Source organism: Primulina eburnea, chromosome 15 (genome assembly GCF_022965805.1).
Source record: "Primulina eburnea isolate SZY01 chromosome 15, ASM2296580v1, whole genome shotgun sequence".
Lineage (NCBI taxonomy): Eukaryota > Viridiplantae > Streptophyta > Magnoliopsida > Lamiales > Gesneriaceae > Primulina > Primulina eburnea.
The window spans coordinates 27795096-27867184 of NC_133115.1; the positions used below are offsets into that span (position 1 = coordinate 27795096).

The 72089-nt window shown below is 34.9% G+C and overlaps 3 protein-coding genes and 1 pseudogene across 5 annotated transcripts; 3 read left to right on the forward strand and 1 right to left on the reverse strand.

The window, feature by feature from the left end:
* Positions 1–22869: 22869 nt before the first annotated feature.
* LOC140814912 (dirigent protein 5-like) lies at positions 22870–23415 on the forward strand. The gene has a single exon (XM_073174006.1). It carries the CDS (start codon positions 22870–22872, stop codon positions 23413–23415), a length of 546 nt encoding a protein of 181 aa, XP_073030107.1.
* Positions 23416–37370: 13955 nt separating this feature from the next.
* On the forward strand, positions 37371–37929 carry LOC140815602 (dirigent protein 5-like; annotated as a pseudogene).
* Positions 37930–40150: 2221 nt separating this feature from the next.
* On the forward strand, positions 40151–40816 carry LOC140814381 (dirigent protein-like). The gene has a single exon (XM_073173336.1). It carries the CDS (start codon positions 40166–40168, stop codon positions 40727–40729), a length of 564 nt encoding a protein of 187 aa, XP_073029437.1. The 5' UTR covers positions 40151–40165; the 3' UTR covers positions 40730–40816.
* A 1096-nt stretch (positions 40817–41912) lies between these two features.
* LOC140813971 (cation/H(+) antiporter 18-like) lies at positions 41913–46763 on the reverse strand. Of its 3 annotated transcripts, none has more exons than XM_073172807.1 (4): positions 46576–46763; positions 45083–45321; positions 43603–44604; positions 41913–43506 (listed from the first exon to the last, which is right to left on the reverse strand). In XM_073172807.1, the coding sequence occupies exons 2-4, from the start codon at positions 45275–45277 to the stop codon at positions 42298–42300; spliced, it is 2406 nt and encodes an 801-aa protein (XP_073028908.1). In that variant the 5' UTR covers positions 45278–45321; positions 46576–46763; the 3' UTR covers positions 41913–42297. The 3 variants fall into 3 exon arrangements, with proteins under 3 accessions (XP_073028908.1, XP_073028909.1, XP_073028911.1); XM_073172808.1 differs by having other exon boundaries at positions 45083–45326; XM_073172810.1 differs by lacking the exon at positions 46576–46763 and adding an exon at positions 45733–46554.
* Between the last annotated feature and the right edge of the window lie 25326 nt (positions 46764–72089).

Sequence of the window (72089 nt, forward strand, 5' to 3'; positions counted from 1 at the left end):
ATCAAATAACTAATCTCGATGATTCTCATGTTTCTAACAAGATTTGCTAATTTATTAACACACACTCAAGCTATATTAAATTATTCAATTCAACGAAATAATTATATGATAGAGTTAATTTAATTGTGGTGTTGATAGTCAAAATCAGTAGATCTCCTTAGTAAAACCAGAAGATAGTATAAAAACAGAAGTTCTTGTATCGCCTTAACTAAGCAGTACTCTTCGAGTACTTATCAGTTTAGAAAAAAAGAAGCAGAACTTGACTCTTTGCTATCAGAACCTATCGTTGATATATTAAATGTTATCGTTACTTTAACAAGTAAGAGTATTTAATGCATCATTAAATACTGAACAAGTCATTTAATACGTTTTTCCAAATGTAGTATGAAACAAGACTGATTGTTTTGAAGCTTTTTGCAGGAACCTTTTTAAGTAATAAAGCTGATACTATCAGAAGTCAAAGAAGCCGTTTTGTTTATAGACGTTGGATTCAAGACTTCTATATATACACAAGATCAACGACGTTTAAAAGTTACCGAAAACTACAAGCTTATTCTCTAACATATGAACGTTGATTTGAGCACTCAGAACTTCTCATCATCCTAAAGCTCAATATACAGAAAAACAACACACGCTTCACGATAGTTATCTGATCGTTTGAGATCATATTGTGCTGACTGTTTCTCACTCTCTCTACCATCATTATCTCGTTATTACTTATTTGATAAGAGTTTGTAAACTGGAAAAGAGTCTTTTCCAGGAAAAGAGTTTTTTCCAGAACCTTGTTGTATTGTTTTTATTGTGTTGAGAAGCTAAGAGTTTCAGTATGCAAAGGATAAGTCCTACTGAAGTGGGTGTGTACAAGTGTTATACTGTAAAAACCAAAGTCTTTTAGTGATACCTTATGGAAATAGAAGAATTGGAGACGTAGAAGATTTCATCTTTGAACTTCCGTAAACAACCATTGTCTACTGCTTACTGTTTTATCATTATACACCCTTAAACCATCATATCGTTTCTGCACTACATTGTGATCTGCTGTTATATACTCGAACAAGATTTGTTATAATCTGTAACAGGATTCTAGCACCCCTTTGCAAAAACGACCGTCAAAGGAAAGAGTTTATTCACCCCCTCCCCTCTAAACTCCATATCGATCCCCAACATTATACTCCTTTAATTATTTATCAAAGATGATTTCATGCACAAGTTATGAAATCCATTGGCATATAATTTATTGGACTATTACTATCAACATGTATTCAATTTCATATGTCCATGCAAAATGTAAATCCATGGATTATATTACTTATTATTATTGTAAACTATTCTTTCAAACTCACTCATAATACAAAATATCATAAAAGTTAGCTACGATTTAATGATGTAAATAAAAACAGTAATATAATCAAACATGAAGCAAAATTTGATAATAAAATTAAATAAAAAAACTTCTCGAGATAAAATCCTCTTAAATCCCACAAATATAAAAACTGCTAAATGTCATTGTAAAATTATCAAAACAATATTTTTAAAATAGAAATACTAAAAGAAATGAAGAAGTAACGCTGCTTGAAAATCCTGATTCTTCGCTTGTCTCCTTGACTTCTGTCTTTTCTCCGTGCAGCGGCTCTTCCTTTTCTCCAATACTTCTGCAAAAAAGTTCGATTCAATCCGTCAAAAACCATGTATTAGGCTTTTCATGTAGGTGAGTGTAAGGCCCGAGATTATATCGCTTTAATCCGAGATTATTTAAATTACGAATTTTGGAATGATGAATTAAATTATACGATGTTTGTAATTAATTAGGATTGAAACAGAATTAAAAAGAGTTTTGAGGACCAAATTGCAAATAGTGAAAAGTTTAGGGACTAAAGTGCAATTATTGGGTTTGAGGACACTTGTCTTGCCCTTGGACATGCATGTGATATATATAACCTTGTAAATTGCAATTCACGAAGAGCAACAACCGAGATTCCAGAGAAGATTTCCTCAAATTCTTGTGATCTTAGATTTGTGATTTTGTTACAACCGTATATCAGAAATTAAATCCGGACACGGTACCGTACTCCTCTTGACACGAGCTACAACTGGACGTAAATTTTACTACGTTTTGGCATGCTTTGAAATTATGATATTGTCAGAATTGAATGGAACTCATATATGATGTTCTTGACATATTAGACATCGTAGAATCGAAGTCAGATTGAGAAACGGACTGTTATAGAATTGTTATGAATTTTTAGGGTATATTGATTTATACCAGACAGATTTGAATTGTGATTGGATTACGGATTGTATTGGATATGGGTTATGGATTGTAACTGTGATATGAGGATATTGTATTGACGGGGATACTGAAATTGTACCGTTATGCCGTTGATTTTGAATTAAATCCAGATTGATCAGATTGTTATTGATTTGAAAGGTATATTGACATGAGATTATTAATATTGTCATTGCCAGACAGACTGTGAATTCAGGACTTCGACTGAGCCAGAAACCGACGAAAGAAAGGTATAAGTCAATGTGTATTGGGAGATCGACTTGAGTCGGTTTAGACTTGAGTTTCCCTAAATCACATACTTACTTTATTGCATTGATACTGCATTGATTTGATTGAGGTACTTTTTCTCTTGATTTATAGATAGCAGGTATTAGAAGAGTAATCTTATGACAGAAGTGCCTGTTAGTGGTGGGATCGCCACGGGCACATTGTACGATGTCATGAGATAGTGTATTGGCGATAGTGCCATAGTCTGTCACCGGATAATTGGCTATCGATGTGGATAGAATTATAGCTCCTTCTATTACTGGTGATCGGGTATGTATCGATGTGGATAGAATTATAACTTCTTCTATTACTGATGATCGATGTCATATCGATGTGGATAAAATCGGAGTTTTCTTCTATTACTGGTGATCGATACTATACCGATAAGGATAGAATCAGAGCTTCTTCTATTACTGGTGATCGATGATATATCGACGTGGATAGAACTGAAGTCTTTTCTATTACTGTTGGTTGATATGGAATGCCAATGTCTGGAAACCGGGATCCCTAGGCTAGGATTGAGTCTAGTCTAAATCGTGGAGTCACGAACATTGTCGACAGTTTGATATTGATTATGTCTCAGATGTTGATACATATATCTCTTACCTAATTACATGCTTTATATTTGTTTATATGATTGCATGTTTCGTTGATTTATACTGGGATTATATTCTCACCGGAATTATCCGGCTGTTGTCTTGTCTGTATGTGTACATGACAACAGGTGGGACAGGTTCAGGGTTGAGGAGATGAAGAAAGATCGTGATTAGAGTGGAGATTCCGTACTTTGATTATGATGTATAATAGGGTTTGAACACTTGACATTAGTTGTTAAACCTTAGTTTAGTTTAATGCATGCAGTACAGGACTTGTATTGTAATTAATATACTGAGTTGTATATTAGTTGATTTCACTACGTTCCGCATTTAAAAAAAAAATTTTAGACCCTGTTTTTAATTGATTAATTAGTTCCAATTATGATTAAGAACTTGATTAGTGTCCGGGTCCCCACAACAGGTGGTATCAGAGCGATAGATCCTTGAAATTGAGATAGGAGCTAGTGAGCGGGGTAGAATTTTTTTTTTCCCTGTTTTGATTGCTAGCATGATTTACTGCTTTATAGTACATGTTTATCTGTTTATTTGACTTGACTTGAAAACATGTATTATTGAGAATCAGAGCCGATTCTTGATCAACAGTAAGATGATCGGAGGAGGACTGAAATAGAATTTTGGGTTGGGGTTGCTAATCCTTTTGATTTCAGATATGCCTCCGAGAAGGATACCAGAACAGGAGAGTACATCGAATCCTCCTATGGATGTGACTCCTACACCGATGGAGAAACTGTTGAAAAGATTTCAATCTTTCCGCCCACCGACTTTGAAAGGTACGGAGAATTCCGTGGAATGTGAAAGTTGGTTGGACGATATTGAAGCGATGTTTGAATCATTGGAATATACTGAGGAAAAGAGGGTGAAACTGATCGGACACCAGTTGCACGATGTTGCTAACCACTGGTGGATTACGACTAGACGGGTATTGGAACAACGAGGTACGGCCATTACCTGGAATGTGTTTAAGTCTGAATTTAATCTAAGGTTCTTTCCAGTATCTTATAGGAAGGACAAGGGAGCCGAGTTCGCAAATTTGAGACAAGGCCAGTTAAACATTGAGGACTATGTGGCTAAGTTCTCTACACTGCTTCGATTTGCTCCCCATGTAGCTGAACATGATGAGGCCGTTGCGGATCAGTTCATAAATGGCCTAAATCCTGACATCTTTACCTTGGTGAATACCGGGAGACCCAACAATTTCACCGATGCCTTAAACAGAGCCAAGGGAGCCGAAGCAGGTCTGATGAGACAGAGAGAGGCTTCGTTTGTGCTTCCAGTACCGGGACAACAACAACCACCGCCTCGATTTGAAGGTGGCAGCAGCAGTAGCAGGAAGAAGGATTTCTTGAGGGCTAGAGGGAAGCAATTCAAGAAATCAGGAACTAGCTCGTCCACTTCGAATGGCTCTAGACAGACCGGTCAGGGCCAGAGCTATACAGGACCGTACTGTGGTACTTGTGGAGAGAGGCATTCCACATATCAGTGCCGAGGAGTGGTTGGCAGCTGTCGTATTTGTGGACAGCAAGGACATTTTGCTCGAGTGTGTCCCCAGAGGAGTGCCCAGGGATCACAGGCAGCTGAGTCATCGAGATCAGTGGCTCAGGCAGGTCGACGACCATCTGCCGTGCATACTTTTCAGCCAGCACCGCCTACTCAGTCACAGCAGAGGCCAGGAGGGGGCCAGACAGTGAGCCAGCCTCCGAGACAGCAGGCCAGAGTTTTTGCTTTGACCGAGGAGCAGGCACAGGATGCACCTGATGATGTTGTGGCAGGTAACTGTTTTATTTCTGGTTATCCTGCATATGTATTGATTGATACTGGTGCATCTCATACCTTTATATCTGAGCGATTTGCGTTGATGCACTCTTTGCCTATTGAGTCATTGTCTGCAGTAGTGTCTGTCACGTCTCCGTTAGGAACAGGTTTGATATCGGTAAAATCTGTTAGATCGTGTATACTGCAGTACGATGGGCATACGATTGAGTTAGACTGTATTGTGCTTGGTTTATCTGATTTTGATTGTATTATCAGTATCGATATGTTGACAAAGTACCGAGCTACAGTCGATTGTTTCCACAAGATTGTTCGATTCAGACCTGAAATGGCTGAGGAGTGGAAATTTTATGGTAAGGGTTCTCGTGCCAGAATTCCTTTGATATCTGCAATGAATATGACACGATTATTGCAGAAAGAAGCGGATGGATTCCTGGTATATTCAGTTGACTTACTGAAATCGAGCCCATCATTGGCGGATTTGCCAGTGGTGTGTGAGTTTGCTGATGTGTTTCCGGATGAGATTCCTGGATTGCCTCCGATTCGAGAGATAGACTTCAGCATTGAGTTAATGCCAGGAACAGTTCCGATTTCTAGGGCTCCATACAGGATGACACCGATCGAATTGAAAGAACTGAAAGAACAGTTGGAGGATTTACTGGCCAAGGGGTACATTAGACCGAGTGTGTCTCCTTGGGGTGCTCCAGTACTGTTCGTGAGGAAGAAAGACGGGTCGATGAGACTTTGTATTGACTACAGGCAACTGAACAAGGCAACGGTAAAGAATAAATATCCATTGCCTCGTATTGATGATCTGTTTGATCAGTTGCAGGGTTCATCTGTATATTCCAAGATCGATCTGAGATCTGGATACCATCAACTGAGAGTCAGGGACTCTGATATCTCTAAGACAGCATTTAGAACCAGGTATGGACACTATGAATTTATTGTCATGCCATTTGGTTTGACGAATGCACCGGCGGTATTTATGGGATTGATGAACCGCGTCTTTCAGAAATACTTGGATGATTTTGTTATCATATTCATTGATGATATATTGATTTATTCAAAAAATATGATTGAGCATGCTAATCATCTGAGGACTATGTTGAAAATTTTGAGGACGGAGAAACTGTATGCTAAATTGTCGAAATGCGAGTTTTGGCTGAAACATGTTGTGTTTTTGGGTCACATTATATCGGGAGACGGTATATCAGTGGATCCCAGTAAGGTTGAAGCCGTGATTTCTTGGCCGAGACCTACATCTGTGCTGGAAATTCGCAGTTTTATGGGTTTAGCAGGATATTATCGCCGATTCATTAAAGATTTTTCGAGTATTGCCAAACCAATTACGCAGTTAACTCAGAAGAATGCTCCGTTTGTTTGGTCAGAAGACTGTGAATCCAGTTTTCTGGAATTGAAAAAGAGATTGACTAGTGCACCTGTATTGACAATTCCTTCAGGCACTGGTGGATTTGTTGTTTATTGTGATGCATCTCACCGAGGATTGGGTTGTGTTTTGATGCAGCGGGGGCATGTGATTGCTTATGCCTCGAGACAGCTGAAACCCCATGAATCTCGATATCCAATTCATGATCTTGAATTGGCAGCCATAGTCTTTGCTTTGAAGATATGGCGACATTACCTCTACGGTGAGAAATTCGAAATATATTCTGATCACAAGAGCTTGAAATATCTGTTTTCGCAATCAGAGCTGAATATGAGACAGCGGAGATGGCTGGATTTACTAAAAGACTTTGATTGTGAAATCAAATACTATCCAGGGAAATCCAACGCAGCAGCAGATGCGCTGAGTCGAAAGGTATGTGCACTATCCTTATCGACGATAGGTGTTTCGAATTTGATAGAAGACTGCTGTTTGTCTGGATTAGCTTTTGAAACAGATCGTCAGCCTCTGAGATTATGTGCGATTCGAGCTGAACCGACATTGATATTGAAAATCAAAGAGGCACAGAAAAGTGATCAGAACGTACAGAATTCGATTGCTATGGTTAGAGCTGGACATCGATCGGAATATCAGGTTCAGAATGGTATTTTGTATGTGAATAATCGTATTGTTGTGCCCAATGTGGTAGATTTGAGACAGCGAATACTGTCAGAAGCGCACAACAGCCGATTTAGCATTCATCCTGGTGGCAGGAAAATGTATAATGATTTGAAGACACAATACTGGTGGAAACAAATGAAAACGGACATTGCTACATTTGTATCAAAGTGTCTGAATTGCCAACAGGTGAAGGCTGAAAGAAAAAAACCTGGAGGATTATTGCAGAGTTTGTCCATTCCTGAATGGAAATGGGATCACATTTCCATGGATTTTGTGACGCAGTTAACGAGATCCTCCAGAGGTTGTGATGCGATTTGGGTCGTGATTGACAGATTGACCAAATCCGCATGTTTTATTCCATACAAAATGACCTACCGATATGATCAGATGGCCGATATTTATGTTCGAGAAGTGGTTAGATTGCACGGAGTGCCGAGGTCGATTGTTTCAGACCGTTATCCTCGGTTCACTTCGCACTTCTGGCAGAGTTTGCAGCAAGCTCTTGGTACGAAATTACATTTGAGTACCGCATATCATCCACAGACTGACGGACAGTCAGAGCAGACGATTCAGACGTTGGAAGATATGCTGAGAGCTGTAGTGCTTGATTTTAGCACTAACTGGCAAGATGCATTGCCACTTTGCGAGTTTTCGTACAACAATAGCTATCAAACAAGTATTGAGATGGCTACATTCGAAGCGTTGTACGGAAAGACTGCAGATCCCCTCTTTACTGGGATGATATCTCTGAAGTTCCTGAAACTGGACCTGATATGATCAGAGATATGACTGAAAAAGTGAAATTGATTCAAAAGAAAATGAAGGCAGCTCAAGACCGACAAGCCAAATATGCCAACCTCAGACGACGACCGTTGGTATTTGAGGTAGGAGACCGAGTATTCCTGAAGATTTCTCCTTTCAGAGGTGTTGTCAGATTTGGCACGAAAGGAAAATTGGCTCCGAGATATGTTGGTCCTTATGAGATTCTTGAAAAGATAGGAGATCGTGCCTATCGACTCGCCTTGCCGCCTTCATTATCTGGAATACATTATGTCTTTTATGTATCGATGCTACGGAAGTATCTCCCTGATGATTCACATGTTATTCAACCAGACGAGGCCGAACTAGATGAATCTCTGAGTTATGTTGAAAAGCCGATCCGGATTATCGATCGTAAGGAAAAACAACTCAGAACGAAAATGATTCTGTTGGTGAAAGTGCAATGGACTCGTCATGGTGTTGAAGAAGCCAGTTGGGAGACTGAATCGGATATGAGACAGGAATCCCCATACTTATTTCTCTTATGTGAGTATTTATTTCAGCTTCTGTTATTTCTGATTTGATTGCCTGGGATATGATTGCTTGAGATTTCGAGGACGAAATCATGTCTTAGAGAGGGAGAATTGTAAGGCCCGAGATTATATCGCTTTAATCCGAGATTATTTAAATTACGAATTTTGGAATGATGAATTAAATTACACGATGTTTGTAATTAATTAGGATTGAAACAGAATTAAAAAGAGTTTTGAGGACCAAATTGCAAATAGTGAAAAGTTGAGGGACTAAAGTGCAATTATTGGGTTTGAGGGCACTTGTCTTGCCCTTGGACATGCATGTGATATATATAACCTTGTAAATTGCAATTCACGAAGAGCAACAACCGAGATTCCAGAGAAGATTTCCTCAAATTCTTGTGATCTTAGATTTGTGATTTTGTTACAACCGTATATAAGAAATTAAATCCGGACACGTACCGTACTCCTCTTGACACGAGCTACAACTGGACGTAAGTTTTACTACGTTTTGGCATGCTTTGAAATTATGATATTGTCAGAATTGAATGGAATTCATATATGATGTTCTTGACATATTAGACATCGTAGAATCGAAGTCAGATTGAGAAACGGACTGTTATAGAATTGTTATGAATTTTTAGGGTATATTGATTTATACCAGACAGATTTGAATTGTGATTGGATTACAGATTGTATTGGATATGGGTTATGGATTGTAACTGTGATATGAGGATATTGTATTGACGGGGATACTGAAATTGTACCGTTATGCCGTTGATTTTGAATTAAATCCAGATTGATCAGATTGTTATTTATTTGAAAGGTATATTGACATGAGATTATTGATATTGTCATTGCCAGACAGACTGTGAATTCAGGACTTCGACCGAGCCAGAAACCGACGAAAGAAAGGTATAAGTCAATGTGTATTGGGAGATCGACTTGAGTCGGTTTAGACTTGAGTTTCCCTAAATCACATACTTTACTTTATTGCATTGATACTGCATTGATTTGATTGAGGTACTTGTTCTCTTGATTTATAGATAGCAGGTATTAGAAGAGTAATCTTATGACAGAAGTGCCTGTTAGTGGTGGGATCGCCACGGGCACATTGCACGATGTCATGAGATAGTGTATTGGCGATAGTGCCATAGTCTGTCACCGGATAATTGGCTATCGATGTGGATAGAATTATAGCTCTTTCTATTACTGGTGATCGGGTATGTATCGATGTGGATAGAATTATAACTTCTTCTATTACTGATGATCGATGTCATATCGATGTGGATAGAATCGGAGTTTTTTTCTATTACTGGTGATCGATACTATACCGATGTGGATAGAATCAGAGCTTCTTCTATTACTGGTGATCGATGATATATCGACGTGGATAGAACTGAAGTCTTTTCTATTACTGTTGGTTGATATGGAATGCCAATGTCTGGAAACCGGGATCCCTAGGCTAGGATTGAGTCTAATCTAAATCGTGGAGTCACGAACATTGTCGACAGTTTGATATTGATTATGTCTCAGATGTTGATACATATATCTCTTACCTGATTACATGCTTTATATTTGTTTATATGATTGCATGTTTCGTTGATTTATACTGGGATTATATTCTCACCGGAATTATCCGGCTGTTGTCTTGTCTGTATGTGTACATGACAACAGGTGGGACAGGTTCAGGGTTGAGGAGATGAAGAAAGATCGTGATTAGAGTGGAGATTCCGGACTTTGATTATGATGTATAATAGGGTTTGAACACTTGACATTAGTCGTTAAACCTTAGTTTAGTTTAATGCATGCAGTACAGGACTTGTATTGTAATTAATATACTGAGTTGTATATTAGTTGATTTAAAAAAAAAAATTTAGACCCTTTTTTTAATTGATTAATTAGTTCCAATTATGATTAAGAACTTGATTAGCGTCCGGGTCCCCACAGTGAGGATTCAGAAAAGTTGAAACAAATCGAAATCATATTTTTTCTAACATATCGCGCTACGGCGGACAAAATCACCCATCTTACCATGATCAATGTCCAATTCATCTTTTTTCTTTTACTCAAGAGCGCTATGGCGGACAAATTCATCTGTCCCATCGCGCTCAATTTGAGAAAATTATTCAGAAAAACCTTTTGAATCAAATCTCAAACGTTTTTTTTTTTTATGTTTATTCATGACCTTATCATTTTCTTAGCCTTCCATTATTTTTCGAAAAATGGCTTCCTACGCCCCTCGTAACCGCACTCAATTGAATATCAACCTTCTACGAGATTGTTTTTCTAGATTTAAGTTTGTTTGATAGTATTGGGTCGTAGTTTGACTTTTAAAAATTTTATATTAGTGCAGGTGCTTGAAAACAAAAAAAAATACCAATGATGATGATTTTCAACTAATTTTTACACCACATAGTCGGAAAATATTTTAAGATATGATTTTTGAGATTTATGAAATCGATTTTGAGATTAGTATTTATATTAAATTGTTAGTGTAAAATTTGAGGTTTTTTTTTTTTATTTAAGTTAGACTGATTTTGGGACTAGTGTCTATTTTAAATTATCGATAGAAAGTTTTAAGTCCTGAATTTTTTGAGTTTAATTTAGATTGACATTTAAATGAGAATGTGATAACCATGACTAAATTTTCAATAGAATTAACAAATTATATTTATGATTTTAAGAAAATATATATATACATATACATATATGTTCTTGATTTGAAACATCATTCCCGATTCTATTTTTAATATCAAATAATAAATTTTCATTTGTTTAAACATGGTCTTAAACTATCATTAATTTTTTTTAATAAAACTAATAGAAATCAAATCATTTAACATAAATATTAATGTACAAATGCAATTGATCGAACCATTTAATCTCCGTGCCTTCAGTCTCCAATTTAATTTGTTGCCGAATTTTTCACACAATCTTATGTATATAAATTCTTCTTGAATAAAGAAACAATTCACATATCATTTTTTTCTGTCTTCATTTCAAAGATTCATGATATGAATTTGGCCGGACATGACGTGTGAAATCTTAGGAGGAGATCCAGACAAATGTGTTGTAAAGATCGTACAAGAAAAATTCTAAGCTTCAAAGAATTCGACATGCATAGCAATAAAGTTGGAAGATATTTTAATATTATTCAAGTGCTAAATTATGAAGAGATTGCCAAATCAAGACCCCGGACCAGAGAGCCCCGCGCTAGGAAGGTAAAATATTACCGCCCCAGCGCCATAGGCACTGTGCAGATGGCGAAATCAAGAACACTCGGCACTAGGGCAGTCGGGTTCTACCGCCGCAGCGCACCGCTTGCGTGAAGAAATATTATTTCCTAGTTTAGAGTCGGTAACTAGATTTTTGATATATTTTGTATTTGTAAATATTATATACACGAAATTTGATCATTGTAAAAAAATTTTGAATGAACATTGAGTTTTAATATATTGATTGAGTGTTTCTCTTAATTTCAAAGATTGACTTTGTATACACCTTTGTGTGTTTATCAAATCAAACTTATCAAAGAGTAATACTTTGAAGCTTTTGTTGATTGTTCTTCGCTCGGATTGTCAAATACAGGTTCTGTGAGGCCCGGAGTCGAAGAGGGCGGGGGGTGATCGCCGGTGCCATCAGTTGCACGGACAATGAGCGGCTCCTGGCAGGCTTCTAGGTAGAGGGAACATGAATGAACCGACCCACACGGGAATGAGAGGGATTCCGAGACTGTTCAATGTAATGGACTGTACAGTTGAAGAGGGCTTAAAAGATTTGATTGGTACAACTCATATGACGAAGGTGCATCTTCTTTTCGGTAGCTCATCACATAAGAACTCTAAAGTTAAGCGTGCTTGACTTGGGACAATTTTGGGATGGGTGAACTCCTGGGAAGTTTCCTTGGGTGCGTAAAAGTGAGGACATAAGCACGCTGGAAAGACTCGTCTTGATACAGTGAGGACAGTCGTCGAATCTGAGGCGTTACAGTTGGTATCAGAGCCGACCTCTCTTAGTACGGTGTGGTTCTGGGACGAACCAAGCGGAAGCTGGTGGGCATGTGAGGCCCGGGGCCGAAGAGGGCGAGGGGTGATCGCCGGTGCCATCAGTTGCACGGACAATGAGCGGCTCCTGGCAGGATTCTAGGTGAAGGGAACATGAATGAACCAACCCACACGGGAATGAGAGGGATTCCGAGACTGTTCAATGTAATGGACTGTACAGTTTAAGAGGGCTTAAAAGATTTGATTGGTAATACTCATATCACGAAGGTGCATCTTCTTTTCAGTAGCTCATCACATAAGAACTCTAAATTTAAGCGTGCTTGACTTGGGGCAATTTTGGGATGGGTGACCTCCTGGGAGGTTTTCTAGGGTGCGTGTGAGTGAGGACATAAGCACGCTGGAAAGACTCGTCTTGGTACAGTGAGGACAGTCGTCGAATATGGGACGTTACAAGTTCTTTGAAGGTTTTCTTGAGATCTATTGTTATCCTCGTGAATATTTGTTGTTAGGCTTTTTATAGCTTAGAGGTGAATATCACAACAACTACTTGTTTCAAAAATATTGGGACAACACAACCTTTTTTTTTGTTTTGTTGAATCGAGGGCGTGATTCCATTTTCGAGCACGTTTGCTTTTCGTGATTAAAGAATCTCATCATGCCAATTATGTATAGGAACTAAATATATAATACATTTTTTGTGGATTATATATCGTGTCTCTTCTCTTTAATTGTAAAGATTAATCTAATTGTTCATTTACAATCATATCGGCGTTATATGTTGGAACTTTTCAAGTTCGCAATCTTGATTTTGATGATAACAAAACTTGTTAATTTGTGTTACTAATAATCTACCTTAGTGTGCAGAAGCTAGGATCACTCACGAGCTGTTTACATCGCAAGCTAAAGACCTAACTGATCGCACAAACTGAATCAGTCTAACTGTTATGTCAATTGAGCAGTCTAGCTGATTGTCCAGTTGATAGGTGGTTCAGCAGGAGAACCTTAGAAGCCTGGCCAGCCGAAAGAGTGTTCAACTGATGAAGAAACCAAGCTGATCAGTTCAACTGAACGAGAGTGAAATCAGATCAATTGACGAGTCAACTGATTTCACCGGCCAAATCGTGACCGAGGTGCTGCCCAAGTTCACTTGAAGTGCTGCCCGTGTTCGAACCCATGTTTTTCCCAAGTATCAGTTAAGTTTGAATCGTACATTTGAATCAAGTGTAAGTGGGCTTATGCTATATATAATTTTTCGTAAGTGGGATTTTGTATATATAAAGTTTGACACATTTGTTCTTTGAAAGTGTGCTTATATATATGTATATTCAATAAAGTTTGGCCACCTATTTTTCTCGATAAGTGAGCTCTATGTTTTAAAAAATATATATGTTTTAAAGCGATCGAATTTGTTATACTTCGTTTGATATTCAATCATTCTCACATCATGATTCGTTTGTTATTCGATCATGCTATGCCATGTTGTTATGAAATCATTTCATTCCTCCTGTCTCATTAAGTTATGTTCAGAGTTTTTTTATCCATTTCGTTTCATATTGCTTCGTTAAGTTCTGATCAAATATCCAAATTCTGAAACACTGTTGTGATTTGATTTTAAAGTGGAAAGAAAACATGATAAGATATGACCATTGCGGTGGGTATAAAACCATACCCATGGCCCCCTTCGGTGGATATAAAACCAATTCAACGGCCTCGCCCCTTAGATAAATAACATATAGGAGACAAATACTTATGGCCCCGTTCGATGGGTATAAAACCATACTTATGGCCCCCTTCCGTGGGTATAAACTGATTCAATGGCCTCGTCCCTTAGAGATGTAACATATAGGGGATAGACTCATGAATTATGAAATGAAATTTTTCTGCTATATATGTTCTCACATTTTGTTTATGACATGTTTTAATGTTTTGTTTCGAATTCTGACCATGTCATGTATTGACTCATGTCGCATGTCACTTCAAGAATTATGTTTATATGTATATTATCTTTCATAAGACCTCAGTTTATATGTATATATTTATTGTTGTGTTCAATCGACCCTCAATTGTTGAGTGTTTCCCCAAACATTCACCCATTACTCTACCCTCTCTAGATAAGAACGAAGATCAAGTAGACGAGGATGAATAAGACATGTTTTTGGGTTGGTGATGAGTTTCGAGACATGAAGATTACTCGCTTATGTTCTTCCTAAGTTTTGATTCAAGCTGTACAATGCTTCCACACATTTTATTTCGTTTATCGCTGTAATGCAAGATTATTTTGAGTGAATTATGAAATAGACTGGCTTTGGTTTATAATAAAATACAAGGTTTGTTATTTAGCGATAATGTAATTGTTGAACAACGTCGGTGTCGACTAACCCCGCTCCTAGGGCATGACATATTCTTCTTTTTTTTCTTTGTAGGACAGATATAGATCTTCGTCTTGACCTCGTAATTCTTCCAATTGGTCCAGTTACAACAATCGCTCTTCATATGTAGAATCAAATCAAAGTTTAATTCCTTGGTTGCCCAGTATCCTCTATGCTCTCAAACTGATTTGGTAGATGACACATATTTCCAAAAATTAACTTACAAGAGGTAGTTCCTATAGGTGTTTTAAAGTAGTCTGATATGCCTATAAAGCATCATCTAATCTCAACGACCGATCTTTCCTATTTACCCTCACTGTTTTTTCTATGATTCTATTGATTTCCCAATTCGGCACTTCAACTTGACAACTCATTGGGGGATGGTATGAAGTTGAGACCTTGTGAGTGATACCATATTTGCTCAATAATTTTTTGAAACTTTTATTGTAAAAATGGGTGTCAGCGTCACTGATGATTGCTCGTAGTATGCCAAATTGATTAAAAATACTTTTCTTCAAAAAATGTAAAACCACATGAGCATCGTTACACACAAGTCTCTGCCTTTGTCTCTATGCATTTAGACACGTAATCAACTGCAACCAAAATGTATTTTTTAAAAAAGAAACAGGGAACAGTCCCATGAAATCTATTCCTCAAACATCGAAAATTTGCATTCAACGATAATATTCAAAGGTAGTTCATGGTGGTTATAAATGTTACATGTGCGCTGACATCTATCATATGCAAGAACATATGAACAAGCATCTTGAAAATATTATGTCAAGTACATTTGATCATGTTCTCATTGGTCCCAAATGACATATCTCTGTATCATGTAATCTGCACAGATTTTAATGGTTTCTTTCAAAAATAATATTTTACGTCAGAAAAAAGTTTCTTTCTTTGGTGAAACGATAAGTTTTGTGTAGATATGTCTGTGACATGAAAATTAACATAATTTTCATACCAGGGGCAACTCTGTAGCACAAATAGTTGTTCATAAAGGAACCAATCATCAATATAACTATCTAAACAATCATTGTTAATGTGTTTAAGTCTAGACAAGTGATCAACCACTATGTTATCTACATATTTTTTATCTCCGATCTCAAGATAAAATTCTTATAACAGTAAAATCCATCTAATCAGTCTAGGCTTCGCTTTTTCTTAGCAAGCAATTATTTCAGTGTAGAGTGATGAGTGTAAACAACTTTGGACAAAACAATTTATGAATGAAACTTGTCAAATGAAAACACTATAGCGAGAAATTCCTTTTCCCAAGAACGATACCCATAGTTGTGTCAATAACATCACACATTACCTCAAATGGCATATCTCAGTCAGGCACAGCTAACACATGTGCAATCAGTAACCACTCCTTCAAGATCTCAAATGGTTGTACACAGTCAAAATTGAAATCAAACTCGTAATCTTTCATCAATAAAGAATATAGAGTCTTAGCAGTTTTTAAAAAACTTTGATAATGCACCGGTAAAACTCGGTGCGGCTTAAGAAACTTCTGACTCCCTTCATTGATGTTGGTGGTGGTAAGTTTGATAAATTTCACCTTTGCCCTATCAACCTCAATCTCTTGCTATAAAATCTTATGTTCCAGTATGATCCTTTCTTGTATCATGAAATGACACTTCTCCCAATTCAGCACTAAATTTGTTTCCTTGCATCTCACCAAAACCATGTTCAAATTCTACAAGAAATCATCAAACGAGGATCCAAATGTCTAGAAATCATCCATAATACTTCTAAAAAAATGTTCGATCATGTGATGAAAAATAGCAATCATATATCTTTTAAAGTATTAGGGGTATTTCATAAACCAAATGACATATGCCTAAATGCAAAAATGTCATAGGGACAAGTCAAAGTGATTTTCTCTTGGTCCTCTAGTGCGATAGTGATCTAATTATAGCCCGAGTACCCATCTAAGAAACAGTAAATTCGTAACATGCTAATGTCTCAAGCATTTGAACAATGTAATGGAGAGGAAAATGATCTTTACAAGTTGCGTCATTCAACTTTCTATTATCTATACATACTAGCCAATTCATAACTCTCCTAGTGGAAATCAATTCATTTTAGTTACAGTTATCCCACCATTCTTGGGCACACACTGAACATGACTTACTCATGTGTTGATAGAGATACGATAGATACTACATGTATCAATCAGTTTTATGGTCTCAGCTTTACTTCCTCTTGTATATTTGGGTTATGTATCTTCTGATGTTGCACCAAAGGTGAGTATTTATCTTCCATCAAGATTTGTAATTGCATATCGATGAATTTATTCTCTTGATGTCCACTAATTTTCAAATGAATGCTCTCTTATACTCATTCAACACTTCATCAATTTCACCAAAATCATATCTGTCAGAGAAGAAGAAATAATGACCGATAAATTATTATTTTCACCTAGGTATACATACTTCAGATGTGGAGGTCGAGGCTTGAGCTCTGGATTTTGTGTTAGTCTATGCTTGAATTTTGAGGAGTTAAGTCTCTCTTATCTTCATCTTCCAATCTAGGCTTGACTTCCATGGTGGATTGCATTGAAGTATGCCACAATTTTAGTTTGTGCCTCGTATAAGTCCTCTTAGTGCAACTCAATCGTGAGTGTGGCTTCCATTGGGTTTTCAAAACATCCTGTAAAAAAAAATTTGAAAACAAACGAATTTAAAACATCAATTCTGAAACAGTCTTGGTTGTATAGTATGTGCTTAAGAGAATTAAAAATATCAAATTTAATTTCTTCATACCACACTCTCAATCTCAACTATGCTTTTTGGACATCGATTGTAGCATTTCCAATAGCAAAAGAGGGTCGATCCAAGATTAATGGCATTTCCAAGTAATTCTGCATATCAAGGACCACAAAATTCACTGGAAAAATGAATTTTCTACTTCAAACAGTACAACCTCGATAACACCTCGTGTGTACTTTTTCGACCTATTTGCCAATTGCAATGACGTCCTAGTGGGTTTTTAATTTTCCATCCAAGCTTCTTGAGCACGGAAAAATGCATCAAATTAATGTTTTCACCTAGATTACATAACGCTCTATGAAAAGTAATATCACTAATCATGCAAGTAATTGAAAAAATCCCTGAATCTTTTAGCTTTGGTAGAATTTTGTTTTGTAGCAAACGCGGAATAGATTTTTGTCATATTCACAGTCATGTGATTCTCCTAAATTTCTTTTGCATTCAAGCACTAGCAAAGAGAATATTGATATGTAATTTCTTAAAAAATAATGAAATTTACCAAATTGTGCATTCATCTTTGCTTTCTTAAGTGTTTTAGGAAAAAGTGGTGGTATAAAAATATTAGACTGTGTAATGGGTGCTTGTGTAGAGTAATATGACTTACTTTTCATGCCTCTGCTTGTTCGTCCTTGTCCTTACTTTCTTCCTTACCTGCCTTGGACTCTAGTAATTTTCGCTCCTCAACTCAATGGCCTTCACTTGCTCTTTTGGATTTGTTTCAGTGTCACTTGACAAGGTTTCAGACTCCCTATTAGTAGCCATCATCTTGGCCAACTGTTCTATTGATTTTCCAAGCCCTTAACTGATGCATCTTGATTTTTTAACCTAGTTTCAATAAAAGAAATAAACTTTGATATCATTTGCTCCAAACTAGACTTTTCTTCTTTAGGCTCGGGCTTGTATATAGTCTGCTTCCCATATTATTGACCATGTTGATCATGATTATGATTGTTTTGTCCTTTCTATGAAAAATTTATATGTTGTCTCCATCCATGCAGGATTATATGTATTAGAGTACGGGTTGTTCCTTGTTCAATTTTGGCTATCCACATGATTTACTGCTGCCCCATAAGGAACATAAAATTGATTTTCATCTTGAGAATCCTTAGTGAAGTGTTCACCCCCAAAAGTATCACAGAAAGTATGAAAAAATATCTCTTGAATGCACATCAGTGCCACCCATACTCAAATCATTTATCTTTTTGTTCAGAGCTTTAAGTTGTGGATACATAGCAGTAAAAAAAATTACTTGGTGAATCACAAAATTTTTCCTTTGATTGTTTCTCTCAAATTGAGGGTGATAATTGCTAGCAGTCATCTTCTTCAACAACTCATATAATTCTTCTGTCGCCTTTTTCAAGAGAGTTCCACGTGCAGCTGAATCTATCATAATATGATTAGAAGTAATTTAAACATGGTAAAGGTTTTTACCACAAGTCCACGAGGCAGTTTGTAAAGGTTTTTACCACAAGTCCACGAGGCAGTTTGTAATGTGGGCTTCTCCAGAATAGATCCTTGTAGCGGTCTCATGCCTTGTACAACTATTCCTGCTCATATTGGGCAAATGTCGTGATGTCAGCTCACAACTTCATTTTCCTTTATGGAGGAAAGCACTTATTAAGAAACTCCTTGTCCATATCCTCCCAAGTTGCAATAAAACCTACAGGCAAACAATTTTACCCAAGCTTTAGCTCTATATCTTAAGAAAAAGGAAATAAACGTAAACAAATAGCATCATCATAAACTCCATTGTATTTAAAAGTGTCGCAAATCTCAAGGAAGTTTGTATTACGAATGTTGGGATTATCAAGTATGGTTCTCCCAAACATTACGGTGTTCTAAATCATTTGAATTTTTGTTGTCTTGATTTCAAATTTATTTACATTACCAGCCGGTTGCACTATGATCGAATGTGTCCCATCAAGATAGGGTTGAGCTTATTCTAGCATGGGTATGCATCGTGGCACATTGTGATGTCGCTATTCATCTTGTATAGGTCCTTCCATACTGTCCTTATTTCTTTGTTGTTTTCTTTGTCTACAAAAGGTTCTCTCGATCTCAAGATCAAACTGCCAAGTTCAAATTTAATTGACCATGGCATGCACTAGGAGAAGTATCTTAAATAAAAGAGAGGGTAACAAGGAAAATAACTGAAAATAAAATTGTGAATTAACAGTCATCGACAATGAAGCCAAAAACTTGATCGAACTTTTCTGGTACTGAAAAAATCCTCAAAATAAATTTTGAACTTTGTTGAACGAAATAATTGCAAGTGCACGAGTCAAATTATAGAATAGTGCATTGAGTATAAAAATCGTTCCCAAAGAGACTGTGATCACGATTATTATTTTCATAAATTTATTCTTGGTTGAATATAAACGAATATTTTATATGAATTTATATACTGAAAAATTAAAGATGATTACAATTCATTAAAACAATAAAATAAAATCAATAAAAATATTAAAATCAAAGAAGAATGAATTTGTTAAGAATTTCAGTTCACCTACCCCTCGTTTATCTCATATAACTTATCTCAACGATTAGTCATGCTTCTGACAAAATTCTCTAATTTATTAACACACTCTCTTAAGCTATGTTAAACTAATTGAACACAATGAAATAATTTAAATTCTTTAATTATTTATCAAATGTGATTGCATGCATGATTTATGGAATCCCTTAGCTTTCAACCTATTGGACTATCACTATCAACATGTATTAAACTTCATATGTTTATGTAAATTGTAAATCCACGGATGTTGGAACATTTCATGTTCGCAATCTTGATTTTAATGATAACAAAACTTGTTATTTTGTTTCTAATGATTTACCTAAGTGCGCGGGAAGCTGGAACTGATCAGGCTTTGAACTGATCAGTTAAACAAGCCAAAACTGAAGCTAACAGATGCGAACTGAAAGTGACAGCTGATTGCCCAAACTGAATCAGCTCAACTGATATATCAAAGAACAGCTCAACTGATTGTTCAGCTGATAGGCAGTTCATCAGAAGACCTTCAAAAACCCGGTCAGTTGTTGAAGTGCTCAACTGATGAAGAGCCTAGCTGACCAGTTCAACTGAAAGAGTTAAATCAGTTCAACTGACAAGTCAACTGATTTCACTAGTCCAACTGAATATCAGTTCAGATGACCAGTTAGGTTCATCAATTAGGATTCAATTCGTTGCAGATCAAGACAAGCTTACCTAAGTGGATTCCAGCTACGCACAACGATACAAAAGCTACTGCACGATCAAGGTACAATAATGGACGTTGCAGCAGCACTTAAAGATAAAAAGTTCCAGCATAGATGTCGGAAAATTCGAGACACGAATATCAAGGAACGCATTCAAGCTGCAACAGATTCAATTATTGAGTCTCACTGTACGATCAGTTTCCCACCTACAAATATAAGTTCAGTTAAGACCAATATATAACAATTGTGTGAAGAGATAGAGAAAAAATGGCGCGCATATTACATATCAGCTTACAAGAAGCAATCATCCCAGAGGAAACACTTCATCGTATTATTAGCTTAGATTAGAAGGACAATTCTCAAGTTATGAGAACAATTTCATGTTGTAATCAGATATCAGTTCACACACACACACCACCATTCAAATATAGTCTTGCACAAAGACAATAAACTTGTTTATGCGGTCTTTAACACACAGACGTTAAACAAGTTTTGACTGGAATGTGTTGTCTTCAGTCTAGTCTAGGAGTTCAAAAAGTAGTAATATTTAAATTTTATTATAATCCGTCTGAAAACTCATTATTTTATGTTTTAACATAAAAATTGAAACATAGATTTGAAGAAATAGAAGTTATGTTCTATCAATAATTCAATATTATTTTTCCTTCAATTATACGCAATGGGTCTAATTTGTCCTAAATATTTTAAATATCGTGTATAATATGAACGTTAAATGGGACAAAGACGCTTTGTCTTGTCATTACATTAACGGATCACTAATGTCTGCCGTTTTATGCCTAATGTTGTTTGAACGTCATCTATACATACATAGACTTACAATATAGACAAAAAAATAAATATTCGATTATGCTTTTACAGGAAGAGAGTATTTGTAATCACTAAAAAAAATCATTAATGTTTCTCTTTTAAATTAAATAATCAGAGTTGTGGTTTTTAAACTCAGATTTTGCATTATTTTTTTAAATTAATTAATTGAAATTTAAAAGTTAGTGAGACTTTGATTCTATTTCTATAAGAATGATTTTAGTAAAAAGTTAATTTTAGTTACTTATTTATCAACTTCTGATTTTCAACTTTTCACTTTTGTTTTTAATCGTTACCCACTTCTATTTTTTTTTATTTCTTCGTAATCTATAAATTAATCACTTCTACAAAGACATAAAATTTTGTAATAGAATGATTAAATCAAATTTTTAGTCTATATTATATATATATAATCAATTAATATATACCATATTAGCCAACATATTTAAAATTAAAATTTTATAAGAAAATTAGTGTCGTTTACTTACTCTACCAACTGAAGAAAATGTTGATAAGGGGAATCAAACTCCTAACTATTGATCAAACGTTCACTTACTCTACCAATTCTGACACCTCTCAGAGGACATATTTTATTTATTATGAAAATGACTTGCGTGTATTTTTAAAATGAACAATAAATCCGCACTTCTTATTTACAAGTGTTCATTAATTAAAAAGAACCTGAAAATATAATATCTTCACTACATGTTTTTAAAATTTTGAATTTGAATTACGTATATAATAATTTCTTAATAGAAAATAATTTGTTTGTTTCACTAACTTGTCCAATTTTAAGAATTGGTCCATCAAGTTTTCAAATTTTGGTTTTGATACATAACCTTAGTTTTTGCTATTTTTGTCCAATTGTTAATGTGAGATCGGAAAAATAAGTAATTTCCGATGAAACGTTAGTATTTTCCGATGCCGGATTAGCATTTTCTTGTGCTAGATCAACAATTCGTTGAAATAGGACTTAAAACCAAAAAATACAAAGTTAGTGCACCAAAATCATACTTTGAAAATTTAATATATTAAATAGAAAAAATTAATGGAAAAAAAATATTTTTCAATTGATTATCATCAACGACTTGGATATAAATCCTTCATTATAAATTAATATTGTGTCAATTTCATCTCACATTTGCGAAAAAGAAATACAAATAAAAAAAAGTATTAATATTGTGTCAGTATAATCTCTCTCACATATATATACAGACAGACAGACTTGGATTTAAATTCATCAATTATAAATTAATATTGTGTCAATTTCATCTCACATTTCCGAAAAAGAAATACAAATAAAAATTATATATATATATATATATATGTGTGTGTGTGTGTGTATATATATAGACAGACAGACTCAAGTTATTCTCAAAGCTCCAATATTCCATGATGAATCTTATCAAAAAAATTTGCTTAGCCATACTATTTATCCTCCTATCATGTTCACTTTCAACTTGTGCCAATAAAATAAACCCAGACAAACCTTGTAAAAGACTCGTGCTTTACTACCACGACATATTATTCAATGGTACCGATTTATCAAATGCGACATCTGCTAAGATCACTAATGATACCGCGCTAGGTTTCCATTTTGGCATGATGGTTGTGTTTGACGACCCCCTCACGAAAGATAATCGTCTCCTCTCGACTCCCGTCGGACGCGCTCAAGGGTTTTATTTCTACGACAGAAAGACCACTTACAATGCTTGGTTTGCATATACTTTGATTTTCAACTCGAGTGATTATAAAGGGACTTTGAATATTATGGGTGCGGATCCGCTGCCCGAAAAAACGAGGGATCTTTCGGTTGTAGGGGGGACAGGCGATTTCTTTATGGCTAGAGGGATTGCTACATTCAAGACTGATGATTTTCAGGGAGATTATTACTTTCGTTTGAAGATGGATATCAAGTTGTATGAATGCTACAAGTAGAGTCAAAACTAGGGTTTATATAAAGAATAAGGTTTACTGTGCTTGGATTTCCCTTATGTGTTGCTTAATACTATTTTATTTCGATCCAATAGGGTTACGCTTGGACGCATGAATATAATTTTTATAGAATGATTTTATTTGCTAATAGATATAAAATATCTGGGAAATTTAGCGAGAGATGATTGATGTATCCTAGGAAACATATATACGTCCAATAGTTAAATAGATTTGAAATCAATAATTTCGACAGTAAACAAAGAAGAAAGAATTTCATATATTCATTGTCAAATCCCTTAAATTGCAATTTGCAAATGTAAACTAATAAATATAAATATAAATCCAAACTCATAAAATTAAATTATAATAAGTGGTAGACTCGTGTTCATAGCTGGGAATCCAAAACATCTTAGTCTAGCCTTTTTCTCTTTTCATATTGTAAAAAATTTAAAATCAGTTCGTCCAATTAAAATATATATGCAGATTGAGCTGCTTGTTTTTTAGACCGATTTATTTTTTGATACTATTAATTTAAAATAAGACTATATATCAAAATGTTTTTAGATGGAAATAATGAATAAATACCCTATATAATTTTAAAAAATTATGAAAAATAAAAAAAAATATTTTGTATATTTAGAAATAATTAGATTAAAAAGATTATTAAAATGAAAAAACACTCCATGAAATCATGGACTCCATTAAGATGCAAAATTACAGTGTAACATGCATCTTTTTTTGTTGCGGTAATGAAATAGATTAAATAAATAAATGGATTTTTGCTTATTGTTGCAACTTCCCGTATGATCAAAATATAGAAGAAAATAGTGTGTGTGTGTGTGTGTCTGAAAGAAATTTTTAGTTCAAATCGATCGATATGGGTCGTAACCAATTTACAACCAAAACCATCAAGAACTAAACCCAAAATCATGTCCAACTGATTCGGTTAAGGTTCAATATTTATCAAATAACGGTTCAACTTGTCGAATCATTTCAATCGGACGGTCAGACCACCGAAACACTGTTATTGTTGGAAATTTGAATCAAATTTAGAGTTTGAATAAAAACTATTTCTCATGAATGTGGTAGTGTCTTTTGGCTCTCTACATTATTGAGTTAGTTGTGGCTCATTTGTGGAAGTGTCTTTTGACTTTCCAAATTCTTGAGTTAATTGAAGAGTTTTGGCTCTTCATATTCTTGAGTTAATAGGAAGATTAATTGAGTTAATCAATCTTGCATGACTCTTGGTGTGCATTTTGAGACTTATAAATAGTGTGTTTATTTCCTCATTTCAAACATATGAAAATCTTATCTCTTTCAAGTATTCTCTTGCATTTCATATTGTTATCTTTTCATTTTGGCCTCCGTTAAATCTCGGTGATAAAGTAAATTTATATTTTCAGTTTGCCATAGTAGTGTCTCGTCCTAATTCACTACTTGTTGTTCCGTTGTATCCTGGGAAACATACGTCCAAGACGATCCTCGAAGCACATACAGGAGGGGACAAATCTGTTTTAAGGACACTCCACTTTGTACAGGCCTCGGTTTGGTGTACTTTAAGCTTTGCTCTACTGTGTTTTCTTCACCATTTAGGACATTGGTTTTTACAAAAATTATTGTACTTTATCGTTCGATATATCTTGAAACAAACTTAAAACAGATTACTCATTACGTGGTTTGTTTCGGATATGGCTACTGAAACAAACGTGTTGAGGGAAACTGGTTCTGTTGTCCATCATGCCACTATGACACCTCAGTTTGCCCAACGTGTTGCTGCTGTTGCTGTCCCGGCTACTCACGACGAAAAACCTGAGAAGTTCACTGATGTGGACTTCAAAAGGTAGCAGCAGAAGATGCTGTTCTACTTGACGATGCTGAACCTGGTCAGATTCTTGTCTGAGGATGCTCCTAAACTCAAAGAGAGTGAGGGAGATGTTGAATCTGTTAGTGCGGTTGGAGGCATGGAATCATTCTGATTTTGTATGCTGAAACTATGTACTAAACGTATTGGTCGATTCCCTCTACAACGTGTTTTGCGAAAAGAAAACGTCTAAAGAATTACGGGAATCCCTTGACAGAAAGTGCAAAACCGAGGATGCTGGGGCCAAGAAGTTTCTTGTTGGTCACTTTCTGGACTTTAAAATGGTGGTTTCAAAGCAAGTTATCAGCCAAGTTCAAGAACTCCAAATGATTCACCACGAGATTCAAAGTGAGAGGATGACTTTGAGCGAATCATTCCAATTGGCTGCTATTGTTGAAAAGCTACCACCAGCTTGGAAGGATTTCAAAAATTATTTGATGCACAAGCGCAGGGAGATGAATGTTGAAGAGCTCATTGTTCGACTTCCATCGAGGAAGACAACAAGAGTTCGGAAAGACGATTGTTTTCTCCTGTTGCTGAATGTTGTCGAGCATGATCAAAGCTCGAAAAAGAGAACATTTTCCACCTGCAGCAAAAAGTTGAACCTGAGACCCAAGGGAGGCATTTCAAAGAAAAGGTTCTCTGGAAAATGCTACAATTGTGATGGTATGGGTCACAAGGCCTCTGAATGTAAGAAGCCGTAGATAAACCGAGAGACGAATGTCGTAGAGAACATTTTTCTCAGGAAGTTTCGAACATGAATCTTTGTGCTGTAATATCAGAAGTTAATCTGGTGAGTTTGAATTCAAGGGAGTGGCTGATCGACACTGGTGCCACTCGCCATGTTTGCTCGAACAAGGAGATGTTTGCTACTCTTGATGAATCTGAGAATGGAGAAAATCTATTCATGAGAAATTCCACTACTTTTGAAATCAAGGGCCATGGGAAAGTTGTTCTAACAAAGGAAGAACCAAGTTCATCCAAAATATTATATGAGGCAATCGAAAGAAAACAAGAGCTTGATTAAGATATTAAACCTAGACGTAGAGAGCTAGGACTGAGAAACCCTTTGGTCCGGATTTCATCACTTTCATGATGGAAAGTGTTCCTCAAAGCTTCAAGGAAGTAATGAGTTCATCTGAGGGGAATCTATGAAAATAGGCTATAAGTTTCTAAATGGATTCTATTTAAAAAACCATACGTGAGAATTAGTAAATGGCTGTAAATGGGTTTTTAAAAAGAAAATGAAATCAGATGGAACCATAGATAAGTATAAAGCCAGATTGGTAATCAAAGGTTACAATCAACGTGAAGGGCTTGATTATTTTGACACATATTCTCTTGTATCGAGAATAACATCTATTCGAGTGATACTCGCAATTGCCGCCTTGCGAGATCTTGAAGTACATCAAATGGACGTAAAGACAGCTTTTCTAGATGGAGATGCAGAAGAGGAAATTTACATGGAACAATCTGAAGCATTTTCTGCGACTGAGCAAGAAAAAAAGTTTGTAAACTGGTGAAATCTATATATGGCTTAAAACAAGCACCAAAGCAATGGCACAAAAAATTTGATAAAGCCGTGATAGAAAGTGGATAAATTCAGTGAATTGACAAATGTGTATACATAAAAAACACTGAAAATGGATATGTAATTTTATATTTTTATGTAGATGATATACTTATCATTGGTAGTAATGATAAGATGATCAAATCCACCAAGAAGTTATTGAACTCAAGATTTGACATGAAAGATTTGGGCTTAATCGATGTAATCCTTGGAATTAAAATTCATAGAACATGAGAAGAGCTAGTTCTAAGTCAGTCACATTATGTTGACAAAATACTTGAGAAATTCAATAATGATAACTCTGCATTGACTAGAACCCCGATAGATACCAATCAGCATCTATCAAAAAATCGAGGTGAGAGTATCTCTCAATTAGAATACTATCGAGTCATTGGAAGTCTGATATACTTAATGAGTTGTACAAATCGATATGGGTCAGAACCAATTCACAAACAAACCATCAAGAACTAAACCCAAATTCACGTCCAACTGATTTGGTTAAGGTTCTATATTATCAAATTAACAGTTCAACAAGTAGAACCATTTCAATTGGACAGTCAGACCACCGAAACACTGTTATATAATATAAAAAATAATATAATATGATAAATGATATATTTTAAATTTTAAAGATCTTAAATGTGTATATAAATAATAAAAATATATATTTTCCGAAGTTTAAAAAATTCAAAGAAGCTCTAATACAACTAAAATAATATTCTTAACAAATTTCAAAATCCAAATAATTATTCATATAACAATAAATTAAATTTAAAAAAATTGTGAACTAGTCCAACCGGTTTTTAACCGACTCGATAGGGTTCCGACTGGTTTTCCTGGTAAAACGGTTTTTGGGTGATGTCCGGACCGGAACTGTGGTAGGTTCTCGGTCAAACAGGTCGGTTCGGTCTAGTTCTGAAAACACTGATTTACGGTGTTAATCTAATAATTTATATTTTTTATTTTAATCATTTTTCATTTAAGAGCTGATGTGGCACCATAAAATAATGTCGTGTAATCAAAAAATGATGAGAAGCCAATGAAAATTTTTGACCCGACGACATATATTATCGACGTGTTCGATATCACGTCAGCTCTCAAGTGAAAAATGAGACCAAAATTGAAGTTTTAAAATATAAATCATGAATTGATTAATAACATAAAAGAAAATAAAAAACACCGCACAAATTACTGGACAAAAAAAATATAATTGTTGTGAAAAAGTAAAAATTTATGGTAAAAAGTAAAAATCTCAAACTCTCAAAATTTACCAAACTACACACTTTATAATATTTTTCTCTCTACTCAATTGTGATTTCTTCACAAATGAGATATCTATTTATAGAGTTTCATTACACATAATCCAAAAAATAAAATACATCATTACCTACATCATCACACACAAATTTATAATTTTACAACTCTTATTTTCAACATTCAAATATTCAACTATTACTTTTCAATATTCAAATCATTTATTTTCAACACTCCCCCTTGTGATGATGATCATGATATGATGATGTCTTCATTACGTGTTTTGTACTGCCTCGTTAAAAACCTTACTTGGAAAAACCCATTGGGATAAAAACCATAGTAAGGGAAAAATAGTGCAGTCACGTAAACTCCCCCTGATGTTGACATGAACAATTCTTCACAAATTTCGTAGATTGCGCATCCCAATATTATATATGTGCTTTCTGAATATTGACGTAGGAAGTGCCTTTGTGAAGAGATCTGATGAGTTTTCACTTGATTGAATGTGACGAACATCAATACATTTATTCTTCTCAAGCTCCTTGGTGAATGCGAAGAACTTAGGAGGAATATGTTTAGTTCTGTCGCTTTGTATGTATCCTTCTTTCATTTGAGCAACACATGCAGCATTATCTTCATATAGTATCACAGGCTTCTCATCGAATGATAATCCTCATGAAATTTGGATATGTTGGGTCATTGATTTTAACCACACACATTCACGACTTGCTTCATGTAGTGCAATAATCTCGGCATGATTTGATGAAGTTGTTACGAGCGTTTGTTTCTGTGAACGCCAAGATATTGCAGTGCCTCCACGAGTAAATACATATCCAGTTTGAGAACGTGTCTTGTGTGGATCAGATAAGTATCCAGCATCAGCATAACCAATTATACTTGGATTAGCATCTTTTGAATACAAAAGTCCCAAGTCCGTCGTTCCTCGTAGATAACGGAATATATGTTTAATTCCGTTCCAGTGTCTCTTTGTTGGATATGTGCTAAATCTTGCCAACAGATTCACGACAAAAGATATATCAGGCCTTGTACAATTTGTAAGGTACATAAGGGCACCGATAGCACTTAGATATGGTACTTCTGGACCAAGAATATCTTCATCATCTTCACATGGACGGAATTGATCCTTTTCTATGTTTAATGATCTAACAACCATTGGAGTACTTAAAAGATTTGATTTATCCATATTAAAACGTTTAAGGATCTTTTTTGTATAATTTGTTTGGTGAACAAACATTCCACATTCTTTTTGTTCAATTTGTAAACCCAGACAATACTTGGTTTTTCCAAGATCATTCATTTCAAATTCTTCCTTCAAGTATGGCACAACTTCTTGAATTTCCTTATTCGTTCCAATGATGTTTAAATCATCAATATATACAACAATAATTACGCATCCGGATGTTGTTTTCTTAATGAAAACACAAGGGCATATTGAATTATTTACATATCCCTTTTTCATCAAGTGATCACTTAGTCGATTGTATCACATTCGACCGGATTGCTTTAAACCATATAATGATCTTTGTAATTTCACAGAATAACATTCTCTGGGTTTTGAACTTTGTGCTTCAGGCATCTTAAATCCTTCAGGGAATTTCAAATATATATTACTATCAAGTGATCCATATAAGTAAGCTGTAACAACATCCATAAGACGCATTTCTAAATTTTCAGATACCGCCAAGCTAATCAAATACCGAAACGTAATTGCATCCATCACAGGAGAATACGTTTCTTCATAATCAATTCCAGGCCTTTGAGAAAAACCTTGTGCAACAAGTCGAGCTTTATATCTTACTATTTCATTTTTCTCATTTCGCTTTCGAATAAAAACTCATTTGTATCCAACAGGTTTTACACCTTCAGGTGTAAGGACTATAGGTCCAAAAACATTGCGTTTATTTAGCGAATCTAATTCAACCTCGATGGCATCTTTCCATTTTATCCAATCCTGCCGATTTTTATATTCACCAAAAGATTTTGGTTCATGATCTTCTTTGTCATTTATGATGTCGATTGCCACATTATAAGAAAATATATCATCAATTTCATTTATATCTTTTCGATTCCATATTTTTCCAGTATTAATGTAATTGATAGAGATTTCATGATTCTCGTCAGTTTGTGGTTCTGACAGAACATTTTCATCATCATGTGTTTCTTCAGGAACACCATTCTCTATTTTGTGATCATCATGTGTTTCTTCAGAAACATCATTCTTTATTTTGTGATCATCGTGTTTCTCTATGAATTTTCTTTTTCGAGGATTTTTATCCTTGGAACCGACTGGTCTTCCACGCTTCAGGCGTTTAATGACATCATGAGTATCTTCCATTTGTTTCTTTGGAATTTCAATTCGAGCAGGGGCATTTGCAGCATGTATATATGATTTAGTTACCCCTTTTGTGTCTGCAAATGCATCTGGTATTTGATTTGCTATTCTTTGCAAGTGTACAATTTGTTGTACATCTTTTTCACATTGTTTTGTTCTTGGATCCAGATGTAACAATGATGATACATACCATGTAATTTCCTTTTCGGTATGTTTCTGTTCTCTCCCTAACATTGGGAAGATTTTCTCATTAAAATGACAATCAGCAAAACGTGCTGTGAACACGTCGCCTGTCTGAGGTTCAAGATATCGAATGATTGATGGACTATCATAACCGATATAAATTCCAACCTTTCTTTGAGGTCCCATTTTCTTTCGTTGTGGTGGTGCAATAGGCACATACACCATACATCCAAAAATTCTCAGATGAGAAATGTCTGGTTCTTTACCAAATGCAAGCTGTAATGGGGAGTATTTATGATATGCACTTGGTCTGATGCGAATTAATGAAGCAGCATGTAAAATTGCATGTCCCCATATAGAAATAGGGAGCTTTGTTTTCATAATCATTGGTCTAGCAATCATTTGTAGACGTTTAATCAATGATTCAGCCAATCCATTCTGTGTATGTACATGAGCAACAGGATGCTCAACAATGATTCCCATAGACATACAATAATCATTGAAAGTCTGGGAAGTAAATTCACCAGCATTATCAAGTCTAATTTTCTTGATTGTATAATCGGGAAACTGATTCCTCAATTTTATTATTTGAGCAAGTAATCTTGCAAATGCAACATTTCTAGTTGACAATAAATATACATGTGACCATCTGCTGGAGGCATCAATCAATACCATAAAGTATCTGAATGGTCCACATGGTGGATGGATTGGTCCACAAATATCACCCTGAATACGTTCAAGAAACATTGGTGATTCAGTTTGGATTTTGACTGGTGATGGTCTTATAATACGTTTTCCAAAAGAACATGCTTAACATTGAAACTTATTATTCTAAAAGATCTTCTGGTCTTTCAGTGGATGACCATGTGTATTTTCTATAATTCTTCGCATCATTGTTGAACCAGGATGTCCCAATCGATCATGCCAATTGGTTAATATCGAAGAATTATCAACTACCATGTTTGATTCAATGAGACTTATATGTGTATAATGCAATCCAGTAGGGAGCATTGGTAGTTTTTCAATCACATATTTTTTTCCTGATTTATATGTGATAAGACACATATATTTCTCATTTCCTTCATTCATTGTTTGAGTATCATACCCATGGGAATATATATCTTTAAAACTCAACAAATTTCTTTTCGATTGTGGTGAATATAAAGCATCATTGATCAAAAATTTTGTACCATTAGGTAACAAAAATTGTGCTTTACCACATCCTTTAATCAAGTCTACAGGACCTGATATTGTATTCACCGTTGTTTTTGTTGGTTTTAGTTCCAAGAAATATCTTTTATCTCGGAGGATAGTGTGCGTTGTACCACTATCGGGTATGCAAACTTCAGCTTTGCTCATAGCATTTTCCATATTTGAACTTCAAAAAAATATGCAATGAAATAAATTACTGGCAATATATATTTAAATATAACACATATCATAATTATATAATAAAACATTATTCTATGAATACATGAAAAATAAATTATTGTACATTTATATTCTACCATTATATTGTTCATTTTCAAAGAAATCGTTGAGAAAATCTGCATCATCAATATTGTTCATTTCTATCCCTCCAACATATTGATCATTTCCAGAGAAATCATTCATAAAATCACCAGCATCAAAATGAGTTGAATCACTCAAACGGTCACTGCGTTCAGTGAAGTTGGTCTCCTTTTCTTTCCCCTTTAATGATTCTTTATAAAGTTTACAAAGGTGCTCAGGGGCTCGACAAACTTTGGACCAATGTCCTGGAGTACCACATCTATAACAAGAACTTTCATATCTTTTTGAGTGATTCTCATTAACACTTTTATTCTCATGATGCCTTTTCAGTGGATGGTTTGGGACGCTCTTTTGAGATGAGTTATAAAAATAACTATCTCTATTATTTTCAAAACCACGGCCGCGTCCACGACCACGACCAATTCCACGTCCACGTCCACGTCCAGGACCACGACCAAAACCTTGTCTTTGAAATTGATTTTGGTTTCCATGTTTAAATTCATTTTTACTTACAGCATTTACTTCTGAAATGCTGTTGATCCAGTGGGTCGGGACTGATGATTTATCATTAATAACTCGTTGTTTTTTTCCGCCACAAGAAGACAGTCGATGAGTTCAGAATATCTCGCGAATCCACGTACTCTATATTGTTGCTGTAGAGTAATATTTGATGCAGGAAACGTGGAAAATGTTTTTTCAAGCATCTCAGATTCTGTGACCTCATGTCCACAAAATTTTAATTGCGAGATTATTCTATACATCGCCGAATTGTAATCATTGACTTTTTTAAAGTCTTGGAATCTCAATGTATTCCATTCATCCCGGGCGGTCAGAAGTATAACTTCTCTTATATGTTCGAATCTTTCTTTTAATCCCTTCCACAAAGCCATGTGATTTTTTTCAGTCACATATTCACATTTCAATCCATCGTCGAGATGTCGACGCAAAAATATCATGGCTCTTGCCTTTTCTTGTGACGTACATATGCCATTTTCTTTAATGGTCTCGCTTAGACCCAATGACTCAAGATGCATTTCTACATCTAGAGTCCACGGCATATAATTCTTTCCCGTGATGTCGAGCGCAACAAATTCGAGCTTTGTTAAATTTGACATGGTGGTACTAAAAAAATTACGATGCATTTTATTAGTTAATAAATATTGCAATACAAAGTAACGGATAAACAACAAGTACAAGTATTTGTAAAAATAAAGAAAACGCACGAGGAGGATATTCTCCGATAAATACAAGACTCGTGAGTATGATAACCAAAATAATTAAAAATATCCTTGAGAAAGCCATCTTCTTTTTTCTTCGAAAAATTTGATGATGAATAATTTTTAGAGAAGAAGAGAAAGTTGGAGTGATTGAATGTGTTTGTGAGATCATATTTATAGGACAAAAACTAGCCGTTTTTTTTTACCATTTATGACCGTTGGTGTACAAAAAAATAAAGGTATGTATTTGTATAATTTTATGGTAATAATATGGTATATATAATATTAGACATGTTTAAATAATTATGTATATCATATCATAATATTATAATGAGTGTCATAATTTATTTTGTTTAAAAACCTTATAGGCTTTTATACTTGTCGTATCCCTTACCGGGAGTGTGGGATGTCGTCTTAACATCCTCCCAGGATTTATAACAAGTTTATGAAAAAATTATTTTTATTATTTCTAATAATAACATTATATTGTATATTAAATAAATACACAATAAATAAATAACAGTAAAATAAATATTATTACTTTTGTTACTTTTTTCTTCTGTTTGGAGCTTGGAAAAGTATGTAGGACTTTTAGAGCTTCGTGCTGATAACGTGTTGTGAAAAAGTAAAAATTTATGGTAAAAAGTAAAAATCTCAAAATTTACCAAACTACACACTTTATAATATTTTTCTCTCTACTCAATTGTGATTTTCTTCACAAATGAGAGATCTATTTATAGAGTTTCATTACACATAATCCAAAAAATAAAATACATCATTACCTACATCATCACGCACAAATTTCTAATTTTACAACTCTTATTTTCAACATTCAAATATTCAACTATTACTTTTCAATATTCAAATCATTTATTTTCAACAATAATCCTCTTTTTAGATTTTAAAACCTAGGTTCTGCCTATGGGCCAAACTTACCCACTATCCACCAAATGTTGGATGTTAAGAATATAATATATAGATAAATGTTAGAGACAAAATGTGACAATCTTCGTTTGGTAAGGGCGACGTTTTTATTTTGATCTGCACAAGTACACATATAATAATTCCAAAAATAACCATAAAATAAAGTAAAAAAATTTGTCCGTGTTATATTACATTAAAAATGTAATTACTCAATCATATATATGTCATATAATTAATTATCCGCTACCTAGCTAGTCGGTATATATACTCTTGGTAGATTTTGTTCATATATGGTAGATAAGAATCTTATATATATATATATATTGTCCTCGAGTGGGTCTCATGTGACACCGTCTCACGGATACTAATCTGTAAGACGGGTCAACCCTATTCATATTCATAATAAAAAGTAATACCCTTAGCATAAAAAATTATAATTTTTCATGGATGACCCAAATAAGAGATCCGTCTCACAAACTCGACCCGTGAGACCGTCTCACAAAATTTTTTACCTATTGTCCTCTCATTATATTATACATTAATTGATTAACTAAATAATATATATGTGTGTGTGTGAAAGAGACATATAACATGCAATGAACCGAATCTTCATGGACTTTTAATCATAGGAAAAAAAATTATTAATAAGTAGGTTTATTTTATGAGATAGTTTCATGAATCTAGTTAAATCCGTAAGACAGGTCGACCCCATTTATATTTACGGTGAAAAGTAATATTTTGACATAAAAATATTTTTTTTTTTATAAGTAATGACATGTCATAAATTTGTATTTGACTACATGGAATCTTTATCATTTAACTCCAAAACGATGAGTAATCCAAATGAATTTGATTCCAATTCAAATCTGATTCGAAATTCATTAATATTCCAACGCCTAAAATCACGCAAGGCCGCCAAAATTATTATAAACCTAACCTCATCGCTAATAATTGGAATTTTATGTAATAAAAAAATTGGATCATACTACAAATTGGATTATATTACAAACCACATTTGAAATTACAAAACTATCTTAAATATATTTTTGAAAAGATTTTTTTCCAGATAAAGTGCAGTGATAATTTTGTAATTTCAAATTCATTTTGTAACTCAACTTGTATATATATCATTTTCCAAAAAAAAAAAAATTGTGTAATTCCAAATCTTTCTATTTAATTATGATCTAAATGTGCACTTTGGAGAAATCCGTGAATTTCGATTATAATTTAATTGTTTACAATGGAACAACATATCAAATCTCAAATTCACGTCTTACTTGTTTACGCGTTAGCAATACATAGTAGAATGAATTTCAAATGATATAATTATCGGGTGAACTTGAAATTCATTCCGATTAACATGAAGTTTATGGTCTTACTTCTCCAAACAACAAAAATAGATGTGAAATATATCTATCCAGAGGCAATCTAATATTTCATCGTTATTCTTAGAACGTGTTTGCGACCTCTATATATCCATGTCCTTCTAAAAAAAATATTTTTGAGAGTTCGCAAATACTTTCTAATATCACATAAAGTTTCGATTAATAGTGGTCTTGGATCATATAATTGAAACGAAGAAATTTGTTATTTATTAATGAAATATTAAACAAAAAGGTAGTAGTCTAAAGTTGACTGAAATAATCAACACCAAACCTAATTAAGTGGCTATGTCACCATTACAGAGACGTAATGTGACCGATTGAACACGTGAAAAGAAAAAAATATGGTTCATTGGTGTCAACAGGTCATATTATTACAAGAAAATTACAAGATCAGGTCGGGACCTGTACTGTAACCCTCCTACTCAATTTCTATCCTGATAAGAATTGAGATTTTTTTTTCTCTCGATCTCGTATCCGAAAATACAGAACCTGAATATTCGAGATCTCGTCATGTACAAATAGGATATCCCAAAATTTCAGGACCTCATCTGGTAGGGAGATGATATTCCGATAAATATAGGGGTGAGAACAATAATGTATTCCATCCAATCTTCGGAGAGAAAATGATGATAAACTCTCTTTTTATTTTGTATAATTTTATTTTAATTATAATATTTGTTTATGTGAATTTTTTTATTTGGATGAATTAGTTAACCATATAATTTAAGCCTTGAAATCGTCATTTATGAGTTAATCCCTTTCAAATGCGTTAATCAATTTCAATATGGGCTTCGACCTAATATTGTTTTATTTTAAATTACAATTTTCAATCCAATATGTTAATAATATTATAATATTTTTTAAAAAATTGAAAAATTATTAAAATAATCTGGTGGGTTGAGAATCTCGTTGAGTGGATATTAGTTTTATGATCCCACTCTCGACATTGATCGAACAGATCGAGATTTTTCGAGCCAAGAATGATATGAGATTAGAGATGGATCGGTTTCAGCTTTTTTGCCAGCCCTAATTTTGAGATTCTCATGCTTAATAATAACAATAATAATATATAGAGAAATATTATATTTTTAAAAAAAAATTAAATTGTTGAGTTTGAGAGGCATTTTCGGGTGGAAAAAAAAAATTTGGTGTACATGAATGAAATATGCCAACATTGGTTGGTATATCGTTTTTCCCCTCTTTTTTGTTTGTTTTTATAATCTTGTTTTTCTTTTTTAAGGGGGCCACATTTGGGGAGTCACACTACATGTGAAATTTTAAGGAAAATTGTAACATTGGTTTTGTTAAAAGTAAAAATCTCAAACTCTCAAAATATATTAAATTACACATTTTATAAAAAAAATTGTCCACTCAATTGTGTGTTTCTTCACAAATTGAGGGTGCTATTTATAGAATTTTTTGGAAATAATCCAAAAATAATACATCATTGCATACATCATCACACACTAATTTTCAATATTTACAACTCTTATTTTCAACATTCAACTTCTTATTTTCAACATTCAATCTTTTTATTTTCAACACTCCTCCCTTGTGATGATGATCATGATACAATGATTATCTTCATTACGTGTTTTTATACTGCCTCGTTAAAAATCTTACTAGGCAAAAACCTATTAGGATAAATATTTTTTCGAATATAGAGTCTCTAAAGTTATTTTCAAACCTCCAATATTCCATGATGAATCTTATCAAAAAAGTTTGCTTAGCCATACTATTTATCCTCCTATCATGTTCACTTTCAACTTGTGCCAGTACAAAACTAAACCCAGACAAACCTTGTAAAAGACTCGTGCTTTACTACCACAACATCTTATTCAATTGTACCGATTTATCAAATGCGACATCTGCTAAGATCACGAATGATACCGCGCTAGGTTTCCATTTTGGCATGATGGTTGTGTTTGACGACCCTCACAAAAGATAATCGTCTCCTCTCACCTCCCGTCGGACGCGCTCAAGGGTTTTATTTCTACGATAGAAAGACCACTTACAATGCTTGCTTTGCATATATTTTGATTTTCAACTTGAGTGATTATAAAGGGACTTTGAATATTATGGGTGCGGATCCGTTGCCGGAAAAAACGAGGGATCTTTCGGTTGTAGGGGGGACAGGATATTTCTTTATGGCTAGAGGGATTGCTACATTCAAGACTGATGATTTTCAGGGAGATTATTACTTTCATTTGAAGATGGATATCAAGTTGTATGAATGCTATAAGAAGAGTCAAAACTAGGGTTTATATAAAGAATAAGGTTTATTGTGCTTGGATTTCCCTTATGTGTTGCTTAATACTATTTTAGTTCGATCTAAGGTTACGCTTAGACACCTTATATAAAGAATAAGGGGCCACATTTGGGGAGTCACACTACATGTGAAATTTTACGGAAAATTGTAACATTGGTTCGGTATATTTGTTTTTTTTTTTTTTGTAATTTTTATCTTTTGGGTCGTCAAATTTCAATTTTAATATATAATTTTTTGATTTTTTATTTTTGAAATTTTTTTTTACTTGTGCCGATATGACACCGGCGTGAAGTTGATTTGTGTGTACCAAATCAACACTCATTATAAAAATCTAAAATTGCAAAAAATTGAAAAACGTAGAACTAAGATTGTGGGTTTTTTTTTTAAAAAATAATTTACTTTTTAAAATTATTTTCAAAAATAACTTAAAAAAAGATTTGCAACATTACCTCAATCCGTGCTTACAAAGCACAGACGCTGCTCACCTGGAGTAGCGTCTGTGCTTCGTAAGCATGGACGATGCTCCACGTCGGTGACGTAAGCAACGGAATATTTTAGCGACGAAATATATATAAAAATCGTCGTCAAAATTGAATCAGCGACGGTTCAAAACCCGTCGCGCCGTGGATATTCATACCAAAATTTCGGAATAGCGACGATTTTTGAACTGTCGTTAAAAGTAGCGACGGTTTTGGAATTGTCGCTGATTTAACTTGAGCGACGGTTTTTGAACCGTCACTGATTCAATTTTAGCGACGGTTTTTATATATATTCTGTCGCTAAAATATTCGCTCAGCGTCCGTGCTTCGTAAGCACGGATTGAGGTAATGTTGCAAATCTTTTTTTAAAAATTATTTTTGAAAATAATTTTAAAAATTAAATTATTTAAAAAAAAACCCAAGATTGTGTTGGGTGCAATAATTATCTCTGCTGGATAGAACAATCGAAACGTCGTGTTTGAGCTGCTATACAGTTTAAAATATTTGAGTTGTATCATTATAAGCTATAAATTTTGGTAAAGCGAAACGTTTGGCCCTACAATTGATGTCAGAGCTAAGATCATGAGTTTGATACTAATTGACTGCAAATAGAGCAATTATTGGGATAGTGATTGATGAGTGCAATTATTGTCTATGCTGGATAGAACAATCGAAACGTAATGCTTGATCTGATATACGATTTAAATGATTTGAGTTGAATCGTTACCACTAACTATAACACTTTGTAAATCGATAAGCGCTCGATCATATTGATTAAAATCAGTAACATAGAGAGCCACATATAAAAATAAATATAAATGACTAAAATTTACTCAATTATTTTATTTAAGGTAAGATTCTTAAAATAAATTATTAAACTAACCATGTATTATTAATTAAATTGTGTTATTTGGCGAGCCGATCGATAAAGGTAAGATTCTTAAAATAAATTATTAAACTAACCAAGTATTACTATTTAAATTGTTTTATTTGGCGAACTGATAAATCCAAATTTATAACATCACCAACTACTTCACTTTTTTAATACAATATTATTATATTACGATCTAAAACTATCTAAATATTAAAGATTGTTAGCAATGGGGTCAGTGTCAGTGTGGGCTAACATAGCAACACTCAAACTCCTTTTAAGTTTTTATAAAATTATTTTCCAAAAAAAAATTAAAAATATTTGAAAAATTGTTTTAAGAATAAATATGAGTTTGAATAACTATTATATAAAAAATATTATAATTAAAATAATTCTCATTTTTCTTTTTATTCGAGATTTATTATCCCTTTGACCTTTGCTTTTTTTATTTTAAAAATACCAAAAAATACTTCTCAATTATTCTTAAAAAATTATACTTACAGAACAATTTTTTAAAACATATATTCATAAACATTTTACAAAAATATTGTCCAAACATATATTTTAAGTTTTTTCACTTAAAAAATTCTTAAAAACATAGTTTGTCCTTCATTAATACTGCTACCTCTTTAGTCATATTTCAAATTTAATTCAAATTGTAGTTGGGGAAAAAAAAGGTACCTCTTAATTAATATTTCAAATTTAATTCAAATTTGATAGTGGCAATGCTCACCAAACCCCCCCACAACCCACTATATACATACATACATATATATATATATATATATATATATATATATATATATATATATATATATATATATATATATATATATATATGACTAGAGCATCAACAAAATTTACACCAATATATCATGGCAACTAAATCCCAAGTGGCAACCCTTTTACTCTACCTCCTCATCTCTGCCGTCACGGCCACCGCCTACGGCCGGAAACCCCGTCCGCGTCGCCCATGCAACGAGCTCGTCTTCTTCTTCCACGACATCCTATTCAATGGTCATAATTACAACAATGCCACTGCCGCTATAGTCGGCTCTCCGCAGTGGGGAAACAAGACCACCATGGCAACACCGTTTAACTTTGGTGACATGATCGTTTTCGACGACCCCATTACGTTGGACAACAATCTCCACTCACCCCCCGTGGGACGAGCACAGGGCATGTATTTTTATGATCAGAAGAGTATATATGGTGCATGGCTAGGGTTCTCGTTCTTGTTTAATTCCACAAACTACGTAGGGACGTTGAATTTCGCCGGGGCGGATCCGTTGATGAACAAGACCAGAGATATATCGGTCATCGGGGGGACAGGTGATTTCTTCATGGCTAGAGGTGTTGCCACTTTGATGACTGATGCATTTGAGGGAGATGTGTATTTTAGGCTTCGTGTTGATATTAAGTTGTATGAATGTTGGTAAACTAGTCGAGTCGAGTCGAGTCGATTCGAGTTTGGAATCAAGACCTTTGTTGAAAGCTATGCCCAACCCAATCTATAAAATTAATCTTGACTTTTGTTGGATTTCTTTCGTCTCGTGTACGATCTTTTAACACAAACAGTCAAAATTTTATTTTTGTAAAGAGTCAAAATTTAGTTGGAATCCAATAAATTGGATTTGACGTGTGTGATGTAAAATACATCAGCAACATGTGACCGTACGAGCAATTTCTTAGCATCACATCATCACAATTTGTCTAATGCCAAACTTTTTGAATACCTAAAAAAATAAAATTGGACGAAGTTAAAAAACAATTTTTTAAAAATTAAAAATTAAGCTTTTTAAAAGAATGAGTTGCTCATAAAAGCCTCTTGTGTCGTAAGTCTATTCATTCTTATTCATATTCGTCACTTGAAAAAGAATGTGGTTTCATTTTTGGAAAATTATAATTTTACCATTTGGGCAAGCCAATCGTTAAAGCCTATCTTGTCGTAAGTATTTTCATTCTTATTAATATTTGCCACTTGAAAAAATGTGGTTTCATTTTTGGAAAATTATAATTTTTCTTATATGTATTTGTTTATTTGTGATTTTTATTATTTATGTTATTAAATTTCTCATTTAGCACGACATATTTATTTATTTCACAATTTTATTCTTTTTTCGAATAAATTCCGACGTGTCAGTGTCGTCAATAATAAGATATTGATATGATGTTGATATATACATTTTTATATCAATTCTCTCACAAAGAGAATTACTAAAATTAACAAAATTTGAAAGACAGGGAGACCAGAACTAAAATTTTACAATATAAAGAAAGAAAATCACAAAATGAAATTCTTTTTTGTTAAAAATATTTTAAATTTTATAGTTAACCATTAAAAACACCTAATAATTTGAAGAGCTGAGTGGTTGGGAATCTGGAGGATTAATTATTTCATTCACATGACTTGAATTAAACTTCTGTCAGTTCTCGCAAAAACATTTTGAATATTCACAATACAAAGTACAATTCTTTTCGAATAAATCTATTATGTCATAGTCTCACAGATAAGACAGGTCGACCAAATTTATATATGCAATTAAAATATTTTGATATAAATAATAATATTTTTTATAAGTTAACTCGAGTTGGAGCTGTCATACAATATATCTAACACTCTAAACATCTCTGCAGCACGAGCTAACTCCTCTCTAAAATATTATCTCAGCCATCAATTCTTGAAATTTGAAAATATAGGCATTATTGTACAACAAAGGCCCAAGAAACCCAAATATCAAATCCTTCCCACGTCATATATATAATTTTATTTTCAAATTTAGGGGTGGTCATATAATATATAGACAAGCATACGTGTGTACTAGGAAATCTAATAGTAAGCAGGTGTAATAGCCCTTGCCAACCTGCCTCTTCCTCTCCCTCAACACTGTGTGTTAACTTCCAGCTTCACAGGTTGCTAACAGAGGCGAAGGAAGTAGATACGTGTGATATCTATCGCTTTGAACATTATAATGTGAATCGAATTCAATAAAAGTTTACCACTTGTTTAATCAGACTCCCCTTCTGTCGTTGTACCCTCTTCTTTCAAAGATTTCAGCGAGTCTCCGGTTAGCTTGCTGCGGTACTGCTGCACCACAAGAACTGATGCTGTGGTTGTGAATCCGGGTGAAATCAACAAGTTCCCGACTGGTCCAAGTTCAGGACATTCGCACTTTTTTTTGAAAGCCACAACAAGTTGACCCTCGGGCATTCTACCAACAAGTATCAGATTGCAACGACTAAATGTGCGAATGGCATTTGTTGTTTCTGCTTCATCGCTAACAGTGATCTCTTCGAATTTGATTGAAACGTCTTCTGATACTTTGTTCTTGAACTCTGCAAGAAACTCTTCATCATCTGATCTTGATTCGGGACAATTTTGATTGTCTATATCTAGTTGGACGCTGTCTCCAACTACCTTGGGGTGGACAATGAAACGAACCACATTTAAACTGATACCAGGGTGCTCAGCCATGAGTCCACCATGGGATAGAGCTTCACGATCATCATGGCCACCAAAGAAGAATACTGTGATGGTGTAGCTGACGTTGCTAGCAGCTACGTGAGATGTTCCTCCGAGCCCTCGATCAACTAAAATCCCAACTGAACATGGGGCATGCTCAAGAACCCTCCTGTTTACATACCTCAAATCAATTCGTGTAGTCTCCAACCGTCCGTCCAGTCTTTGATGCTTGTGGAATGGAAGTATTATTATTGCTGCCCTCTTACTCTCGGCACTGGAGCATATATCTTCATGCATGCTGGACATCGGTGATATTGCTGTTGTTGGTTGGATGGATACTTGGCTGAGGTGCTGGAAAGTCTCAAAAGCAACTACAATTTGATTCGAATTACAGCCCTGTGACTTGTTCCAAAAAGGCATCCCGTTTCTTCTCGCCTTGTGAACCATCAAAATTGCGGATGACCTTTCAGAGAGCTCCATTAAGTGCATTGCATAGACACGCAGTCCTCCCTTCTTTCCTTTACCTCGTGAAGTTTCAATGAGATTAATCAGCGTCGGAATGTTTCTTGTGCTGAAAAAACATGCCAGGATTCGGAGTTGAGAACTTGTTTTCTTCCTCTGAATTGTTCTATGCTTGTATTCTGATATAGCCATTTGAGCTGGCTTGTATATGGCTATAACAGTAGGGGTCGTTATAAATGTCGTGAACAAAGCCATTAAAACCATGATGGCAAATGTTTGATCGTTCAGAACCTACAGGATCGAAAATGAGAGCCGTTGAATGAAAAATAAAGGAACTATGAATCATTGAAATGCATCGATTAAATGTATTTTATCATTTATGTTTACCCCTCTATCTTTCCCAATGTTGAGGACGATAAGCTCCACTAAACCTTTCGTATTCATCAGGAATCCGAGAGTTAGTGCCTCTTTAAAAGGAATCTTGCAGCAGAGAGAGACAATAACAGTGCCAACAATCTTTCCAAAACAAGCTGTAAAAATTACCAAAACAAGAAGACCCCATGACTGAGCCCCTTGAATGGTGGCAACATTCGTCTTGAGCCCACTTGATACAAAGTACAAAGGAAGAAAGAGGCCAGACACAAGATCCTCGACTTTCTCGACGAGGGCTCCAGCAAATGGTCCCTCTTTTGGAACGATAACTCCAAGCACAAATGCCCCGAAAAGGGCATGAATGCCAATGGTATCGGTCACAAATCCAGCTGCCAAAACAGCAGCCAATGTAGAACAAACATAAATCTCATCCACAGGCTCGCCCTCAGGGCAGCGTCGTACTATCCATTTAAAAAGATGGGGTCCGACGAAAATGCAAAGCAACACAAAACCACATCCAGACAAGAAGACCCACAATGCCACAATAATCGAGTGGCCTGTGCCAGATAGGGCAATAGCTAGTGCAAGTAGAATCCATGCAGCCACGTCATTGACTGCAGCAGCAGACATGGCCATTCGACCAACATCAGTAGTCAAAAGCTTAAGCTCAGCCAGAATACGGGCTAAGACTGGGAAGGCTGTGATGGAGAGGGCCACCCCCATGAATACAAGAAAAGGCCCCTGACTTACACCTTTGGAGACAGTCGCACGAAGCACGATTGAGGTTCCAATTCCTAAAACAAATGGGACGCTGATTCCTGCAAGGGCAATACTTAATGCCTTCTTTCCGGTTCTTCGAAGTGCCTTTGGATCCAGCTCAAGGCCAACTAAGAATAGAAAGAATAGGAGACCAAGGTTCGCAAGTGTATCCAGAACTGTAAGGCTCCTGGTTGGAAAAATCGCATGAAGATATTTCTGATTGCGGCCTATAGCCGATGGACCAAGTAGAATTCCTCCCTGCCAGAACCCTATGATATGTTACATTCTTTCGAGAATTTGTGATGTTTGTGTATGCTTAAAACAATGATAAACTAATCATGCTTGTAGATAGGTGGATGAGGTGTAAGCACAGAAACTAAAATTACTACATTTCTAGACGTGCTTCCTTTGTTTTTTCCATTAAGTAGATGATAAAAATGAGACAAATGAAAACTGATACTACTGAAGCTTAATTACTGTGTACATAGTTTATGCTGTTTTTAGTTGCGGTTGTCAATTTCAACGAGCAATAATGGAGGAAAGTTGCACGTATCGAAATAAAGGTGATGATCTACAGCACTATGAAATATGAAATGTGGACCGTAGAAAATATTCAAGAAAGAAATAAATCGAACATCCATGTTCACTGAAAAAGGAAGCACAATATACACTGCAAATTAAATAAGAAAGCTACCGTACTAAGAAACATTATTGGATGTAGGAAATAGAAACTCACAATAACTTCAGCAATGACGCGTGGTTGTCTTAGAGGCCTGAGAAGATATGCAAGTACTCGGGTCAGCACAACCACGAGGCATATCTGTACAATGACAAGAGGAAGTGAAAAATGGAGAGGATCATCTCCTTGGAACACTCCATTAGAGGTAGCCTTCATAGGAGGTGGACAATTGACCGTGGCATTAGAAGCCATTTTGTGGTAAAAGCCACCACAAGATTGTTGATTTCGGTTAACGCCTGCACTTGATGATCATCAAATCCCGATAAAATTCTTCAATGCAATAAATTAATTTTTAACAGAAAAAGCACATGCCCAGATATTGCGGCATTCAACCCAATACCGTCAAATTTGATTTATTTGGAAATAAGTACCATCCAATGTTTCTTCCACAATTATAAACTAAAAAACAAGGACAGGAATCCACCCATTTGGAAGCTGTCATCTATTGTAATGTGCCAGACACATCAAGGATTCACCACTGACACCTTCAACATGTCAGTGATAAAACCCAATAAAAAACAAATTTATATGACTAAGACTTCGAAAAGTTAGATACAAAGTATGACATCTTATACAAAGAATTTGAAAATTTTCCTTGAGAAATTTGGGGAAAATGTTACATATACATGTACGCAAGAGTTACAAACTGCTTTATTTCTGGCCTAGGAAAACTACAACTTTGACCAACAACCAGGGCAGACCAAGTGGACATCAGCCAAGATCGCCGCCCCGATTCCAACCCAGTTTTTTGGAATTTAACATTCAAAATTTTTAATCCTCCTACTTTCCGTCTGAACCGAAATGAAATAGAGTTAAATAAGAACCAAAAAAGGAAATTTTTAGAAAAAGAAAAGAAAAGAACATCATCAATTTCAAGAAAGCACGTAGTCATTTCTCAGAAATTTATCGGGTAATTGAAAATTACAAAATTATCCATTGAAAGAGTAATTTCAACAGCCAAAACAGAAACGCAAGCACAAAAAATCAAATAAAAGACCAACACCATTGAAAAATGACAAGTATTTAACGAAGAAAATGAGAGAACTCCATATTATAGCATTCAACGTGAATGGCATTCTTGTCATTCCACGCAAAGACGTTAGAATACGAATATAATAATCACAGTACGTGTCGTTCACTCATCATGCTTCGGGAAAATATATGCCAGAGCGCAGCTTCCCACTCAGCTACCACGTAAAACGACCTGAATGCCCTTGTATCCCCATCGAATTCTCCAAACGCATCATTCTGTCAATAATCCCTTTCAAATCATAGAATCACCCCCTTCGATATCGCATTCACGAAGTATGTATTAAATGAACAAATATACGCAACGCAGTGGTACTCGATTTAATCTAATCAGTAAATTTGATTTCGAAAAACACATCAAAATTGCATCATGTACGAATCACAAAACTGGTTTATAACATCAAATTGCATGCACACCGACGAATAAAAATCGTATCGATAGATAGAGAAGGAAGAATTACACGAATTCTGCAAAAAATGGGGCAAGTTTCGATCCGTAACAAATGCAGCGAAATCGGAGATATCCTCTGAACGAAGAATCGGAGACGGTGAGAAGACGAGAAAAAATTCTTCTTCTTCCGGAGATTATGGACGAATGACAGAAATCGTGAGAGAGAGAAAGAGATAAGTTGGCTGGTTCGGTTCCATTTTTTTTCAAGTCCTTCGAGTCTGCATGTTTATAGAACGGGGACAATGTGATTTACCTATATTGCCCTTGCAGGGGGTTGGCCGGAATCTGATAAAATATTCGTCCTACAAAATCTTTTCCCACACCTAGAATTTTTAGTTGACATTCTCGAGTTTTTGGTTCGTATAAAGCAATTATACATTTTAAAAATAGTATTTTAATAAGTTTGACGTTTGAAAATGTTATCTACAGATTTTTTTTTAAAAAAAAAGTTTTAATATTTAAATATTATTTGAAAAAATACTTTTTCCGGAAAAAAATTATATATAATATATTAATTTTTTACCGAGCTCGATATTTGATCGTAAGATTAAAGAATACTTATCGTTTTACTAAAAATCATTAAACATCGTGTTTTACTCACTTATCCAATCTAGATAATCAATGCTTACCAATAATCCCTCGAAATAACAGTGTTATATTATGATGATGTGAATGATGAGGTATTTCACTTTAGTTTTGATGAATTTACACGAGTTGACATTATCTTCACATTGCATGACATACTAGATGAGTATAAAAGACTCACAAAATCATTCGAGAAAGTTAATGCAGAAAAGAAAAGCCTCAAAGTTAAGTCAAGTGACTCTGGATATATGCAACGAAAGGAGCTTGATAGTTTTAGGGTGAAATTAAATCTGTTGACAACTAAAGTTATAATATGCGAAGAATGTTCCAAGAAACGTTGAATAAAGATCAAAGTTGTTCAAGTTGGTAACACCTGGAACAAGAGTTTCGTTTCTCTTGGAAACATACATGAAATGTAAAAGAAAGCTGGTGATAAAACTGATTAGCTTTGGCAATAATAATTGCAACTCCCATGAAACAAATACTCAAATGTGCCTGGACAAAAATGATAAAAAAAATGTCCAGTTCCACACTATATATAAACGTGACAAGCTAGAAAACTAAAAAATTTGGATTGTATGTTATTAGGACAGGGCTATGCATAAAGGATTGAGCTATGTCAAACCGAAAAGTTCTAAGCCCGACAGGACTTAGCTAAAGCAAAGAAAAGGCCCGGCTGGACAGACCAGCTCGAGCCATCCAGCTAGACATAACTCTGTGAAGGGTATATAGAGTCGGTACTATAATTGCAGACCAATTCAAAAGAGATACAAATTGAATTAAAAGGATGATCGGTCCAAATAACATATGGTAAGACAGAAGAGACATCATAGCACCACACATGATTTTGCATAGTCTAACACTTTCATGGACACACACACGGGTGAACCAAATAGTCTAAGTCAAGTGTGGGTACCAAAATATTTTTTCCATGATTGCGAGTACAGAAGAAGAATAAGAAGAATAAAGAATCCACTTAGTATATGGATAGTGGCTGGTCAAGACACATTACGAGAGATGTCAAGCTGATCTCAGAAGTCATTGAATGCAAAGGACCAAAAATCACTTCTGGTGATAGCTTAAAAGATAATGATGTGGGTAAGAGTAAGATTTATATCCACAACAAAATCATTATCAATGATGTGATTTTAGTTGAAAATCTTTTCTAAAAATTGATTAACATTAACCACTTATGTGATAATGGTTATTATGTTGAATTCCCCAATCACATATGTATCATAAAATCTAGCAACGATGATATCATGCTAGCCGAACTAAGAGAACAAAATACCTCTCATACATGTTTTTTCCTATTCATGGTAACAAACACTGATTGAGACAAAAACAGATAAATCACTTAAATTTCAAATCTATTTTTGATCTGAGCAATCAAGAGTTGATGACAGACTTCCCAAATTCGATTTTACAAAAAATAATATCTGCATTGCAAGCCAATATGTCTATTTTTAAAAATAGGTGTAACTCCTCTACCAAATACTTGGATTTGCTGCACATAGATCCATTTGATCACATAACAATGAATTTAGGCAGAATCAGGTACACTCTAGTGATTGTAGATGATTACTCCAAGCATACTTGGGGTGATATTTCTACCATCCAAATACCGGATAAGCGTCCACTCGGTCAAGATTTTAAAATGGTTGAAAAATGAGAAATCTCTTGTGATAGATTGGTAAAAAGCGACATGGATACTAAATTTATAAATAAAAACTTTCAACTGTCTAGATGACCAAAGAATCAAGCATGAGTTCTCTGTCGCAGTGTCACCTCTGCAAAATGGTGTTGGTGACAGAAGAAACAGGATATTAAAAGAAGCGTCTAGAACAATGATAGAAGATTCTAGAGTTTCTAATAAACTTTGGGTAGAAGTAGTCAACACATCTTGCTTTATACAGAACATATCAAATGATAAATAAAAAAACATAACAAGACTTCTTATGAGATCTGGAACGATACAATACCGAATATTTCCTATTATGTTTGGCTACAAGTACTTCATAAACTCATTAACCGCTTTTAATGTTAAATTTTATATGGGTATATTTATTGATTATTTCTCGATTAACAAAGCTTATAGAGTATTGAATAAAAAAATTCTAATTGTTGAATAAATCATACATGTTATCTTTAATGAAGCATTTGTATGTCCAACTGAAGAAGAAATCAATGTGCATGATTTGAAAAACAAGTTGGATGCTACTTATGACGATCTTTTACTTAAAATAATACTACTTTAATAATTGCAGAAGAATATCAATTTTCTTACTATATGATTAATTATAAATGTAGCTCTTAAAACAAAATAATGATCACCATGAATTTTATAAAATAAATTTAATAATAAAACTCCAATGTTTAAATACTAAAATCATAAAAATACACAGTTAATAACGAATAGTTTAGTTTGGAAAAAGAGTCTAACGCGACATAATAAATTTCAAAGTGCTTTTTACCAACACTAATGAATAAAAATCAGAGTAAATAGTTTTAAAATGTGCTTAAATAAAATAACATGATCTCTTATTTATACGAGGTGTTGTTACGTAACGTTTATTGACAATTTTACGAGGTGTTGTTATGTATATATTTTAAAAAGTAAATATAAAGGACTTGAGGCATTCAAAACATACATAACCGAAGTCGAGAATCAACTTGGTAAAAAAAAAAACATATTCCAAAGATAGAGTAAGAAAATATGGAGTACCTTTTGATGAGTTATGTTCATCCTTGGGCATAATACATCATACTATTGCATCATATTCAACTCAATCTAATAGTGTTGAATAAAGAAAAAATAGTGTTAGAGTAGGTGTCCGTCGAGCCAAGTATTGGCCGATGATTCACATTGAAACTCTATGTATAAACAATCTTTATTTTAATAATATCTGAAATTATTATTTTGGCACATATTTATCTGAATATACGTGCTATTTGCATAGACAAAGTCCTTGAATATACAAATAGTAGAAAAAATATGAGATGCTCATATGATGAGTATCATAGAACTCATATTTGGAATACTGTATATTCTAAACAGTTCCTAGTAGATTCAAGCAGCCATTAAGAAGGATAAAAGCCGCTCGAGTTTGAAACTAGTATCTGCGATGTGAGTATCATGTTTCATTGGTAGGAGACATTGTAATGTCCGAGCATGCAGATATGTGCTCCTTGTAGAGTGCACCGAATAACTCTCCATAAAGGACTTTCCAAGTTGTTCTAACTTATCAAGTGGAAACGTCCTAATTTATGGTTGTACACCATTAGTTCTTATGACCCGAGACAACATTGTGACTCTATATGCTAGCATTGCACTTTGACTTGTTTACCGACTCATATGGGGTCGTCAGGTGACAAGGTTGGATGTTTTGTCGAAACATATAAGAGTCGATGCATTGTAGTCGGGGATTCACCGCTTACCTTCGGGTATGGATATCTTATGTGATCTCATGTATATGTAGTTTGAAATCTCTGATCAGAGTGTTGGTGATAATTAAGAAAAGGGTTTCTTAAGTTACACCATCGATGCAACTACAACATGACACATAGTATCGATTCTTTGACAGCTCTCGATATATCAATAGTTTTCGAATCGATCGGGATATATGAGATGAAGGGACCGTACTGTACGCTAACCATAATGGAATGGTTCTTGCAGGCACTATCATTTGATACCTAAGGAATCATTTAAGCGATGCTGCTAGGCGTTTAACATGATTGATTAGGTACTTTCAGACTTGAGTTCTGACGTTCTTATTATCAAGGAGTTGATAAATAAGAATGGAGCAATTGGGATATGTTGCGTGTTTTCTTGATTGCTCGCAAGCGCACGACGTCAAGTTATAGTAAAATGTAATTTTGAGTACAAGTGTCGATCCCACGAGGATTGTCTTTCTAAATTTATATTAATGCTTGTAATTAAAATAGTTTCGATTTTATTTAGAATAATCAATTGATAGATTTGTTTATACCAATAACTAGATTGAAAATAAATTTAATTGTAGTACCAAACAAAGTTGAACAATGGAATAAAAGATCTAGAGGTCTGACTTCACGCAACTATCCACCATGTGCTATTTTGTGTAGCTATATTATAATTGTCCTTCTTATTCATTAACCAAGAATTCTATAATTATCTACTCCCTCTCCCGAGTGCTAAGTAGATACTAATAATCTAACAAAAGATTGTAACATCCCTGTCAACAATCTATAATTAAATAACACAATAAGCACTAAATTCTTTTAATGGCTTCAATAGCAAGATATGTCCTCCCGAACTATATAAATACCATCAATGTATTTTTCCCATTTCTTGTTTATAAATTCCCTTTTCCAAGTAATAATTTATAAACATACAAATCATTCAAGATATGGCCAATAAAATGAAAGCATTAAGATTGGAAAAATACAAATGAACAAGAAAGGAAACTTATATAGCATAAATTATAAATTTCAACACATGGTTTCTAGTTTTGTTCCATCATTCCTCTAGAATTAATATTTAGTTCATAATAATACAAATAACACAACAATACATAAATCTTAAACAAGACTATATCAAATAAAAGTAAAAATAAATAAAGAAGAACTTAGAACAAGAGTTTTGGAGTATATGAAGTTTTTGTCCAAAAGTGTGCAAGAACTTTGTTGAAGAAGATGAGCTTGATCTTCAATCCTTTCCTTGTAGCCTCCACTCTTTTTCTTGCTCCTCAATATGACCTAGATGATGAATAAGAGCATCCTTTTATAGTCCAGACAAGATTCCCCACGTAGCACACCATTTTCCTCTACTTTTATTCAAAGTCCACAAAGTTTCAGAATTTCCGGAATGCTGTTGGTGCACGACCGCGGGTGCGGTAAGAGTAGGACCGCAGGTGCGGTGCACGTTCGGCAGAATTCCTCCTTTACAGCGTGTGAGACCACGGGTGCGGTCCTAGCATGACCGCGGGTGCGGTCATGCTTCGACTTTGCATCGCAGGTGCGGTGTGCTAGGGGCTGCGGGTGCGGTCCTGCTTCGTCAAATTTTGTCCTTTGCACCTTCTAATTCATCACTATACTACTCCAAACTCTCATGTCTAAGCTTCCAAACTACAATAACAAAAACAACAACAAATCAAATAAAACCTACTCAAGAATCACAAAATTCCAAGTTAAAAACAAGTAATAAAAGTACAATAAATTGCACTTATCAGGATATGCTCAAATAAAGACATGTTTAGTCCCGAATCACATAGAGATGTGAACCCACTATTAGTTGTATCGTTGAACTATTGAGGGTCACACAAGTGCTAACTTTCTAGATCCCCTTGAGAAGGAAATTAGTTCAATGTGTTGAAAGTATGACTTCTATATGGGGAATGTAAATTTTAATTTGTGAAAGTGTTCCTAAATTAAAAGTTGGCCAAATAAATAATTGTATTTGAAAATTGTGATTTTCATAAACTTTATTATAGACTAAATTAAATTAATTCAAGTGTTGAATTAATTAAACACTAGTGAACCTAGTAGAGTCTAAATAATTAAATTAATTCAAGCGTTGAATTAATTAAATAAAATTGGGTTTTGTAGAGCCCAAATGAAAATAATTACTCGACTAGTGGGCTTGAGTAATTCAAGCAAAGTTCAATTGGTCTCAAATGTGTTTGAGATATTTAAATAGAAGTCCATGAGCTGTGTAATTGTTACAAGCCCAAATAAAATGTATGCAATAGAGGTGAAGAGTTGGGAGACAACTTTTCAATAAACAAGGCATATCATGCACATGCACCTTTTTACTTTTTCATATACCAAGAAAACTCTACCTTCTCTCCTACATACATCACAATGACTGAAATTTTCACTCCATAATTCTCCCAATTTTGCTCTTCATTTTGATGATGATAGCATAATCTTCTCAAAGAAAATAATTTAATTTTTCTAGTGCAAATGTAGAGTGAATCTATCAAGATAGTGGTGGACCTTTTTTGAAGGAAAGAATCCATTTGAGCAAGGAGTGCTCTAAGAATCTTGTAGATTGAGTCAACCCTTCAAGAGCTAAGTTGTAAAACAACTTAGCTGGAGCCAATAATCAATCTTTATGATTGATAGGTAAATTTGTAAACACACTATGTATGGCATTTATGTTTATTTGTTATTTGCTACACATCTAGTGGGGTGCTCGGTTTTGTTATCTTGAAAAATATGATTTTTGAAACTTCCGTTGCGCATCCGTAACCAATCCCTTTCAAATTGAACCTTGAAATATATTATGAATGACATGTCGATAAATTTTGGCTACCCCAAAACTTATGGATGGAATCAATATTATCATCTAACCATATTTTGAACAAGACACCCACAAAAAAATGATAAAACACCATATGAATTGTGGAAATGCCATAAACCTTCCTTCAAATACTTGAAAGTATGGGGATGCTTGGCCAAGATTGAAATATAAAGGCCAAAGAAAGTCAAAATCGGAACAAATACGGTCGATTTATTATTAATTGGATATGCACATAACAACAGTGCCTATAGATTTATAGAACACAAGTCTGGAAATTCTGAAATGAGTGTAGGCATGACAATTGAGTCAAGGAATGCTGTGTTTTTTACAAATATTTTTTTTTTTTGCAAACAAATGAAGAAAAAGGATCTAGAAAAAGAAAGATAGAGATGTCATATGAAGGTTATGTGCCTAATGAAAAACCTACTCAAGATAAAAATGCTTGAACAATCAAAGGTTCTTCGAAAGAAAAAGAAATTAGACGAAGTGAAAGGGCTAGAACCTTGAAGTATTTTGGTCCGGATTTCCACACCTATATGCTAAACAGTGAACCAAAAACCTTACAAGATGCACTGTCTAGCCCTGAAAAACCTTATTGGAAAAAATACATCAACAATGAGATGGACTCCACTATACAAAACCATACTTGGGAACTGATAGATTTTCACTAGATACCAAACCATTGGGATGAAAATAGATCCTGAATTGAAAATAGAAATTTGATGGCACTATTGAAAAGTACAAGGTCAGATTGGTGGCTAAAAGATATAGACAAAAGAAAGGCCTTATTTTCCTGATACATATTCATTGGTTTCTATAATAACTTCCATTCGAGCACTTATTGCAATTGCAGTTTTGGATAGCATTGAGAAACACCAAATGAATATCGAAACCGCATTCTCGAACATTTTGTAATTGATCAAACTTTTTCTATTCAAAGTTTATATTCATTGGAAAGGATTGGCCGACGAAATATAAAGTAGATATTTGAACATGAGTTGAAAAAATGGGCTCCTGAAAAATACATTGTTAAGAAAAATATGGTTTTTCCCCTGATGAAATGACATGAGCTTTTCCGTATCATCTTTCTTCTGTTAATGAAAAATTTAATTATTATAGGCCCAATTGATTTAACAATTGAGGTTTGTGAAAAAATTTAGGAAAACATAAACGACTATTGGAAATTATAGATTCAATTATGTGAATGTTAATTTAAATATATGTTTGAATCTCGGGAGAATCAACGTGGAGAAAACTTGCGGAGCATATGGATTAGTTCAAATCAATATGGATTTTGGCTCTTTTTCTCCAAGTAAAAGATTACATTGTTCAGGGTCAAGAAAAAATAGTGTGTCGATATGTTAAGTCTTTATATGGACTAAAACAAGCATGAAAAATTTGACAAGGTGATGTTGTCAAATGGTTTTAAGATTTGATAAATGAGTTAACATTAAGAACACTAAAGAATCATATGTAATAGTGTATCTATATTGTGATGACATGCTTATAATGGAGAATAATCAAGATATGATCAAAGCAACAACAAAAATGCTGACAAAACATTTTGATATGAAGGATACAGGCTTTGCTAATGTTATTGAAAGGATCGGATAGAAGGTGATAAGTGTTTAGAAGAGGGGTTGAATAAACACTCACTGATTATAAATTCAGTTTAATGACAAACTGACACTCGTCATCTCGTCAGTCAATAACAATCAGTTTAACTGAAATACAGTTGCGGAAGTAAACTGACTGAAAGATAGAATAACTGATAGTAACTGAAATAAAGTGCACAAGATTTGTTTCTGGATGTTCGGAGAATAGAATAACTCCTACGTCACCCCTTCTATCACGAAGATAAGATTTTCACTAAAAGACTTTGATCGAATATACACGTTGTACTGACCCACTTCAGTTTGGATTTAACACTGCCAAACTGAAACTCTTAGTTCACAATAACTATTACAGTACGTGACTGAATATAACACAACTGAATGAATCTAACAAAGATTTCAAAGTGCTAACAAGCTCATAAATATAGCCTTGATTGCTGCTGATATATCTGATAAGAATGATCTCTTGATATCTGAATACGAGTGGTGAATTTAGCAGAGTAACAGCAAGCTTGAATAAAATAGTAGTTCGCGTGTTCTTTTTCTCAGCTGCCCTCTTCACCTATTTATAGGCTTCCCTCTAAATGGTAATATTAAATATCATTTGAATCTTTATATCCGTTGATTGCCACGTCGATATTCTCTGACATTTGTACACTGCAATATCTGAAATGCGGCGTTCCACTACTAGTTTCAGTCTGTTGTACTATTTGTAAATTGTCGTTCTCAACTGATGATGTGTTCAACTGGGATATCAGCTGAAAGATAATTTGCTGGAAAACTCATAACTGATTGTTTTCAACTAATTAGTTTCCTACTGATCAGTCAGTTATATTCTGCTTCAACTGATCAGTTTGACATAGATTAGATGTAGTTGGTACGCATTAATCTTCAGCTAATGACAACTAACGGTTGTAATATTTGAGTCAGTTAAGCTCGTTGCTTTTGATAAGTTATTCCAATAAGTTTGAAGCTTAGTTTGTCAAATCACTTAAATTTAGTTTCCAACAATTTCCCTTTTTTGGTGATTGACAAAACTCAGACTTTAATAAACTGATCAGCTGAAGTAAAAGAATGCTTTGAATCATTGTAGATAAAATAATTTCTATTGCGCAGATTCGTACAAAGAAAACAAATAATCTTCAACTAATATCTGACAAAAATGTCTCTTCAGCTGTATCCTCTCTTATTCTTTCATCAACATAGCTGCTTCCCTCTTTTTGTCAAGCACATCGACTTTGAGAGATAGAATCCTAACATCAGCTGCAATGTCTTTGACATCAGTCAGTACAGTAGTCTGCAGCAAGTCTATTTTCTTTGAGACAGATGTCTCCATAGATTCAACTCTATTGCTGATTGATTCTTGAGTAAGCGAAACACTCTCAGCTAGGCCTTTGTTCTTTTTAAGCTCGTCGATCGCAAATGAGATGGAGGTCACAGCTGTTTGAATAGATTTTAGTTTGACTGAACTAAATTCACTGGAGGAATTCAACTTCAGAGAGTGAGAGAGTTGTTTTGCATTATTTTGGACATGTTGAGTTGAATGTCCTGAATTTCTTCAAGGACCAAATCCATCTCTGATGATGGATGAGGAGATACTGGTCCAGACGGCCCTGGTTCCTGTTCCTTGGTAGATTGATCAAATATCACCAAAGTCTGGTCAGAAATCTCTGTTTCATCATGTGTCAGCTCTGGCACGTCTTCCACACTGACTTCTTGTTGAACTGGGGGAGAAGAAGATTGATTAAGAGCAGCAGATGGACTGTCCTGCTGATTCAGTTGTGTATCTGCGGTAGTTTCAGTTTGATGGTCAGTGATTGGTGATTCTGATGGTTGGTCAACTGAAACTTGTTGCAAGTCGTCAACATGCAACTGAGCCTCCTCAGTGACAACATTTTCTACAGTTGGCTCAACATTAGATTGAATAGGCACTTCAATTTGAGCATCTGTAGCTTCCTGATTTGTTGGAATATCAACTGATTCCGTATTAGGCACATTTGTTTGAAATTCTCGGGCGACTGACTGAATGATCTCATCGATATTTGCAATTGTCAAGTCAGCCTCCGAGTAAAGTTGAGGATCAACAGAAGAAGAAGGTGGTGGCACATCCTGAACTGGCTCTACTGTTGAAGCAGCATCTTGTTTTGGAGATGCTCTTTTTGCTGAGATGACGATTCATCTTCTTCATCTTCTGAAATGCCTTCATGATTGATTAACTATTGATCCATTTACCAAAATTTTATCTGCGATTACAGAGCAATAAGATCGTTGTCCAGCTGAGTGAGCACAGCTCGATCATTATAAGTAGTTGGACTTTTGGGAATGTAGTTACTTTTCAGTTTTTCAATCAGTTGGCCCAACTTCTTGGCTCTGATTTGATCAAAGAAATAGTTCTTTCTCCACAATGCCTGAACTATTGTAGCAGCTTTGACCATTCTGAGAACAGTTGCTTCCAACTTGATGAATGTATTAAGTTTAAACTTTTCAACTGTTTAGCAAAAGTGTGTGTTCTAAACCTCGTCCATGCATCATAAACCTTCAGTTTGGACTCAGCAAATGCGTTGACCTGTTCCCATATAAGGTCAATGCGAGTCTGAATGGAAGCATGGGCTCTTCGATCAATTTACCCTTTCCTTTCTCATCAGAAAGAATATGTGGAATGTTCAGTCCTGAGTGAGTAGTGTCCACTCGTTCCTGAATTATGATTCTTTGGGTCGAGCAAAAGCACGAATTGTAGGTCGTTTGATAATGATTAAAGTAGCTGACCCTCTTGCTGATTCCTTCTTTTTACCTGCTGTAGTGACGACCTTTCTGAATTGATCAGTTGGTGGTGGTAACTGATCTTTAGCTGAAACATCAGCTGGAATAGCTTTCAACGTAATAGCCTGAATAGGCTGTTGAGCATCTGATTGCTTCAATCTCTCAGCTGGGATAGATGCCAACATAGCCACTGGCTTTGTTTTCTGAGTCCTTTGTTTCTTTGTAATCAACTGAAAAGCTGTTTCCTCAGAATCTGATCCACTGACAATCAGTTTTCTCTTGATGGTCTTCAGTTGAGCCAAAGTTCTTCCCTTCTTTGCTGATTTGGGAACATCTTGCTGCGTCCCAATCTCCTTTTTGTTCTTCACAAACTGATCAGGAGAGATGTCCAGCTTAGTCTTTGGTGGCTGAACATTCTTGGCATTGAAAACTTTGAATTTTGATGATCTATCTGAATCATCAGCCACCAATCCTTTGATTTTCATCAAATAACTCAGTTGAACCGCGAATCCTTGGGACTGTTTGGTGGACTGGAACATATTCTTCAAGATATTGAAGATAAGATGTTTCCAGTTCAGTCTTCGTCCAGCCATGATAACAGTAATGGCTTGAAATTTTTCCAAGGTAAGTGCAGCAAAAGATCCTGCCTTCGCCAATAGCCCCTTGGCTACTATATCAGCCAGTAACTGAACTTCATGCTTCAATACCTTCTTTAGATCGGAAACCTTGATTTTCCGTCCATCAGCAGAGAGGAGAGTCTGCATCTCTTCGACATCAGATGCTTTGACTTCAGCAAGGTGTGCTATCCCATCAGAAGGCAACAAGAACATTTCTCCAAAAGAATCTTCAGAGATGGTCAAAAACTGACCACTGACAGTAGATATGATGCTTCCATCATAATTGATATTTCCATTAGAGTAGAAGTCAAGAAGTTCCTTTGGATAGATCTCCTATGAAGAATGCCCCAAAAATGTCCTCAGCCCAGATGATTCTAGCTTCAGGAATACGTTTTTGACATCGACTTCTCCGACTGATAGAACTGATTCAAAGTTGATAGCCATAGCATTCAACATGTGAGCGGGAATTTTATTTGCCATTAGAACTGAATGATTTCCTATGAAAAATAAAGCTTGAATTTGCTTTTGATCTGAGAATTTTATGTAAGCGTAAGGAAAAAGAACTGAAATGAAGCGGGTAAAGTACTTATGTACGTGACTGTTCGAATTATTGGACACGTGTCCGTCCAGGAAATTTTGAATAAAGGACGTGTGTACGTGTGGTAAAAGCGTGTTGAAAATACATGGATTATAAGACTCCACGTTCCAACTTATCATTTGTTGAAAGATAGCATTTAATGTTTGATATTCAGTCACGTCACTAAATTTGGAATATAAAATAGTTAATTTATTAACTTATGTGAGAAGATTAGTGAAATAATCAGCTGAACGATCAGTTGAGAAACTGTGTCTTTTCAGTTGAAGATTTACTAACTGCTGTCTTCTCAGTTAACATTTTAAACCAATATTCCCTCTTAATAAATGCATATAAAGATTACGGGAATTTAAGCAAGACGAATTAAATTAAATCTTATGCTTAGAAGGCTAATCGTCTGCTGTAATGACTTTGTCCTTTCATCTTCCTTGACCCTGGGCTATAAATAAGAGTAGCTCAGTTAGTCGCAAACATATCAGCAAATAATATTCAACAGCTAGAATGGCAGGTGCAGGTAGCTCAAAGACTCCAGATATTGCTGAAGAATTCATGAGCTCAGCTCTGGAAAAGAGAAAAACTGATATGGAAGATGAAGTCTCCCATAAAATCCTTCGATACTGGAGGAGCTACAAGGACTCCAGTTTCTCCAGGAGTTTGCGATGGCTACCACTCCCAGACTGGTGGTAAAACTGGAGAAATATCGGGAACGCTTGCACATTGCTGAGTCTGTGGACATCTTTGAAGATGACCATGTCTACCAGCTGATGCTCTACAAGGAAAGGAAGATCCTAGAGCGTATAGCTGACTCAGATAGCTTCCTTAAGACTTTCACTAGAGATTTAACCCGTTGGTTGAACAAGTGGAGATTTTTGTAGAAGAAGAATTTTTCGATGTAATCCGTAATAATTTTTTCAAATGAATAAAATGTTTATTTCGTTTATCTTTGTTTTTTTATTTTCCTGCAATAGTTAATCTCATCAGTTGATAAGTAATTTATAAACTGAACATAATAACTGACAAATGATTAACTAACATCAGTTGAAATTCAAATGGATAAAAGAACGAACTGAATGAACATTAAATGACAATAGAACTGATGGATGATACAAATTGATTAACAACTGATATATCAACAGCAAAACTGATTAGGATAAATCAATTAATCCAAATATATTGCGAAAGTGAGAAAACTTAGTCTCGGGTAATGGTTTGATGAAGATATCAGCTGCTTTCTGCTCAGTGGAGACATATTCAAGTCGTATGTCCTTCTTCAAGGCATGATCTCTGATGAAGTGATGCCTGACATCTATGTGCTTGGTCCTCGAGTGAAGAACTGGATTGTAGGTAATAGCAATCGTGCTTGTATTGTAACAGAATATGGGCGATTCTTTAGCGTCAACTCCATAATCTCTCAGTTATTGGTGAACCCAGAGCAATTGAGCATAGCATCTTCCAGCAGCAAAGTATTCTGCTTCAGTTGTAGAAGTTGCTATGGATTTTTGCTTCTTGCTGAACCAAGAGATCAGTCTGTCTCCTAGAAACTGACATGATCCACTTGTACTTTTACGGTCAAGCTTACATCCTGCATAATTTGCATCTGAATATCCAACAAAATTGAAAGTGAAGTCTTTAGAATACCATAACCCAACATTTTGTGTGCCCTTAAGATATTTTAAAATACGCTTGGCAGTTGAAAATGTGATTGCTTAGGGTTTGCCTGAAATCTAGCACACGTACAGACAGCAAATACAATATCAGGACGACTAGCAGTTAGGTATAATAATAAACCTATTAAACCTCTGTAAAGTGTCGCCTCAACTGATATTCCCCCTTGATCAGTGTCCAGTTTTAATGATGAGTTCATGAGAGTATTTGCAGCTGAACACGATTCCATGCCAAATTTCTTCAGCAACTCCTTCGTGTATTTAGTTTGAATAATAAAAGTGCATGTCTCCAGTTGCTTCACTTGCACTCTAAGAAAGAATGTCAGTTCACCCATCATGCTCATTTCAAATTTCTCCTGCATCAACTTAGCAAATTTCTCGCATAATTTGGGGTTAGTTGACCCAAATATGATGTCATCAACATAAATTTGAACGAGTAAAATGTGATCATTATTTGAAAATTTGAACAATGTCTTATCAACTGATTCAACAGAAAAATCGTGATCAGTTAAGAATTTTGAAAGAGTTTCATACCAAGCTCTTGGAGCTTGTTTAAGACCATATAAGACTTTGTTCAAATGGTAGACATGATCAGGAAAATGATGATTGAAGAAACCTGGAGGTTGTTCAACATAGACTTCCTCTTGCAACTGACCATACGTGAGTGCACTCTTTACGTCCATCTGGTAGACTTTAAAGTTCTTGAATGATGCATAGGCAAAGAATATTCTAATAGCTTCCAGTCTTGCAACTGTTTCATATGTTTTATCATAATCAATTCCTTCTTCTTACCTATATCCTTGTGCTACCAGTCTCGCCTTGTTGCGCACAACTGAACCATCTTCGTTCAGTTTATTCTTGTACACCCATTTTGTACCTATAACAGTTTTTGAAACTGGTCTTAGAACTAAGTTCCAGACATGATTATGGATTAACTGATACAGCTCCTCTTGAATTTCATTTGTCCAGTTTGGATCAGCAAGAGATTCATCAGTTTTCTTTGGTTCCATTTGCGATACAAAAGGTGAATGAATGAATAAATTGAGCATTTGATTCCTTGTTCTTACCGGGTCAGATGGATTACCTATCACCAATTCTGGAGGATGTGATTTCTTCCATCTGAGTTCGGTGTTTGTTGTGTCCAAGTCAACAACTGCTTCAGTAGGCAACTGAATGTTTTCAGTTTCAGTTGGAGCTATTTCAGTTGGTAACTGAATATCATTTCTTTGCTCTTCCAACTGATTTTCAGGAACTACTTCATGTTCAACTGATTGATCCACAATTTCAGGTTCAGGTGTTTGAAGGATGTTTCGATTGATGTGATTTTCTTCTTCATGATCATCCTCCAAACTGATATCTGTAAATCGATCAACTAGCTCAACTGGATCAGTTGGCTTATCAGTTAGTACAGTTTCATCAAAAACAACATGTATAGACTCTTTAACATTTAGTGTGCTCTTGTTAAAGACTCTATAAGCTTTGCTAACTGAGGAATATCCCAAAAATATTTCCTCTGCAGATTTAGCATCAAAGGCTTTTAAATTATTTTTACCATTGTCAAGAATAAAATATCTGCAGCTGAATATTTTGAAGTAAGAAACCACACTTTTTCGTCCATGTCAGATTTCATAAGGTGTTTTCAAATGATTTTTATTAATCATCGATCTGTTCTGAGTATAACACGCAGTTTTTACTGCCTCTGCCCAAAACCTTTGAGAAATACCAGAATCAGCAAGCATTGTTCTCGCAGCTTCTTTAAGGGTCCGATTTCTCCTCTCAGCTACACCATTTTGCTGAGGAGTTCTAGCTGCTGAGAGCTCATGCTTAATCCAGCATTTTCTAAAAAAATTGAAAGAATTTGATTGATGAATTCAGTTCCTCGATCGGATCTGATTCTATCAATTCCAACTGATTTCTCGTTTAATATTCTTTTGAAAAGCTTGATCAGTTGTGCAGTTGTTTGGTCTTTGGATTTGAGAAAAATAACTCAAGTAAATCTTGAAAAATCATCTACAACCACCAAGGTGTATTTCATTTTCCCTAAGCTCATGACTGGTATTGGACCAAATAGATCCATCTGTAACAGCTCTAAGCATCGGGAAGAATATTTACGACCTTTGTTTTTAAAAGAAGATTTAACTTGTTTACCAAACTGACATGCTAAGCAAATATTATCTTTGGTAAAATCCATTTTGGGTAAACCAGTGACAAGATCGTGATTACTCAGATATGCAATAGATTTAAAGTTCATGTGGTTTAATCTCTTATGCCACAACCAATTTTTAGAAGATTTTGAAGCAATAAAACATACTGGTGCATAAGGTTGATCATTCCAACTGACTTTGTAAGTGTTTCCACACCGTTTGCCAGTTAGTATGACATCATTAGTTGCATCTCTGACTGAACAAGAATGTCAAACTGAACTGAGAATCCATTATCGTATAACTGACTGATGCTAATCAGATTATACTTAAGATTCTCAACTAATAAAACATCATTAATGATAAAGTTACTATGGATAAGATTACCTTTACCCACAGTTTTACCTTTGGAATTATCTCCGAAACCGACGTTTGGTCCAATGTACTTGATCAGTTGAGATAGAAATTTGCATCTCCTGTCATGTGTCATGAGCATCAACTATGCAAGTACCAGATAGATTCCTTGCTTGTACCTGTTACCTACAATCACACACAAGATATAATTTTTGTACATTTTTCTATTTGGGTCCAAAATTGATTATTCCTTTAGGAATCCAAACTTGGATCAGTCTAACTGACTGTCCAGTTGCCGTATTCCATATGGTCTTTCTCGATTTGTGTGTGCTTGGTGTGTAGTGTGCAGATGAGCCAACATGTGATTTGGCTTTGTTCAACTGATTGTTTAGCCGATATCTTTTCTGAACTGGCTTGTTGTTATAGTAATTGGAGTAGCCATTTGAATAATTCTTGCTAAATCTTTTTGACGACTGACTGCTTGAGTCAGTTAAAACCTTTGGGCTATAACCAATACCATATCTTTTAGCCTTGTTCGTACTTTCAGTAGGCTGTTCAACCAGTTTACTTGGCTCAGTTTGTTCTTGTACCACAACTGATTTGACAAAATGAATGTATTTCTCTTTATCCATATTCAGTTTTGGTCGAGTATCATTGGAAGATATTTCATCTAGGTTACTGAACCCTAAACCAGTTTTATCAGTAACTGATATCTGTATATCAGTTAATGCAACAGATGATTTGTTCCAAACCTGAATAAGCTCAGTTTGCTTTGAATTTTCAAGCATCAAGTTCTGAATCATTGATTGACCCCTGCTTCTTTCAGCATTGAGCTCAGAAATTCCTCTTTTAGACTCAATACATCAACTGATACATCAGTTTTAGTTTTATTGTCTATGTCAAATACCTGTTGAATGATTGACTCCACTTCTGTATCACCAGCCATTAGACACTTCACTTCCTCTTCACCATCACTGGAACTACATGAAGTTTCTGGCTCTGACTCTTCGCTGTCAGTTTCTGTCCATTTTGATTTACTCTCTTCAGCTAAGAGTACCCCATGCTTCTCCCTGAAAGACATTTTATCATCCTTGGGTCTCCTCTTGTGCTCATATGACTTCTTATTTCTTTCAGTCGAGCCTTGATTGTCCTTCTAAGGTTTGGGAAAGTCAGCAATGAAGTGACCGGGTTTGTCACAGTTGTAGCAAGCGTTTGATTCTTCTTTAGAATTGTTTATCTGATAATTCTTCTGGAAGTTCCCATGATTTTTCCTCATAAATCTTCCAAATTTTTTGATGAACAATGACATAGCGTCATTGCTCAGTTGATCAGCAACTTTCTCGAGTGAACCAGTTGGTTCTGTTCTTACAGCAGCTAAGGCAGTTGTGACTGCTGGAGTAGAGGGTTCTCCTTCTCGAGTTTGCAGCTCAAACTCATAGGCCTTCAGATCAGTAAATAGGTCATGAAGCTCAACCTTGTTTAGATCATTGGACTCCCTCATTGCCATGGTCTAACGTTCCACTCATTGGGAAGACCTCTGATCATTTTTACTGCAACTTCTTTGTTGGTATACACTTTTCCAAGTGCATTTAGTTCATTGATGATACAGCTGACTATTTCATCATACTGATGCATCGATTTTCCAGTTCTCATTTTGATATTATCAAACTTCTGAACAACAATAGAAAGTTTATTCTCTTTGGTTTGTTCATTCCCTTCACAAAGCTGGATCAGCTTTTCTCAAATTTCTTTAGTTGTCTTACAAATTTTGATCTTGCTGAAGTTATTTTATCCAGCGTTTTGTACAGTACATCCTTTGCCATGTTATCCAGATTTGCTTTTCTTTTGTCCTCAGCATTCCATCTCATCTCTGGGCTTTTCAATTCTATGAGGTGCCCCATCGGTGATTGCAACTGTTGTGTTGGCTTTCAGAATCTTCATTGCTCCGTCAGTGATGACGTATCACATATCATCGTCTTGTGCAGCTAGGTGAGCATGCATCTTGATTTTCCAATCATCGAAGTCTTCTCTGAAAAACATTGGGATCTTGTTGAAGGAAGACATAATGAATAGTTTGAGTAGAAATATTCTGAGACAAGATACAACCGCTCTGATACCACCAAAAGGATCGGTTAGAAGGTGATAAATATTTAGAAGGGGTGGTTGAATAAACATTCACTGATTATAAATTCTTTTCGAATATTGGGTTCAGTTTAATGACAAACTGACACTCGGTATCTCGTCAGTTGATAACAATCGGTTTAACTGAAATACAGTTGCGGAAGTAAACTGAATGAAAGATAGAATAACTGATAGTAACTAAAATAAAGTGCGCACGATTTGTTTCTGGATATTCGGAGAATAGAATAACTCCTACGTCGCCCCTTCTATCACGAAGATAGGATTTTCACTAAAAGACTTTGATCGAATACACATGTTGTACTGACCCACTTCAGTTTGGACTTAACACTGCCAAACTGAAACTCTTAGTTCACAATAACTTTTACAGTACGTGACTGAATATAACACAACCGAATGAATCTAACAAAGATATCAAAGTGCTAACAAGCTCATAAATATAGCCTTGATTGCTACTGATATATCTGATAAGAGTGAGCTCTTAATATCTGAATACGAGTGGTGAATTTAGCAGAGTAACAGCAAGCTTGAATAGAATAGTAGTTCACGTGTTCTTTTTCTCAGTTGTCCTCTTCACATATTTATAGGCTTCCCTCTCAACGGTAATATTAATTATCATTTGAATCTTTATATCCGTTGATTGCCACGTCGATATTCTCTGATATTCGTACACTGCAATATCTGAAATGCGGCGTTCCACTACTAGTTGTAGTCTGTTGTACTATTTGTCGATTGTCGTACTCAACTGATGACGTGTTCAACTGGGAGATCAGCTGAAAGATACTTTGCTGGAAAACTCATAACTGATTGTTTTCAAATGATCAGTTTTCTACAGATCAGTCAGTTATATTCTGCTTCAACTGATCATTTCTACGTAGATTAGATTTAGCTGGTATGCATTAATCTTCAGCTAATGACAACTAACAGTTGTAATATTTGAGTCAGTTAAGCTCGTTACCTTTGATCAATTATCCCAATAAGTTCGAAGCTTAGTTTTTCAAATCACTGAAATTTAATTTCCAACAGTTATACTACGGATTAAAATATTTAGAACTTCAGAAGCAATAATTTTATTATGTTGAGAACGTCTTGAATAATTTTAATGAATTTGACTCAGCTCGAGTAAAGAGGCCTATGGATGTGAGCTTCCATCTAGGTAAAAATCATGGAGAACCAGTATCCCAACTGAAGTACTCCAAAATTATGGGAAACCTTATGTAATCACTAATTGTACTCGATCGGACTTCACTTGTACTATAAATAATTTGAGTTGATTCACGAGTAATACAAGTGAGGTTCATTAAAAGGCTATGACAATGGTGCTTAGATATTTAAAACACACCATGGAGTATGGACCACATTATACAAAATATCTTCTGTGTTTTTAGCATTGGTGATAGCACAGTCTCTTGTAGGTCATCAAAGCAAACCTACATTGATAGATCCACAATAAAATCTAAATTTGTAGTACTAGATAAAGCTACAGAATAAGCATAATGAATTCACAACTTTCTAGATGATATTCCTTGTTAGAAAAGTCTCGTGCCTAAAATAATGATACATTATGACAGTCAGTCGACAATTGCAAGGGTACAAAAAAATGTACAATGTTAAATCTCGATATATTCGTCGAATATATAATATAGTGTGACAACTGATCTCAAATGGAGTTATCTCTATTGATTATGTCAAGTAAAAGGATAACTTGGCGGATCCGTTTATGAAAACATTGAATAGAGATCAAGTGTACAATTTGTCTAGAAGAATTATTTTTATACCTAAAAAATAAAGTTCTCATAATGGAAAATCAACCTTGTCGAGTGAAGATCCCAAGATTTTGGTTCAATATGACAACTTAATTATGAAAACTTGAGCAAACACTTGGGAATTTTTCTATTCTCGTTCCTAGGACGATGAATGTTGTTGCCTACCAATGTAGTGAGATTATTGGACTTTTAATGGTTCCCTAGCTTGTAAAAAAATGAGTATGATAGGATACTCTTAATAGGATACCATCAATATAAGTGTGAGGACGAGCCGCCTCGACAAAACACTTATGAAACTAAGAAGTGTTCCATGACCAAAATAGACACAACCAATAAAGAACCAAATGGAAATGGTAAGGAAGTTATCGTGTAGGTAGTGTTATCTAGTTTTACACTAACCGTCAAGAAGTTCAAAACATCAAATTCATTTCATGACCTAGTAAATATGATAATACTCTGCTAAACTCTCTTTCGAAATCATGTTCACTCATGCATTAATTTCATTCATACGCGAGGTTGTTAGATTCTTTTAAATCTTAATTGATAGAAATTACGTAAAAGAAGATGAAGGAAAAACTCAAAAGATTGTTCTTTACACGAGGGGAGGCGTTGAGGCTCTTGGAAGGGGCGTCTCAGTACCCAAATGCAGGTGGAACAATATAGGCCATTGGGGAGAAGCCTAGTCACCTCCTTTGTACCCTGAATTTTCTAAGGTCGTGGATGAGGTGCCTAAGCACCCCTATGTGACCTAGAATTTTTCTAGGGCTATTGAGGAGCGCCTAGGCACCCATAAAGTGGAGCGTAGGCGCCTGACAGTGATGGTTGACAAAATGTTGTGAGTCTATATGATGTTTTGCATTCGAATGGTGTCCCTGATGATTTTTTTTTTAACTTTTGAATGAAGGGACACCTCGAGGAGTAACATTAAATACTTTTGCACTAGATTTTTCTGAATTACATTGTTCTCATATTGTACACCTTCTATTTTTCTACTAAAAAGAGAGTATAATTCATTTTCTGGTTATTATTCTTGCAAATTATTGTGTTGTATTTTCAAGAGGAATTGTTGTATCATGAGATATGATTGTCATAAAATGAAGCACTCAGGCGAGACAAATTTTTCCAAGGCCATAGAGGAGGGGCTCAGGCACTTGTAAAGTGGAGACTCAACGCCTGACAGTGCTGGTTGACAAAATTTTGTGAGTCTATATGATGTTTTGCATTTGATAGGTGTTCTTTGATGGTTTTCGTCTTACTTTTGAATGAAAATACACCTCATTGATGAAATAACATGGTCCTACAAATTGATATCTATACGTACATGATCAAGATCAACATTAAACACTTATGATTTACATTTTTCTGAACATCATTGTACTCATATTGTATACCTTCTATTTTTTCTACTAAAAAGAGAATATAATTCATTTCCTGGTTATTATTCTTGCAAATTACTGTGTTGTATTTGCAAGAGAAGTTATTATATCCTGAGAGAGGATTGTCATCAAACGAAACACCAAAGTGAGACAAATTCTTCTTAAGGATAAAACGTTCAACATTTACCTCAACTCTCAATTGCTACATATTCATTCGTAATTTTCGAAATTTCGTGTACCACACAAACAACATCTACTTTAGAAAGAATTTTTGTTTCCAAAACTTTAGATTACCAGACTTCCCATTTATTTCAAGACAAGGTAATTCGAAAGAATATTTTTTTGAATGACCAAGCATACCCTAAACTTTTCTAAAACGAAGTTTTTGGTAAGAAAAGTCAGTGGAACGACTACTATTTCATGTAAAATTTCCATATAATTGATCTTTTTTATCATTTAAGATTTCCATGCACTTGATTGAAAAATGATTAAATATTTCGACAATTAATATTTTTCATCTAAGTTATTCACTTTTTAAAAATGTGATAAATCCTACAACTGCAATTATTTCTAGAATTTAAATCTAAAAAAAAAAATGGATTAAAATTGACATAACTAGTCAGTATTAAAAAAAATGCAAGGATTCACGTGAGGTGAAAAAAGTGCTTTGGCTTTCGGAAAAGTTAACGTGGGGTGCATGTGAAACGCAGTGTGATTCACGATCTTGATAGTGCTCTCCCAAGCTATTTCTTTCACCCAATTGTCAATGCAATATATATCCCATGGAAGAAAGACATCGTCTAGGAACACTACAGGAAGTCCAGCAGGATTGATCAGAATTTACTCGAAATATATTAGAATATAACTGCATGCATGGATAGCCAATGGACCGTGTGGTATATGTGATGCCAACAAGCCAATGTTTTCATCATAATCATACTCGCGATCGAATCGGTTTATATTAATATAATGGTACAAGTTGACGATCGGATTAGAACATTGTTATATCATATAAAATAATAATATAATATAGTAAATAATATATTTTGAACAAAAATTACAATAAAATAAACTCTAATACTACTAAAAGAATATTTTTAACAAAATTCAAAAAAAAAATATATATATATATATATATATATATATATATATAACCAAAAATAAAATTTTACATTAAATATAAGAAACTATTAAACAGGTTCTTGATCGATTTTGTGATTAAAATGGTTTTTAATTATGGATAGGACTGGACCATTGGCTGTTATTAGTTAGAGTATGTCTCTTGTAAGATAATCTCACGAATCTTCATATGTGAGACGGGTCAATCCTATCGATATTGACAATAAAAAGTAATACTCTTAGCATAAAAAGTAATATTTTTTCATGGATGATTCAAATAAGAAATCAGTCTCACAAAATAAGACATGTGAGATCCTCTCAAACAAGTTTTTGTCTATTAGTTAAACCGACCGATCCAATCCGTTTTGAAAAACCTGGCTACAAACAATTAAAATGGTTGGGGCCCATTGCTGGAAAAAATATAAGGCCCAAATATTTTAGTCACCCTTACTGGGCCGGACTTTGGAGATATTACGAAGCCCAATCACATGGAGACACATGAAATAATGGACTATTAACATATAAATGCATGTTTGAGCTAATTTGTGATTGGAACTTGGAACCTGGGGAAGACAGAGGGCTTAACGGGTACCTGACTTGTATTTGATCTTTTTGGATCGGGTATGGATATGCTAAAATGGATATTGTATCGGATATGGATATTAAATCTTGTCTTCGTGCAGGTATGAGCTTTTCTCGCACTAAAAATGCCCAAAATAAAATTTAAACTTTATTGCTCGAAATAATCGCAAATGCATGAATCAGATTTTAGTATAGCGTTCAGAGTACAAGTATTTAGCTAAACTTTAATGATTTAAACAAAAACAATAATACATCAAGCTTGAAGCAAAACCTGATAATCAAATTTAAATAAAACAACTTTTCGGACTAGAGTCCTCTTAAATCCCAACTAATATAAAAATTTAGCTATAGTCTTCATAATAAATTTATCAAAAAAAATCTTTTAAAATAAAAGTACCGATAGAAGTGAAGAACAGAATAAACGCTGCGTGAATATCCTCAAGTTCTTTTTGCTCCCTCGACTCTCATTTTTCTCTTGTATCTGACGACGGCTCTATTAGCATAATTAATTCAGATCCACAGTTGGAGGAAAATACCATAACCAAGAGAATCAACTATGAGAAGAAAAATACCATAATCAATGAAGATAATTATTGAAATACACACCATTCAAGAAACAACATGATTAGTGGAGATGATATGCCTTAGCTAAAGCCTTTCTTTATTTACCTCACAAAGACTCTCTCTGTAGCAATATAAATGTTAGATGTAATTGGTTGTATAAGTAAGTAGTGCTCACGTTAAATAAAATAGAAGCAATAAAGCTTTTAACACCTTTGCCAAATTTCTTTATGGTATCAAAGCTACTGTGAGCAACAAACCACCGCAATGTCATCCATCTCTCACAATGTAAGCAACTTCATCACTCTCAAACTAAACCAAGACAACTACCCCTGTGGCGTGAGCAAGCTCTGGCTCTTGCTGAAAGTCAAGACTTAATTGGGCATCTCACCGGCGAAACAGACGAGCCAGCAACTGACCCAACAGATTCATCAACAACAATTGGAAAAATCACAGAATGGAGGAAATCGGATCGGATTCTTCGTGGATGGATTATTGGAACTCTATCTGAAGAAGCTCTTGGTCTTGCTATTGGACAAGACACAGCCAGATCTGTATGGGATGCCCTAAAGGGAGCATATGCACAAGACTCTCAAGAAAGAGAATTCACCCTTCGCCAACAATTGACGTATCTATGCAAAGATGATAACACCACCATTGGAGAACATATTCGCAAATTCAAGAGCATCTGCGACAACTTAGCAGCAATAGGAAATCCAGTCACCGACAAAGTCAAGGTATTTTCTCTTCTCACAAGTTTAGGACCAAAATATGAGTCCTTCACCACAACCATGCTAAAACCACCACGTCCATCATATACCGAGATGGTGTCACTGCTGCAAGGATATGAACAACGTCAAAACTGGTTCACTATCAACACATCAACTCATCAAGTAGCCTTCTACGGACAAAAGCAACTTGGTTTCGTCAACCGCAAATCTCAAAACAATTTCAACTCCAATGGTCGTGGCTTTCAAGCACATAACCAGACTCCCAACCGTGGAACCAAAAATTTCAGCCAACAACACAACAAACAAGACTCCAAAATTCAAAGGCCTCCTTCTCCTGGAGAGCGCCGAATGACACCGACGGAAAGAGAAATGTACCGAGATGCAATCTGCCAAATTTGTGGGATCACAGGACACGTTGCAAAAATCTGTTGGCATCTCTCCAATTACACGCAAACTCAAGATGAAGTCCCAAAAGCATTGGCTGCTCTCACTGTAACGCCCCGAAAATTTTAAAGTCTACGCAAACCACATGCATGCAATTATTAAATTCTCTTATATTTTAATTAAATGTTTTAATTGCTTGAATTAATTATGTTGTGCATATTGGCATGTTTAAATTATATTCGAGCTGCGATCGA

Excerpts from the sequence above, each read along its gene's own strand:
- LOC140814912 (XM_073174006.1), top strand. The coding sequence starts at position 22,870 with ATGATGAATCTTATCAAAAAAATTTGCTTAGCCATACTATTTATCCTC.
- LOC140814381 (XM_073173336.1), top strand. The coding sequence starts at position 40,166 with ATGGCAACTAAATCCCAAGTGGCAACCCTTTTACTCTACCTCCTCATC.
- LOC140813971 (XM_073172807.1), bottom strand. The coding sequence starts at position 45,277 with ATGGCTTCTAATGCCACGGTCAATTGTCCACCTCCTATGAAGGCTACC. Across the intron at positions 44,605-45,082 it reads GCGTCATTGCTGAAGTTATT|GGAGGAATTCTACTTGGTCC; the intron begins GTGAGTTTCTAT and ends GGGTTCTGGCAG. Across the intron at positions 43,507-43,602 it reads ACATTGGGAAAGATAGAGGG|GTTCTGAACGATCAAACATT; the intron begins GTAAACATAAAT and ends TCGATCCTGTAG.